The following is a 72,089-nucleotide window of genomic DNA, read 5'->3' as shown; positions in this document are numbered from 1 at the left end:
GGGAGGAGAGTTAATGTTAGAGAAAACAAAAGAGGAAGACTCACCCATTTAACAAGGAAGCAGACACCAAGGAAGAAAAAGAAAGGGAAGAAGTTTAATATGTTTAGGTGGGAATCTTAAGACAAAGAGGTGAGAGCAGAGAAAAATGGCTCTTAGCCCTTTGTCCCCAAAAACAAAAGCCAAGGACAAGAGAGGAATATGAGTCATAGGGACCCAGTTTATTTGGGGAAGCAGAGAAGAAAGTCTCTTGCAAATACGTGTAAATGTGCTTTACTTCAACAGTTGAATATTTATTTGCCCTTAAAGGAATTAAGCAGTATATACATATATTTGTGAAATCAACTATGAAACTAGTGTGAAATGGTCAGTGGATGCTGTGGCTAAGGGTTCTAGATGTTGAATGTCTGCAGTGTCTTGTAGAAGGATGGACAGACCAAATCCTTTGAAAAAGTGCAAGAAGAAATGTGGCACAGCCACAAGTAACCCCTGCACATCCCCCACAACCTTCTTCTCCTCTTCTCTTTCCAGACAGCAGTAAGGGAATCTCATCCTTGACTTTAAAGAGGAAATGTCACTGTGGAGAAGTTGGAAATCCAGAGGTGAGAATAGAGCAATAGTACACATATCCTGTATGGTTCCAGAGCAAATTCGTAAAACTTCAACTCAAAAACTGGGCCACCATCAGGGATTCCTGAAATTTCACAAATAAACAAACAGAAGAAGATCTGAAATAATATTTGCACAAGCACAAGGCTTCCTAAGCATGAATGGATATGTATTTACATAAATAGTCCAACTAATTAAAAATTGCTAATATTTAGGAAATAAACAAAAATGAAAATGGACAGACCCAGGAAAGAAAAGAATTGGCAAACTAGAAATAGCCACACTTAAATAGGAATGCTAAAAATGACTCAAAGGATTAAAATAAAAATACCAAAACAATGAGACCAGATTAAATATGTTTACCAGAAAGTAATTCAGTATAACTGGTTATTAATTCCCCTGCGCTTTAATTTTCTCAAGGGATTATTGGCATATCTATTTCATAATGTTGATGTAAAGATTAAATGAGGAAATGCATTTAAAGTTCCTAAAAATGAGAAGTGTCTGAGCATGTCAATGTATGACCTACTTCTAGCTTGTGAAACACTAAAAGTTGAACTTTAGTCAAGTGATTTTTCTTTATTCATTATTTGTAGTTGTAGTTCAAAAATACATTTATTCTCATTAAATTTTGAAATTCAAATTGCCTAATTAGTAGTCTTATAATAACTTAATATAAAAAATAGGCCTCTCAAGAAATGTAGTTTATTAACAATAATTATAAGTTGTCCACTTGCTCAGTGTATTCTTTGTTTAGTATGAAATATAGTCCAAGGCTTTGCTAAATACAGCCTTGTCTATGCAGAACACACAAGGACAACAATTGATTTTCTCAGATAAAACATAAAATTAATTTTGAAACGTTCAAAATTTATTATTTGGGACTAATTGGCATATCATATTCAGTGATAGGTTTTGGAAAATGTGCCCATTTGTAGCATCCCATTTTTTTTCACCTCAAAATAGAATGTCTCTCTCATTTTATTTATATTTTAACATGTTCAATGATGTTTTGACATTCTGTGTAAACATATCTTATACTAGTTATTCCTACTTATTTTAGAATTTCATTGTTGTAGGTACTAACATTTTATATGCTATTGGGCATCCAAGAAAGCAATATTTATATTTCACAGCTAACATATAGAATTATTTTATTTTAAATTATAATTAAATTTGTAAGGATTTATTTTGCATTTTAAAGATAGGTAATGATGTATTCAAGAAACCTTACTTTAAAATTACTTCTATCATATATATATATATATATATATATATATATATATATATATATATATATTTTTTTTTTTTTTTTTTTTTTTTTTTCTTCCTGAATGTACTTTATTAGCGTATAAAATATGACCCTTTTAAAGACCTGAGGAAAGGCTAGCTGGACCAAAGTTTGCATGCATGTCTTGTGTTAATTCATTAGGTCTGAATTTGAAAGCAAAACTTATAATTCTGGGCACAACATGTTTTGGAGGAATATGTCCACAAAGCACACTACACAGTGAAGCAAGGTCAGTGCTGAAAATGGCTCAGAGGCTTGCTCGTGTGCATTAGGAAAAGCTGCAACATTAGCACACCAGACGTCGACAACAGGCTTCTCCTTTTCGCTGACGAAGCACTACCTTGTATTTGAATGCATGAGTACATTACATCTATTGACATAAAATGCTTAATCAACTTCTTAATCATCGTCTTAACTTATTTTTGATTAAAAATATTCTCTAGCAGTCCTCTGGTAGGAACTTGTGAAGGCAAACTTCTGACTCAGAAAATGCTGATATTTCCCCTTCAATGTCAAAAGTTTATCTGGGCTTGCAATCAACCCGTACTTTATTGATTAAAAATAATCTGATTTGAATCTACTATTTTACATTCAGTAATCTCTAGCTTTTGTTCTTTTGATTAAGAAGCTTTTAAATGAGTATTGGAATTCGCATTTGTTTTTAATTTAGCCTTTACCTGTCTCGAGCTTTGTTAGTTTAAGAAACTTTTCTTAGTAATTTCATAATATTCTTCTGCATTTTCTTGACATATTTCTCACAAAATCATTCTGATTTTTTTGAATAACCACAAGTTAACAAGAAAGTGTAGTGGGTAATAGTACTTGTTCCCAAACCTGATGACTTGAGTTTGATACCAGAAACTACTGAGTAGTAGAGAACAAGCAAACAGACTCCTGCAAGTTGTCTTCCGACCGCACAACACACAGACAAATATACTCTTGCATATATGTGTGTGCGCATGCACACACACACACACACACACACACACACACACACACACACAATTTAAGTGGAATTACCCTATAGTGAGACAATCATGCCCCTACTAGGCCACAGGCTAACAAATAAAAAGCCCAGTATCAGAAATGTGTTAGAGCCAGGGTGTGGTGGCGCATGTTTTTAATCCTAGCACTTGGGTGGCAGAGGCAGGTGGATCTTTCTGAGTTTGAGGCCAGCCTGGTCTACAAAGCGGGATCCAGGAAAGGCACAAAGCTACACAGAGAAACCCTGTCTCAAAAAAATCCAGCCTGGTCTACAGAGCGGGATCCAAGAAAGGCACAAACCTACATAGAAAAACCCTGTCTCAAAAAAACAAAACAAAAGAATGTCACCCAAGTGCTGGGATTAAAGGTGTGCACTACCACAGTGCGGCTCTAACACATTCCATCCTAACAAAAAAGAATATACCTTCTTTTCAGCACCCCATGGAACCTTCTCTAAAATAGACCACATACTTGGCCACAAAGCAAATCTCAACAGATACAAAACAATTGGCATAACCTCCTGTGTTCTATCAGGCCACCATGGTTTAAAGTTAGATTTCAAACAACAACAGAAACTACAGAAAACCTACAATCTCATGGAAACTGAATAATGCTCAACTGAATCACCAATGGGTTAAGGAAGAAATAAAGAAAGAAATTAAAGACTTCCTAGAGATCAATGAAAATGAATACACCACATACCCAAACTTATGGGACACTATGAAAGCAGTGCTAAGAGGGAAATTCATAGCACTAAATGCCCACATAAAAAAGTTGAAGAAATCTCACACTAGTGACTTAACAGCACACCTGAAAGCTCTAGAACAAGAAGAAGCAAAGTCTCCCAGGAAGAATAGACAACAGGAAATTATCAAATTGAGAGCTGAAATCAATAAAATAGAAACAAGGAGAACAATACAAAAAATTAATGAAACAAAGAGTTGGTTCTTTGAGAAGATCAACAAGATAGACAAGCCCTTATCCAAACTAACCAAAAGACAGAGAGAGAGAGAGCACATCCAAATTCACAAAATCAGAAATGAAAAGGGGGACATAACAACAGACAATGAGGAAATCCAGAGAATCATCAGGTCATATTTCAAAAACCTCTATTCCACAAAACTGGAAAATCTAAAAAAAAAAAAAAAAAAAAAAAAAAAGGATAATTTTCTGGATAAGTACCTCATACCTAAGTTAAATCAAGGCCAGATAAACCATTTAAATAGCCAAATAACCCCTAAGGAAATGGAACCAGTCATTAAAAGTCTCCCAACCAAAAAAATCCCAGGACCAGATGGTTTCAGTGCAGAATTCTACCATTTTTGTAAAATTTGTATACATTATTTATCTACTTTTTAACACCATCCACTAACCACTAGTACACCATACTATAAATTGGTGCCAGGATGGTTCAGTTGCCCCCTACCTTCTCTCTCTCTACTTCCAGTTTTAGTCATTGTCTTCTTGGCGGATTTCCCATGACAGGTAAGAGTGAATATCATCAAAGGTACATTATATTGATTTTATATGTAAGTGGAAAGACCTTTACAGCATTATTTCATCTTGCGCTCACTTTCTCACTTACCTCATATTTTTCTGATTTTCTTGCTGACTCAAGTTCAACCATGCAGATATCAGTCTTCTTGAACTACATCACGCATGCTCCTATCCCAGCCCTGGGCTCGCTGTGCTCGCTGTGCTCACTTGCAAATACTCTTCCCTGGATAGCTACATGTGTGTCAGTTTTCTGCTGGTAAATAACAAATTCTTTCACAGTTTAAGGTTTAAACACTAAAATGTGAATTATGTTTCACAGGTAAGCTTCTTTAGACTCAAAATTTGGAGATACTTTCAATTTCTGTTTTTTTTTTTTTTTTTTTTTTTTTTTTTTTTTTTTTTTATGAGGTTGACAGGGGTGGCAGCCACCACAAGTATTTATTAAGCCTAACACCTTCACATCCCAAACTGATCCTTCTATGTGTGAGAAGTCACTGCTGCCCACTAGTCAGAGACTATATGATTATTTTATGACAGTCCTTTTATATACAGGTTGATTATCCTCATGCTGTGTCAGCAGTCCATCCCCTCAGTGAGTAGCTATCTAGGAAATCAAGACTGAAGCTGCAATGTCATTTATAACTAATCCTCAGAAGGCATACATTAGGTCTTCAACAATGTCAAGCCTGGTGTTACCCTTATTGACCATCCAACTGCTCTTTGCCATTGTCTTTGCTCCTTGTTTTCTTTATCTTTTTGTTTATCTGTCATAATTTCCAATTTTAATCTGGTTAGTGTTTAATTTTGCATCATGTTTATGTATATCTCTCCTTGGTAGAATGTAAAAGACTTTATTAGAAAAAGAAAAGATGATATCAACTGTAGTGGGTAGTTGTTCCAGCTTTGACCTGGAAGTACTTCTCTCATTGAGGCTTCCGGTAACCGTCATACCCATGAGGCAAGGCAGAGAGAGCAATCCTTAAGACCTGAGATCCAGATGTGCTGACTCTTTTGGTTCCTGGATCCTGGACTCTAGAGGTAGACTGAGCAGAGTTCTCCAGAGAATACTGCTGGACTGAGCTTCACCTTTCCTGGATCCTGAAACCTATCCCTTCACTTGTAAGTTACCCCACAAAATAAGCCTTCCTTTTAACTATGTGGAGTTGCCTTAATACTTCCACAAATAATCAATTTTATTTATAATATAACCACTGTGTCTGGAAGATTATAAGGCTCATAGTAATACTCTATAAGTTTATAATGATTATCAATCATTTTATTCTCTTCAATCTGCTGATTGCTGCCTCACTGAAGATTTAATTTGGTTACTGTATTGTTTTCTATGTAGTTTCTCAAGCCTTGGGATTTTCCCTTTGTATGTTTATCTTCTGCTGCCAATATTAGCTTGACTCTTATAATGAAAAATTGATTTGTGTTTAACACATAAGGGCCTGATAAGGAAAATTAACTAGTTTGACTACTGTTCTTGCCCTCTTTTGAATTTGAATGCCTATGTAATTTCACATATCCAGTGATTTTTGTGTGCACTACATAGACCACTAAGATCATTCTGCTCATGTACACAATGGATCTTTCAGAGGTTATGGCATAGTCTTTTAAACTCATAAAAATGGCAGAAAATATTATTCCAATCTATTATTGATTTGTATTGTCACTGCTCCATAGTTGTTGAGAGATCCAGGGCTGTGGGTTCACTACAGGGTGCTTTAGTCTTTCTAGATGATCTAAAGTTTCTTGTAACGGTCATTCTTTAACAGTAACAGTTCTGAAAACCACTGTGAGCAAATTCTGTAGGATGCAGATATGGAAGTAAGCAGTAATGTAGTTGGGCTCACACACATAGCTGTTGGGCCCCCACACATAGATCTTCTGTTCAAATTCCAGTGTGACCTCCAACTTCTTGCTTCTACTGAATTCTTTAGAAGACAAACAATGGGATTAGCATGTAGATACCCTCTTGATGCTGAGAATTTCCTTGGTGCTTCTGGCATACAGTTAATGTGCTTCTATATTTACTAGGACTTTTTAATAGCATTTTCTCAACTAATTTATGTATGTAGACATTTATTTTAATGTGGTTTTGAGGTAGGAATTAAGTGTGAATATTCTATCCATTTTTAATCAACATTATATACTATCATTTGTTGGTTTGAGAAGCTGTTTCTTTCTTTCTTCTTTTTTTTCAATAGTAAAGATAACTGCTGACTATATTCTGTTGGGAGTATGCCATAGTGGTTGACAGGTTTCAAAAGCAGGAGTAGACTAGGAAGGCAGTGAGCCAGACCACTGGTAGCAGACCAGGTAGCAAGAACCTTGTAGCCTGACTAACTAGCAGTCAGAGTGCATCTTTATATATACAGAATTTAGTACGCAGGTATAGTTCCAAAACATAGATCATATAATTTTTATTTCCAGACACATGTTTAATTTTTTCTCTTGCACATTTTGGGTCATAAGTTTAGCCATCATTGATAAACTGTGATAGAACAGAGTTATCTTTTACCATCATTTTCCCTCAAGTTTAGTCATCATTGATGAACAGAGTTACCTTTTATAATCATTTCACTTATCAACCCCATAACCTAATTTTTAAGAATCTAGAGGTATATGGCAGCATGTTCTCAGGCCGGTAGCTCTTGTGGCTTCAAGGATGCTAGACAGAAGAAAATTTCCAAGCCAGCTCATGCAGATTGCCGTGTCTCAAGCAATGTATTAACTCTTGCTGGTCAGATTTTCAGGCCAAAGCTACTGCATTTATTAGTCAGTTTCTGGCATAATACAATGCTTATGCTTTATATCTTCATAGAAATTGTGTATATGTCTAATCTGGCATTCTTTTGTTCCTTGGTCATATAACACCACAGTGGCTCAGAATGAGTTAACTTTTCTAACAAAGGGTGGTCCTGATACCTCATTTTATCTTTTATCATCATGTATTCTTTTATCATCTTTCCATGCCATTCTTTGCTCATCAATGCAAGTCCCTGTGTAAGGCAGAGGTAACTTTAGCTAATCTAACTTTTTTGCTGTATATACCATATAATTTCCTGAATGTATAACAGGAAGAAACTTCTAATTTGAAATTGGGCCAACTCTTCTATCCTACTGAATCTTTTTGACCTTTTAAAGTTTACTTTGTTTTTATTATCTTGTTCCTATATATCTGTCCTTATTTAGGACAGATATTTTAAGAATATCTCATAGTCTCATAAAGAAACCTCTAACTTCTTTATATGTGTCACAACCTCCAAGGCATATAAGGAAGACCTTCAAGTAGATCAGGATATCTCCCTAAAAGAGGGAGGGGTAGTATGCTCAGGATTTTCCTGGAGAAACTTAGAAGCAATACTCCTGGAAGAAGGCATAAATGATTCATAAGAAATTTCCCATCAATCCAATATCTCAAAGTTGTACACATATCAAAAGCCCCCCCAAGTATGCAACACATGAAGATCAAAAACAAAATTGGTATGGCAGCCATCATGTGATTCAGCTTTGCTGGATCTTTATGACTTTTGCCATACCCATAAGATATGGCTGTGCCAATATGCCAGATACATTTTTCTATTAATTAATCAATAAATTAAATTTTCCAACCCAATCATAATTTCCCTTCCCTTTCTTCTTTCTTCCCAGTCCCTCCCCCCAAATCCCCCATCTATTCCCTCTCCTCTCTCTTCAGAAAAAGACAAGCCTCCTATGAATATCTGCCAGCCATGGCATATCAAGTAGCAGCAAGACTAGTCAACCCAGTAGGAGGAAAGAGTCAGAGATAGCTGTTGCTTCTTTGGCCAGGAGTCCCAGAAGAAGACCAAGCCAGACTTCAGCACATGCACAGAGGGCCCATGTCAGTCCCATGCAATTTCTCTGGTTGGTGGTTCAATCTCTGTGAGGCTCCATGAGTCAGTTTACTCTGTGGATTTTCTGGTGGTTATCTTGGCCCCTCTAGCTTCCACAATGGTTCCTGTCCATCTTCCTCGGGATTTCTCTAGATCTGCCTAATGTTTGGCTGTGTCTATGCATCTGTTATATCAGTTGGTGGATGAAGCCTCTCTAACGACAATCAGACTAGGCAATGACTTATGAGTATAGCAGGGTATTATTAGGAATAAATTCATTGACTCCCCCCCCCCCCTTTCAAGTCATGTTTGGTTCAATACTAGGTGTTTGAACCGTTCAGTCTCAGGGTCCTGGCCCTTCAGGCAGTATCGGGGTAGGATCCTTCTCATAGTATAGCTCTCAAGCCAGACCAGTCATTGTTTAGCCACTTTTACAATTTCTTTACCACCTTTGTCCCAAAATATCTAGTAGGAAGGTCAAATTGTAGGTCAGTTTCTGTGTCTCAGTTGGGGTCCTAATCCCTCCACTGAAAAATTTCCCTGGTTACAGGAGATGGCTGGTTCAAGCTGCGCATCTCGCATTGCTAGGGGTTCTTGTCGAGTGTTACCCCCTGAGTTTTCTTTGCACTACATTTCCAGTTCATCCCTGAGATGCCCCTGATTACAGTTGTCTTTCCCACTATTCTCTTCCTCCATCTTCCTCCAACCTGATCCCTCTTGCTCACATGCCCACCTCCCTATACTGTCCTCTCCCTGCCCATCCACCTATGATGTTTATTCTATTTCCTATTCACACTGAGATTCATGTGTCTCCCTTGAGCCTTCCTTGATACTTAGCTTCTTTGGGTCTGTGGACTGTAGTATGGTTTTTCTTTAGTTTATGGCTAGTACTCATCAATAAGTGAGTACATACCATCGTTGTCTTTCTGGGTCTAGGTTACCTCACTCAACGATGATTTTTTTCTAGTTCCATCCATTTGCAAGCAAATTTCATGTTGTCATTGTTTCTGAGAGATGAGTAATACTCCATTGTGTAAATGTACCACATTTTCTTTACCCATTCTTCAGCTGATGGGCATCTATGTTGTTTCTAGTTTCTGGCTATTACAAATAAAGATGCTATGAACATAGTTGAACAACTGTCCTTGGGATATGGTATAGTGTCCTATGGCTATACAGCCAGGAGTGGTATAGTTGGGTCTTAAGTAGGTTTTTTTCCAAATTTTCTGAGAAACCACTATATTGATGTCTAAAATGGCTGTACAAGTTTGCATTCCCACCAGCAATGGAGGAGTGTTCCCCTTGCTCCACATCCTTGCTAGCATGAGCTGTCACTTGTGTTTTTGATCTTAGCCATTCTGACAGGTATAAGACAGAATCTCAGAGTTGTTTTGACTTGCATTTCTCTGATGGCTAAGGATGTTGAACATTTCTTTAGGTGTTTCTCGGCCACTTGAGATTCCTCTATTGAGAAATTTCTGTTTAGATATGAGATACACTGAACCTGATAGAAGAGAGAGTAGGGAATAGCCTTGAATGCATTGGCAGAAGAGTCAATTTCCTGAGCAGAACATCAATCGTATAGTCATGAAGATCAACAATTAATAAATGGGACCTCATAAAACTGAAAATCTTCGATAAGGCAAAAGACACCACCAATAAGACAAAACAGCAGCCTACAGAATGGGAAAAGATCTTCACAATTCCCACATCTGACAGAGGGCTGATTTCTAAAATATATAAAGAACTAAAGAACTAGATATCAACAAACCAAATAATCCAGTTAAAAGTGGACAGCTATTTCTGTCTATAATATCCAAAAATTTAACCCCTGTTAATTTTTGGCTATAGCTACCTTGATTTTTCCACAAAGTACTTAACCAGTTTAAAACTATTTGCAGAGTTTCTCATTTATACTAGCATTCTTCATTTTTATATCAAATCTTCTGTGGTCATAGATGCTTAGTGTTTTGATTGTACCCAAACTGCTTAGGATGCTGCATGGAAGTTGGTGAGAATAATTTTAAAAGCATATGCAAAAAATGGAATGATGCTAGTTTTAGGCAAAATGCCAAGCATGTGAAATGAATTATGTAAACCACCTTTTAGTCTGTGATAGATAGACTAGGCTATAGATCTTGGGCTTTAAGCAGGCCTATTTTGTGCTAATCATTTCTTGAAGTAGTAAAAGAAATATAAAAAAAAATAAGGAAATGCATTCAGCTCCAACTTCTCAGGATAAACTAAAGGAATATTATTTAACATGATAAAACAATCAGATTTTGGAAACAAACATGGACACTACTATAAAGTACAATGGAACACATATAGTATATTATCCATCTTTGTCAAATACATAGCAAGAGGACGTGAGCTTTATTTACACATACAAAAAAAATTAACCCTGAACTACAAGAAACTAAAACTTCACAGTAAGGCCATTAATGACAAGAACGTTGCCAAAGGACATTTGAGAACATCTTGGGTTCTTTTTTTTCCTTCACAGTATCCTCTGGAATAGGAGAATTACCAGTTTGATGTGATGGTTATAGCATTTGTAAAGGCAATTTGTGTCTTAAAATTTCTTTCAGATGTAGAAATAAACCAGAATAAAATATTTCAGACACATTTTTGACATAAGCTAAATGTAAGCCTAGAATAATTTGCTAAATGTCATAAGACAGGAAAAAATTAGTTGGAATACAGAGCTGCTTTTAAACTTAACTGTACTATTTTCTTGTATCTGCTTAGAAAATCAGCCTTGCTAGCTTACAGAACACATTAAATCAGAAGGCTTTTGCACCATGGTTAACATCCTGGCTTTTATGATCTGCACAAGCCTTGATATTGCAGCACATATTTTACACATGTAGTTCTGCTTCAGGATTTCTTTAAGACTAACGTACAATATGCTGAATTAATAACACTTATAAGTATAATATATATGAGGAGGGTTCGAAAAAATCTTGATGAAAGGTGATATGTATTTATGAGGTGCCAGATGTTTGCTTTTAAAAGTAATTTTTATTAACTCACACTAGTGAGATTTGTATTGAAGTGGTCTCTTTGTGGTAGTATATTGTTTGAATTATGTTCTGTGAGATCTAGGCACAATAGGGTGAATAAAAAAATCTGTACCTGTCTAAATTTTATGTATTTTTAAAAATTGGGCCATTGGGCTCCATTTCTAGCACAGGTGTCATGGATTAGATGAAAAACAGTAAAAAGAGTTATATATTTCATATGCAAGTACAGGTGTTTAAATGTACTGATTATTATTTTAAATATTTTTTATTATGGTGGTAATCATGATATCATACTTAAAGATCATGTTTCTTCCAAGGTGTTCCAAACACGTGTCAGTCATCAATTATTTAACAGTTCATTACTTCCCTACACATATTATTGCCCCATTTTACAGAGGAGGTACCTTGTGATCAAATGTTTGCTTTTTAAAATATCACCAGAATATGTTCAAGTGATCCTTTTTTAAATTGTTTTTTCCTCTAGGCTTACACACTTGTGTCCAACTGGGATTTTCTTTTGCTGTTGACCAGCAAGATGACCACTCTTCTGGTGTTGAATTACTGTGACCCGCATGGTCAAGATAGTTATCATGTTTGCTCAGATGTAAAGCAGAGCTCACAATGAAAAGGTGACAAAATTTATTAAATATTTAAGAATGTTGAAGGTATGATATAAAGCATATAACCTCTACAAGTGCCTGGTGTAAACCTTCCTCCACCAAAACCTCATTTCGGTCTGTCCTGCTCTGTAATGCACATCACATTCCCAAACTCTCATGTATTGTTTGAACTTACTGAGAGCTGCCTCTGGAAGTAGCCTCCCTCCTTCCTACATATGGATATCCATGAAAAATTTTCTCTAATACTCTTTGTCCATGGATAGGCTGCCACCTTAACTCTGACAGGAGGGAAGAGAACAGTTAAACAGTCTGAGTAAAGACAGTGTATTCTGTAGAACACATATAAGATAAAAGATTTCCAAACTTGGAAGTCAAATGCAAGGGGTATGCTACTGTATCCCAGACTCACTGTGAGGAACTCTTTCTGGCTAATCGCCTCAATAAGACATCCCAAGTTTTTTGATTTCTGCAGATTATCTTGTGTACCTGATTTGATGATGTTTATCTATCTATAATCTATCTATCTATCTGTCTATCTATCTATCTATCTATCTATATCTGTCCTCTATCCATTCACTTTTTAAGTTTGTTTTTCTATATACTTAATAAAGGCACTATTTTATACAAGTAAGCCGATTGCAGCTCATTCTCTGGACCATGCAGAACATACTCCTCATGTGTTTCCTTGCAGCCAAGACTCTTCATGTATTGCCACATCTAAAAGTTTGTTACATGTCTACTCTAAACTAAGAAAACTAAAATGAATTGTCTCCTTTTAATGTAAAACACACAGGTCTGAGAATCAACTACTCAGGATGCAAATTTTCACTACTGGTAAGAAAACATCATCATCGTCATCATTTGTCAGAATGAGTTCCATCTGTGGCCAAAACAACATTTTTTTTAATAATAATAACACCCCACTCCATTTTATTTTACCCTCAGTGACAGTGTGTGGTGACTGGAACAGCCCATATATGTGACCATGAGCCACTTCTCTTCTCTCTAAATGAGGTGAACACGAAGACTGCTCTTCTTGTTTTGTGATCTGCTCTGTGACCCTGAAAAAAATGGATGTGAAACTCTCCAGCTTAGGCAAGTTCTGAAGTCCATATTCACTTTCTGAAATGGATGTGCTGGGTCTCTTGTTTAGACATCTTATTTATTTAGTGAGTTACTGGTTGATTAAACAAATGTTTACCTGGATATCTCTGTGAGTGTGATAGTTACTAAAGAACACCATGAAAACCCCCAAACACATCAGGCTCAAAAACATAAATACAACTGCTGAATCTGGTTTTTGTTTGTTTATTCGTTTGTGAATATATTAGTTCCAGGATGACCGTTCTGAATTGGACTACCAATAAGGGTACTCATCCCTAGGAGGCGCTACCTCTCCTTTTCTCAGCTGCCATTAGTTTTCTGTAGTCCTTTGTCTAAGGGTGGGACTCCATGAAGTTTTCTCTACCACACTGATATGTCCATTCATATTGTCATTGCTCTAGTCTTGTTTGTATAATCATTTCTACAAGAGTCTGTCTCATGGCAGATTCACTGGTATCCTGACTCTTAGTTCTGTCCCCATTTTGGCAATGTTTCCTGAGCCAGGGATGCAGAAGCTGTAATGTAGATGTATCCGTTGGGGACAGGCTATGTAAGCATGTAACAATCATAAAAGAAAAAAGGGCTATCCACTTGAGGTGGTGAGAGAAGCTGGAGGGGGGAATGATAGAATTCTATTTCATTTAAAATCGAATTTAAGATAAAGACATTTTCTGCAGGATGCCTGCCTTCAATCATTTACACTTTAGATAAACACAAACTACAAACAATTGTGAAGATGAAGACGTTTCTCTTTTTTTATAAAGAATTTGAATTTCATCCGAGGTGAGCTTTTCTCTACTGGCAGGTGTGTCCATCAGACTGTAGCAAAGCTTAGACACTACTGGTCCACTGATAACTTCCACTTTTTCTCCTTTTGAGTCACACCCTTCTCTAACAAAAGCTAAAAATGATGCCCTTTAGCAATCTTCCCACCCCTGCAATGATTCACACCAGCATCCAGGCACCACTTGCTTAGCTTAGCTAAGGAACGACAGGTACAAGAGTAAGGGCTGCTGCAGCCTGTGCATTCCCTAACAATCAAGATTTCTCTGGAAACCAGCTTACAAATGAACAGTAGCCACGTACAGTGGGAAAATAAAGACAGCTTGCTATGGAAATACATAGATATGTACTTGAGTGAAGGAGGACTTGACTCGGTGCTATGATTGAGTTTATAGAGAACTTCATCTGTGTCTGTGTATGTATACTTTTATGAAGTCTCACAGTTTATTATGATTAATGAATTTGAAAAGGTATAGATATTGAGAAAGGGAAGGTCTTTACTTTGAAAAGGTGTCACAGATTAGAATGATTTATCAACTGTGATATACTTTTTACTTTATCCTGTAACTTTTTTCAGTTGTTTATTGTCAAAAATAGTTTTGCTTTCTCATCTCTCTGCAGATTCCAATGTCTGTGAAACCTTAAGATTTGGGGGAGGCTTTAAAGTCCTTTTCTGATAACTCCCACCTAACCCAGAAATACCTTTGTAATTGTGGACCAATCTTTGTCTTTGGCCCTCAAAGACTGAAAACCTCATAAGAGTCATCTTTCTCCTCCCATGATGATAGCCTCTGGAAACTGAACTTGAGACATCAGGCTTGGTGGCAGCAAGTGCCTTTATTCATGTTTTGAGTCATTTTGCTGTAAGACATAGGGGCTTGGATGACTGTAAGGAATTTTCCTTGAGGAATATTTCCTGAAACATTGCCACTTAATCTCATACATTGACCTGGTCAATGTTGCCTTTTTACATATTTGAAAAGAGAAATAACTTTCTCTCCACTTCTTTTTCTCTTTTCCAGGATGAAACAAACAAACAAACAAACATCAACAAACAAACAAACAAAACTTCTTTTGGCAAATGACAGCATGTTATTTAGAAAGTGAAAACCGGAGACAAATCTGAAGAACAAGCATGAGCATGCTATGAGTTAACAACCCTGGCTACACACGTCAGAGCAGGGAGTTTGTGAGATTAAGTAAAAGAAATCAAAAAGGGTAAGTTTGCGTTCTGGTCTATTAGCCTTCCTTCCTTCCTCCCTCCCTCCCTCCCTCCCTCCCTTCCTTCCTTCCTTCCTCTCTTTCTCCCTCCCCCCCATCGCTCCCTCCCTCCCTCCCTCCCTCCCTCCCTCCCTCCCTCCCTTCTTTTTTCTTTCCTTTATTTCTGTGAAAGATATGTGAAACAGTTTCAGTGTATAGTTCGGTCTGGCCAGTAACTGAATTCTATCCCAGGATGGACTCACACTCAAAGCGATCTTCCTGCTGCAGCCTCCTGAGTACCAAAGTTATAGGCAGCTCAATTTTTCTGAAGTTAGGTAGTGGTAAGGTGAATGATCAGCTTCAGAGAGACTGATCAGACATATTGCTCACAATTACATCAAACTTCCTTTCCAGCTGTATGTGGATTTCTTTCTGTTAGTTCTTCCTTATGCCAGTTTTTCTGCATTCCAGCCACTGCTGTGCATTCTATTCTCTTTGAATATGGGCTGGACCTGGAAATCTGTTGCTAAGAAATAGAGTCCTGCAAGGGTATTGAAATCTTGCTTCCCTGATTAGTTTCAAAAGACTGTGGCTTCTTCTCAGGAGAAGAGTATCTCTAACAGATTTTCAACTTGCAAACTCTCATGAAGTAACCTGTCACTCTGGAGAAGTACTTGTACAGCCAACTTCCAGAAGCCTCTAGCCTGGCACTAGGGAGAACAGAGGCTTCCATTCCTACCAGCAACAAAGAAGTAAGCTGGTCAGAGGCCATGTGAGGTTGTGAAGAGATCTTTTCTTAGTTCTGAGATGACTATATCCCAGATGACACATGGATTATAGTCTGCCCAAGAGCCTTAAATAAAAGACTAGCTAAGCCAGACCTGCATTCCTAAGTCTGGAAACTGAGATAGTAAATGCATGTTGTTTTAAGCTGCTAACCTTTGTTGTAAATAGCTGTGCAGCAACAGATGATTAATACAAGGGTACCTGCAGGACATTTTTAATGTTTTAAAAGTAATTGCCAACTTAGCACTTACCTCTTGGATAGCTGAAAGAGAAGATTAGCCTGATACAAAGGGTGGGCAGGTCACATTAAAAAAAAAATGTGTAAACACTGTGAACAAGGCACAGTGACACCTACAAAGTTGGAGTGCTTACAAATATTTAGATTAGGGATTGGATTTTCTTTTGTTCTGGTATCTATACAGTCACATAGTTTACTCATGATTGAAAATAAAATACAGAAGTCTATCCTCTGGAGTGAAGTATTATCAACATAAAGGAGAACACTGCTGTGTCTCCAAAGCCTACTCTTCATAACATTTTATGAGTGCTTTATAGACACATAGCATGTGCAAGGCTAAAATGTTCAAGCTCTTTTCTTTAAGTTGGCAGAAAGGCCATGAATTAGGACTCTGATTGGGACCTCAACAATTAAAACAGAGGTTAATCCTTTCTTTGATGTATGTGTGCCACTATCTGTCAAGTGAAAAATTCATTCCAAATACCCAAACTTCTAAAGTAAATCTTTGATACCACAACCAAAGCATCAAAACAGAAACTCCTTCTCTACTATGAACAAAATTCATTATTTTTCTCATTTCATATTTTTAAAAATATTAACTATGTAATATGATCAGATTTTCTCATTTGGAGAACCAGGAAAGCTGAGGAAATTACATAATATGTCTTCTTTGAGACATTAGACACAAATCATTAAGGACTACCAGGCCAAGATTCAGGAAGAAAGAGGTTTGGGAACAGGTCTACCTATGTGGAGCTGTCTTTCTCTGGGAGCCCAGACATCATGAGATTCTTTTTATTGTAAGTTGATTAAATCTTGTGATGAATTTACCTTGCTTAGGCCCAGAAACTTCAGTCTATGTTGATCAAATCAAGGACTTTAACAAACCCTGATCCTTTGAAATTAAGTTTCCAAATCAAATGCATTATAGAATAAAAGGAAAAGAAGAGATAAGAAACAATATCCTGACTTTTATAGGAAGGGAAACTTATTTAAACCAGAATCCCAGGAACTGGATCAAGGTAATCAGAACTTGCTAGAACCTCTGGTTGTTGGTTTAAATGAAATATAAATCTTCAGTTAGTTTCAATTGTAGATCAGATGGAGTATTTTACTGTACACCAAAATATTTGGAAAACCTGGACCAATTACATTATCATCAAAGGCAGAGAGTTTTGTAAGCACAAGGTCTAAAGGGAACAGGATTCCAGCAGTGAGACTCTTTACAGAAGGGTTTGAGTCATTCCTGAAATATTTGTTAGTTTTACTGGAGAAAAAGTAAGATACTCAATGGCCAACATGTAGGACAGAGTGACAGCAGAGTCCTTGAGGGGTATGGACTAGAGTGGTGTAAGTGAAAATTTGGGGCAAGGATGGGCTCTGCCTCAGAGTGTTCCCAGACTCTCAGGCAGAAGTACTAGAAACCAAATAAGGAAGACTAGAAACAAAAGTGCCCCAACTTTGAGCGCTATCCTGTGTTTTTTGGTTGGAAGATTAATTATTATTAATGAATCAGTTTTCTATTACTTGCTCTAAAAGGACTGATACAAACTGAACCAGAGTACTGAAAAATATTTACCACAATGAAGTAGATTAGAAAATAAACATTGATAACACAAAGGACTAAATCTGAAAACAGTCTAGACTTAGGAAACTCACACAATCATTGGTTGAAATCCAAAGTCTATCATAAAGTTTTATTAACAGTAGAGTTAATATATGAGAAACTAGACATTCATTTCATATATTTTTGACCAGTTTAGAAATAAACATATATCCATGGGGAAGTATAACAACCAAGGTCATAGGTCCCTTCCAAAGTTTCCCAGCATTCCTTTATTGTGTATGTTTGTAGAAAGAACAGCATCAGGCTTACTCCTTTAGGTTTTTTTTTTTTTTTTGGTTGTTGTTCACAAGACAGGGTTTCTCTTTGTAGCTTGGAACTCACTCTGTAGCACAGGCTGGCCTCGAACTCACACACATCAGCCTGCCTCTGAATCCTGAGTGCTGGGATTAAAGGCGTGTGCCACCACTGCCCAGCTCAATATATTTTTTGTGCAGAATATATTAGTGCTGACTATACTCATTTTTTGTACCATATATGTTAGAACTGGTCTATATTGTTGTACTAATTATAGTAGCAACTGGACTCAAAACATTTGGAGAAATGAAACAGAATCAGAAATTCAGCAATGTCCATATTACTGTCAACTGATTTATGCTATCGACAAGACCACTATCCAATGGGTCAAAATGATTTTTCATTCAATTATTTTGTGCTAACTATGAATTCATGTGGGGAAAACAAATTTTGACTCTTAGGCTACATTTACAAAAGTCAGTGATTACTGAGTTGTAGATCTGTATGTGAAAGAAAAACCATGTACTTTCTAAAAGATAATATGATGGCATATCATGTTTTGTGAAAAGAAAATAGGTTTTTCATTTGTTTGGTTTTGTTCTGCTTTTCATATTAATACCTAGAATTCTTACTCTGAGCAATAGACTGCTCAGATTAAACTAAAAGTGGCTCTGTTTTTCAATTGACATCATTTAAAGAATATAAAAGTGAGTACATTGCAATAAATAATAAGTTCCAAGCACATATCTTTGAGAGGCTATAGATGAAAAATTGATAAAGGACTATATCAAATCAATAAGGAGTGGAGCACCTTTTCAGAGAGATTGAGAAGACTCTGTAGTGAAGACAATGAATACTCAACTATTTGGTGATCACAGAAATATAATTTAAATCTACACTCAAATATAGCTGTTCATGGCAGAGGGCCAAACTTTGAAAAAAATGAAAATGTCAAAAAAATGAGACAATGAAACTTTAATGCACTAGTGCTCTGCTTGTCATGATATACTGACATGACAATCAGTGTTTTTTGAACAGAAATGTCTCTTTTTATACTAACTTGAAAAGCATGAGCATAAGAGGCAAGAAGTACATTGGAATTTTCAGAATTCATAAGAACTCCAAATAGAAACTACATAACAATAAAATGAATCTATAAATATAATGGAGAAAAAGGAGATAAATACAACATAATATAAACCACATTGCTGGGTTTAGATGGTCAAAATGGAAAAAAATGAATATAAAAAAGTCATCAAAATGTCTATGTTCAAATAGGAAAAAAAATTGTTTTGGGAGTAGAGCAGGAATCAAGAGATGATTGGAGCAGAGGTTGAGAAAAGGGAACTTTGGGCTATGGTGTATTTGTTATCTGTTGCTTCATAACAAAAGAATTAGGCATTTGAAAATAACAAATCTCTATTAGAACAATTTTCATTAGTCAGGACTCAGGAAAATTTTTGGTGTGTACCTCTTTATTTTTTCTCCTTTTTTATTTATTATATTTGTGTTTTAATTTTACACATCAGCCATGGGTTCCACTGTACTCCACCTTCCCATCTCTGTCCCCACCTTCCCCCCAGCCCCTCCCCTACATTTCCATCTCCTCCAGGGCCAAGAATCCCCTGGGGATTCAATTCAACCTGGTGGATTCAGTACAGGCAGGTCCAGTTCACTCCTCCCAGGCTGGCAAAGTGTCCTTGTGTAAGCCCAAGGTTCCAAACAGCCAGCTCATGAACTAAGGACAGGTCTAGATCCCACTGCCTGGGTGCCTCCCAAACAGGTCAAGCTATTCAATTGTCTCACTTATCCAGAGGGCCTGATCCAGTTGGAGGCTCCACAGCTTTTGGTTCATAATACATGTGTTTCCATTAGTTTGGCTATTTGTCCCTGTGCTTTTCCAATCGTGGTCTCAACAATTCATACTCTTAAAGTCCCTCCTCTTTCTCAACAATTGGACTCCTAAAGCTCCAACTGGGGCCTGGCTGAGGATCTCTGCATCCACTTCCATCAGTTATTGGATGAGAGTTCCAGCATGACAAGGTGTTTGACCATCTGATCACCAGACTAGGTCAGATCAGGCTTTCTCTCGACCATTACCAGTAGTCTACAGTGGATGTATCATTATGGATTTCTGGGGACCTCTCTAGCACTTTGCTTCTTCCTGTTCTCATGTGGTCTTCATTTATCATTGTCTGTTATTCCTTGTTCTCTCTTTCTGTTCTTGATCCAGCTGGGATCTCCTACTCCCCTAAGCTCTCTTTCTCTCAAAACTTGCCCTTCATTACTCCCACTGTCATCCATGTTGTTCATGTAGATCTCATCAATTTCTCTGTCATTAGATGATCCCTGTGTCTTTCCTAAGGACCTGTTTTCTAGGTAGCCTCCTTGGAGTTGTATAGCAGTCTAGTCATCTTTGTTTTACATCTAGTATCCTCCTATAAGGATACCATGTTTGTCTTTCTGAGTCTGGGTTACCTCACTCAGGTTGATTTTTTTCTAGATCCTGCCATTTACCTGCAAACATCATGACGTCATTGTTTTTCTCTGCTGAGTAGTACTCCATTGTGTATATGTACCATATTTTCTTCAGTTGAAGGGCATCTAGGTTATTTCCAGGTTCTGGCTATTACAAACAATGCTGTTATGAACATAGCTGAGCAAATGCCCTTGTGGTATGATTCAGCATTCCTTGGGTATATGCCCAAGAGTGGTATAGCTGGGTCTTGGGAGAGATTGATTCCCAATTTTCTAAGGAAGCGCCATATTGATTTCCAAAGTGGTTGTACAAACTTGCATTTCCACCAGCAGTGGAGGAGAGTTCCCCTTGCTCCACATTCTCTCCAGCATAAGCTGTCTTCAGTGTTGTTGAACTTAGCCATTCTGATGGGTGTAAGGTGGTATCTCAGAGTCATTTTGATTTGCATTTCCTGGATAATTAGGGATGTTGAGCAATTCCTTATATGTCTTTCAGCCATTTGAGCTTCCTCTGTTGAGAACTCTGTTTATTTCTATAGCCCATTTCTTAACTGTACTGTTGGGCATTTTGATGTCTAATTTCTTGAGTTTTTTATCTATTCTGGATATCTGCCCTCTGTCAGATGTGGGGTTGGTGAAGACATTTTCCCATTCTGTAGGCTGTCACTTTGTCTTGTTGACCATGTCCTTTGCTCTACAAAAGCTTCTCAGTTTCAACAGGTCCCATTTATTGATTGTTTGTCTCAGTGTCTATGCTACTGGTGTTATATTTAGAAAGTGAGCTCTGGTGCCAATGCGTTCAAGACTACTTCCTACTTTCTCTTCTATCAGGTTCAGAGTAACTGGATTTATGTTGAGGTCTTTGATCCACTTGGACTTAAGTTTTGTGCATGGTGACAGATATGGATCTATTTGCAGCCTTCTATGTGTTGACATCCAGTTATGCCAGCACCATTTGTTGAAGATGCTTTCTGTTTTCCATTGTACATTTTTGGCTTCTTTGTCATAAATTATATGTTCATAGGTGTACAGGTTAATGTCAGGGTCTTCAATTCGATTCCATTGGTCCACATGTCAGTTTAAACAGCTTGGTACTCGATATAGGTACATGCCCAAAGCCAGGTAGATGCCTCCAAGGGAATTCAAGATGTCTGCCTTAGGATTAGCATTAACTGGTCTAGTTTGGAAACTCAAAACATAAAAGGTCTGTGATATGCTCCCTTTGTCTCTTTCCTTATTTCCTTTTGGATGTCCAAGCAGATATAGAAGATAGATTTTAGCCTCACTATAAATTCAGTGGGTGAAGTCTTTGGTCTAAAGGAAGATGGGAAATTATTTCCATCTATATGGTATCTCCTACTCTTTTATTTACCTCTGGAATGGGAAGGGATATGGCTTTATTTGTATACGTATGACTGGCTTCGCGTTTTTGTCTTGCAGGCTAGTTGCCCTTCTCTATGTTTCTCCCTATTGTATGAAACAATGATTTATCAAGTTGTCCATTGCCCTAGGAGACTATTTTGCAAACATCTTTGGGCTTTTGAAGGAGAAGGATGACTATAGCCTGTGGTTAGATAGAGAAACCACACCATTTGTCAGGTACTACCCATGTAGCACTGACTAATATATGACTTATCTCTTGGAATAGAAAGCGAGCTACCACATAGTTTTGTTGGAGAGAATTGCAATAGTGGGGCACATGAGCATGTTAAAATCACAAGGAAAACAGTTCCTAAAATGTTCTGGTCACAACAGATTAAGGAAAGGATGTAAAACTCTTGCCTGTACCCTGTAAAGTCACGGGCACCTAACCCTTCAATAGTGTGTCCCCGACACTGACTTGTCATTTGATACTTCTGTGTCTCAAGGATCCCGGACTCTCTGACTAGGCAGGGTCCCCTGATATTGGTGAAGCTTACTGTACTACATGCCTATCCTTCTATACATCATTCTAGACCTGGATATAGCATACTATTTCCTGCTCTTAATTCATTTCCAGTTCTATTCCCCCATTCAACCTTTCATCTAGCAACCTAGCTCTGCAGCTTTTTGCCCATAAACCTGTCTCAGCCAGCAGCTCCCTACTACCATTGTTCTGGTATGTTATCTTATCTCTTTCTCAAGTCAGTTCTGAAATATCTTGATTTTATGATAATTTCTTGCAACAAACTTACTATACCTCCAGACTTTATTGTTATCAAAAAATTCTGACATTGTAGAAAGACACAATGGCACTTTGTGTATAATTTTGCATAGCATACTAATGACAGGTCTATCAATGACCAGGTTAGAATTTAGGTTTGTGATGCATGTTTTCTTCCTGGTTTTTGTGTGAAGATGTTCCATTAGTCATAGAAACTATTGAGGATAGACCCCTTTCTTATAATCAAATTTGAGATTTACTTTCTGTTTTTCTGGCAACACAACAAAGAATTAAAATAACACATGAAAGGAAGGATTTAGGAGCAATCGGGGCTTTGTAGAGGTTCTTCTGTTGGGCAAAGCAAAGGCTTACTATTGGTCCTTAGGAAATGCAACATTCTAAGTGGTCCAAAAGATTAAATATTATTGTTTCTTCCTTTAAGAGTTAATTCAAATGGGTCTGCTAATCAATTGGCCAGGAGACTGCCCCTCAGGAAAGTTGATTTGCCTGAAAACATTAATAAGATATTTCACAGAAACCCCCAGCTCAACACAGTTACTTACAGATCTTTGATGTTAAGTCTGCCTGATTTATAGGTTCTAATTAAAAAAAGCAAGCCCACTCTGCTACTATCTCATTTTTGGGTACAGGCCAAAATATTAAGCATGCTTTCCCTGACACACTGGGTTTTCTCACCATTTCTCTAAAGATTCTTCAGTTTTCTATAGCTGTTTGTAGATATCAGATGTTGACCTTAAACCCCAAACCATGTCTTTCCTCATGTTACTCATCTACCCCCTTCCAGTGAGCTTCCTGTTGAGGCCAGTTTAAAATTCTTTTATTATTAAGACTAAGGTTTTCCAAAGAGTAATCCCCAATTCCCTGTAACCATACTTTTAAGGCTACAGTTTTAGAATAGTTTAGTTCATAACAAAATTGAAATTTTCATTGTGAAGAAACCATCTTCAAAACTGGCTACTTCTCCCAGCATACCAAAGTAATGATGAAGATAAAAGAGTGAGGAACAGTTATTTTCACAAGAATTTTCACATAAATCCCAAGGAAGCTTTAAAAAAGGGTTCTAAATTCAGCTTCCTATTCTCACAGTCTCATGCCAGGCACAGTGCAGAGACATGTCTCCCCACACCTGCCTGTAAGATGGAGTAAGCAGCCAACTGAAATTAGTCAAGCTGTGTGGTCAGTTCCCCCAGCCTCTCACACAGCCAGCCAAAGTACAGAGAGGCTTCTCCCAGCTACTGCCTACAGGCTTAAGGTATCAGCACAAGCTCCTCCAGCATTGAAAATGTGTGTAGGCTTGGGAGAGAGAAGAGAAAGAGTATATACAGTCTTAGATTAAAAATATAGTTTTTTAAAAAGTAAAGTCTTTAAAAAGGGAATAGAGTAATAAAAATATAAGCCACATAAAGATGGAAAATATATAGAATCTGGATGCTGTATGTTACTATGTTGTCTTTGACTGCTAAGGAAGGAGTGGTAGCTGGTAAGAGACAATGGATTAAACCTACTAGATTAAACTAACCTATACATTTTTAAAGTATCTTGACTTCAAAATTTAAGTAAAAAATATGTTGCTTTTGAGGAGAGGTTATGCTCTTATTTCTACAGGAAGTGAGAAGCTATAGATTCATTTTGGGTTAAAGAAAATCAGGTTAGATTGAAGTAGACCCCCAAAAATACTAGCTACAAACTTAAAGAAATAAACATAAAATAACTACAAGACACATAATGTATGTTTTACCTGCTCAACCACATAACAAAAAAAAATCATCTTTGGCTGATTCATGTATAATGCACAGTCTATACTTGTATTAGTGCAGATATGTATTTTTCAGAGCAAGGGGACCAGACACCAATCAAAACAGATAGTCCAAGTGATCCAGCATCCAAATCAGCTGCCATGCTGCTGGCTGAGATGGTCCAGCCTCACAGACTATTCCAGCTGGGACTTCATCAATATCCCAATTTTCTTAAGGTTCCCCCAAATATAATAACAACCACAAACAACAGGAAGTAGACTAGAGAGTGACATCCACATTTCCAAAAGATTGGTTATGGATGTTTGTCATCATTAGGAGGGTTGATTACAAATTGTTATTTGTTATAGTCAAGAATAAAGCTAAACAAAGGAGATAAATTCAAAGATCTCTTACTAAAGAAAAAAGGAGGATAGGATATAGAAATGATAGGCTAAAATGGTAGGTTGCTGAATCTATCTTTGTTTGGTTTTTTGTTTTTGTTTTTGTTTTTTTTGATACAGGTTTTCTCTGTGTAGTTTTGTGCCTTTCCTGGAACTTACTTGGTGGCCCAGGCTGGCCTCAAACTCAGAGATCTGCCTGCCTCTGCCTCCCAAGTGCTGGGATTAAAGGCATGCGCCACCACTGACCAGCTACTGAATCAATCTTAATCAAAATAACAGCTATTAATCTAAAAATATTTTACTTGGTATGGGTTTTAGTTAATTGATACAAATTTAAAGTTATTTCTGTTATACTATATGTATATTTCTACTCTTATTTGGGGTATTGTGCTTATGCAGCTCATTTAAAATACCTAACATGACTACAAGTTTGATTGTAATAGGTCATGTTAGGTATTTTTTCAAGGTCAAACAGAGATATATTTTAAATAGACAGATGGTCTTCAAACACTTCAGAGATCTACAGAATATGCCATTTAAGATGTTTTAATAATGTAAGTTTTTCTTTTAAATGACAATGAGATATGTCTGCTCCAGGCAAACCAATCTACTTTCAAAGAAGATTATGAGCATTGAAGAAACACCATATACAGTTACTTTCTTTGTGGCAAAAGTTAACCACTGGGCAAGAAACTGCTTTTGCCTCTACTGCTGAGCATATGCTGTCCAAATTCGACAAGCAGGACACATAAGAAAGTGACTGGCTAACTTTGCCAAGACAAGGAGGGACAGCCCTTCAAAAATATTGCTTCAAAGAAAAGTTTATCAAATATTCTTCTAGACCTGTAGGCTGAAGATGAATGCATAAACATTACAGAGAAACCTAGGGTGACTCTCCAGGCAGCTAGCTGTTTCTGTCATGTTTTAATTTTAGAAGTTCTTTACTCTGTACTTCCTGTTTACTCAGGTAATATTACATCCTTCTCAGGTCTCTGATGGAGTTGAAGACTAAATAGTTATAGTTTTCCTTGTTACCAAATTCAGTAAAGAAACTTACAAAAGAGGTGTACAGTATGTAAGGTTGAGAGAGGTAAAAGGATAGTTTTGGGTTGGTAATTCAAGTTAGGTTAGAAAGTAAATTAGGGTATATAGTATAATCACAAAGATAAGAAAAATAATAGAGTATTCTCTCTAAATTTGCCAAAACAAAGGATTAGATATTGTAACTGTAATTCTTAATTAATAATTGTTTTGTTATATATACTGTTACTATGTTAAATTAAAATCTTCCTTTTGAATTACAAAGGGAGGATTTCACAAAGGGGGAAATGCTGTAAAATAATTTTTCTGTACAATGTGAATGTGGCTAATAAAGATCTGATTAGCTGGTTGCCATGCAGGAAGTGTAGGTGGGACAGCCAAACTGAGAATGCTGGGAGGAAGAAGGGCAGTGTCAGAGGAGTCACCAGGAGACACAGAGGGAATAAGACATGCTGGAGGACAGGTAAATCCATGAGCCACATTGCAATATGTAGATTAATAGAAATGGGTTAATTCAAGTTGTAAGAGCTAGTTAGTAATAAACCTGAGCTATTGTCTGAGTATTTGTAATTAATATAACCCCCTGTGTCAGTTATTTGGGAACTAGTGGGCAGGACAGAAACTTCTACCTACAGGAAAAGCTACTCTTTGCTTTTTGTTTTGTTTTTTTCAAGGTGCTTGTAATCTTTAGTCTTGATCCTAAAACCATACAAACAAAAAACTTGTTTTCCAAAGAACAAGTTTCAGGATGATGAGAAGTTTGTCCTCCAAAGGAAAGAGGTACTCATACAAGATGGGTAGAGGCTTTCTCTTACAGAACATAAAAGGCACAAAAATAGAGTTCAACTTCACCAGATCATTGTTTGGACTCTCACAAAACAATGGGCTCTCTCAGAGCAGTGATGGTGTTAAGTACCACCTCTATTGTATCTAGACACCTGTCATCTGGAAAAGTGGAAAATGTAAATAGCACCCCTCAAAAAGCACTTCCAGCTGGGATCTCCCACTCCCCTAAGCTCTCTTTCCCTCGAACCTTGCCCTTTATTACCCCCACTCATGTCCAGGTAAATATCATCCATTTCTCTGTCATTGGGTGATCCCTGTGTCTTTCTTAGGCTCCTATTTTCTAGGTAGCTTCCCTGGAGTTGTGAGTAGCAGTCTAGTCATCTTTGTTTTACATCTAGTATCCTGCTATGAGTGAATACATACCATGTTTGTCTTTCTGAGTCTGGGTTACCTCACTCAGGTTGATTTTTTTCTAGATCCTGCTATTTGCCTGCAAACCTCATGATGTCATTGTTTTTCTCTGCTGAGTAGTACTCCATTGTGTATATGTACCATATTTTCTTTATCCATTCTTCAGTTGAAGGGCATCTAGGTTGTTTCTAGGTTCTGGCTATTACAAACAATGCTAATATGAACATAGGTGAGCAAATGCCCCTGTGGTATGATTGAGCGTTCCTTGGGTATATGCCCAAGAGTGGTATAGCTGGGTCTTGGGAGAGATTGATTCCCAATTTTCTAAGGAAGCGCCATATTGATTTCCAAAGTGGTTGTACAAACTTGCATTTCCACCAGCAGTGGAGGAGAGTTCCCCTTGCTCCACATTCTCTCCAGCATAAGCTGTCTTCAGTGTTGTTGAACTTAGCCATTCTGATGGGTGTAAGGTGGTATCTCAGAGTCATTTTGATTTGCATTTCCTGGATAATTAGGGATGTTGAGCAATTCCTTAAATGTCTTTCAGCCATTTGAACTTCCTCTGTTGAGAACTCTGTTTATTTCTATAGCCCATTTCTTAATTGGACTGTTGGGCATTTTGATGTCTAATTTCTTGAGTTTTTTATCTATTCTGGGTATCTGCCCTCTGTCAGATATGGGGTTGGTGAAGACCTTTTCCCATTTTGTAGGCTGTCACTTTGTCTTGTTGACCATGTCCTTTGCTCTACAAAAGCTTCTCAGTTTCAACAGGTCCCATTTATTGATTGTTTCTCTCAGTGTCTGTGCTACTCTGTTATAGAAGAAGAGAGAGGGAGATTAAGGAATAACAGACCATGATAAATGAAGACCAAATGAGAATAGGAAGATGCAAAATGCTAGAGAGGTCCCCAGAAATCCACAAAGATACCTCCACTGTAGACTACTGGCAATCGTTGAGGAAAAGTCTGAACTGACCTAATCTGGTGATCAGATGGCCAAACACCCTAATGGTCGTGCTAGAAATCTCATCCAGTGACTGAGGGAAGTGGATATAAAGAGCCACAGCCTGGCCTCAGGTGGAGTTCCAGGAGTCAAATTGGCGAGAAAGAGGAGGGATTTATGAGCAAGAATTGTTGAGACCAAGATTGGAAAAGCACAGGGACAAATAGCCAAGCTAATGGAAACACATGAACTGTGAACCAAAAGCTGAGGAGCCTCCAACTGGATCAAGCCCTCTGGATAAGTGAGACAATTGAATAGCTTGACCTGTTTGGGAGGCACCCAGTCTGTGGGATCTGGACCTGTCCTTAGTGCATGAGCTGGCTCTTTGGAACCTTGGGCTTACACAAGGACACTTTGCCAGCCTGGGAGGAGTGAACTGGACCTGCCTGTACTGAATCCACCAGGTTGAATTGAATCCCCAGGGGATTCTTGGCCCTGGAGGAGATGGGAATGGAGGGGAGGGGCTGGGGGAATGTGGGGGCAGAGGGGGGAGGGTGGAGTACAGGGGAACCCATGGCTTATATGTAAAATTAAATTAAATTATAAAATAATATAAAAAAGCACTTCCAAACTCACACATACAAGAGGTCCATTTATGATGAACTATCATGGTTAAGCTTCTTTGAAATATTATATGAAATAATTTCTCACTAATGACTATTGATATTTGATGTAGAAAATTAAGTGCTGATAAAACATATGGCCTCACTGGCCCACTTTGATCAGGTCATCAGAATTTCTCAGAGGCCTGGTCACATGTATTAAGGATGTCTTTGTTTCATCCTGACTGTTACTGAGGCAATGGTGGATTTCAGACCCAGAGATATAAAACTGTCTAGAGGAGACAAACCTTACATCTGTGAGTCCACATATGGAGCAAAATTCCCCTTCAAGAGGATAAGTAATTGCTCAATGCTAAACAGAAACTAAAGAAAGCCTTATTTGAGGGTTGATCTTCCTTTTGTTCTCTTGTCTCACATGCTCCATTTTTAATCCTATGTCATCTCATCTATTTTGAGTAAGGATAAGTGTTGGTGTCCTCTGTTTCAGGATTTTGACTTTTGGTCTAGTTAGTTAGCTTAATATTATCTGTTTTCATTTTTTATAGAAAAATTATTTCTATACAATATATTTTTATATTGTTTGACTCGTACCAATTCTTCCAGGTACTTCCCCACTCTTTATTATCCAACTTTGTGTTCTCTCCTACACACACACACACACACACACACACACACACACACAAACACACAAACCCCCCCCAAAAATAAAAGAAATATGCAAAACTATATAAAAACAGAAATCAAAGTTAGCAAACAAAAGATAAATAAGGGCACAAAATACCTCAAAGTAATACAAATAAGACAAAAAGATTATTAAAATACCATTGAGTTCCTTTAGTCTGGCCAACTACTCTTTTTCTTTTCTTTTCTTTCTTTTTTTTTTTTCAGAGCTGAGGACCCAACCCATGGCTTTGCACTTGCTAGGCAAGGACTCTACCACTGAGCTAAATCCACAACCCCCAGCCGACTCTTAGGGATGAGATGTGCACCAAAACTGGCTTAACATTCCCAGGGACTCCAATGGAGAAAAAAGATTTTTCCTTTGCCACTAGGTATCAGTTGAAGGTAGTTTCTTGGTTAGGGGTGGGGGCCTGTGTCCACTTCCCTCTCTCAGTGCTAGACCCCCTAACTATGTTACAATATTCTTTGAGTTCATATGTGCATCAGTTCTGTTGTGTCTAGAAAGCATTCTTTCTTTGGTATCATCACCTCTAGCTTTTAAAGTCTTTCTACATCTTTCAAATAAATGCCTGTGCCTTCAGCCTTCAGGGCTTGATGAAGATATTCCATTAGGACTGAGTGCTCCAAAGTCTCTTAATCTCTCCATTGGAAGACCATAAAGGCAGATCCTATTTTCTAATCCATTCTGCTACTGAATGTCTTTTTGTTGGATAATTAAGACAATTAATATTGAATTACTACTGGAAGGCAGAGTCAGGCAGATCTCTGTGAGTTTGAGGCCAGCCTGGTCTACAGAGCGAGATCCAGGACAGACACCAAACTACACAGAGAAACCCTGTGTCGAAAAACCAATAAATAAATAAATAAATATTGAATTACTAATGAGCAATGTTTACTAATTCCTGTTATTTTGCTGTTATGGTGTGGGTTCGCCACTTCTTCTGTTTTGTTGTTCTGGGATTATTTATTCCTTGTGCTTTCTTGGGTGTAGTTTATCCTGTTCATGATGAGGTTTTCCTTTGACTTCTGTAGACCTAAATTACTGGAAGGAATTTATGTATGTATGTATGTATGTGTGTATGGATGTATGTATGCATTTGTTTGTTTATTTATTACCGTGGAATCATCTTCTTTCTCTGTCAATTGAGATTCATGGTTTTGCTGGGTATAGTATTGTAAAACCTCCATTGGGATTCTTCTGGCTTTCAGAGTTTCCATTAAGAAGTCATGTTGTATTCCAATGGGCCTGCTTTTATATGTTAGTTGGTCTTTTTCTATTGCAGCTTTTAATATCCTTTTTTTTGTTCATGACATTTAGTGTTCTGAATGTTGCATATTGTAGAGAATTTCTTTTCTGATCCTTTATATTTGGTTCTAATATATGCTTAATCTACCTTTGATAAGTACCCCTTTGTTTAGTCTGGGAAATTTTTCTTCTATGATTTTGTTAAAAATATTTTCTTTGCCTTTTATCTGGCTTTCCTTTTCTTTCTCTATCTGTATTATTCATAGTTTTGGTCTTTTTATACTACCAAATATTTTCTGTATGTTTTGTGCCAGTTTTTTTGTTTGTTTTGTTTTGTTTGTTTGTTTGTTTTTTCTTTTAGATTCTACATTCTCTTTGGCTGAGTTGTATCTGTTTATTCTATTTTGTCTTCAATACCTGACAGCCTCTCTTCCATTCCTTGTAATCTGTTGGTGAGATTTACCTCTGAGGTTATGTATTTTTTTAAATGTATTTTGACATCCCAAATTTTTCATTTCCAGTTTTATTTCAGTTTGGATTTTCTTTAGTGATTCTATTTCTTTGTTAAATTCTATTTTTATGTTTTCCTTATTTCATTCAACTTTTTGTTTGTGTTTTGTTGTGCTTAATTAAGTGATATTTTAATATGCTCTTACAGATCCTTGAAGATATTCATAATTACTATTTTCGTGTCCTTGTTTTATGCTTTTACTATACTGTATTCCACAGGGCCTACTGTAATGTGTTTATTGGCTTCTCAGTGAGGCATATTGTCTTTGCTCTCAACATCATGTGTCTTCCTGAAATCTACGCATCAGGAGTTTTGATTTTTGACACACCACTTGGTCTAGCTATCTGGTCTTCTCTTCTTGGGTGTGTGTTTCATTCTTCGGTTGTGTTGCTATCTCTGGATCTTAAACAAGTATAAGTAGCTGTATGTTGCCTCATAGAGATCTAGTCTCTGGCTCAGTGAGTGATAGAAAGGAATGCAGAGGTCTAGGAGAAAAGGTGCATAGGAATGGAATGAAAGGTCTGGGGGGACTGGGACTTCACCAAAAGGTGAAGGCCCCAGGGAATGGAGGAGAGGTGGGAAGAAGGACTCCTAGAAGCTGGCTGCTAGACTAAGAGGAAGTCAGGAGAGATTGCAATGGAGGACAGGAAGAATAGTGAAAATCAGCTAATTGAGTTCCAGTTCAAGGTGGCTAGAAGAGAAGGCTGGGTCAGGCAGTGGGAAAGAGGAAGCCAATTTCTTAATTTTTTGATATCTATCTAATTCATTGTATCTAATATGACTGCCTAGCACCTTGACAAGGAAATTTATCATTTCATAATCTATAACTTCCTGGTCAACTCCTTTTTACAGTACAGAAACAGACAGAGATTTAACTTGAGTAAAGCCCATGGTCAATTGATATCTAATCTGACTTGGCTCCTTTTCTTACTAAGCCTGTTGGTATCAGCCATTATTACTATTACGGTTATTTTTGTTGTGATTGTTATTCTATTATTTCTCTTTGCCCTGATAACTTGCTTTATCTTTTCTCAATTTTAACAAATTAAACCAAAAAAAAAAAAAAGGTTTAGGGATGGAATGCATTATAGAACTACCACTCAGTTTCTGCTATGGGCCCCCAAATGAACCCTCCACAGGGTGTTCCCAACTCCTGACATTTTGCATCTTTTCAGCAGGAAGCAGTCAGATAGTTTAGACCCATTTCTCAGCATTCATTACAGTTTCCTCTCTGGTGTGGAGAATGAGATATGAGTTAAGCTTCCCTTAGGCAGTAAGGGCAAGGACATGGTAGGTCTAAGGTCTTCATTTAGGCCATTTTATTCTTTTCCTGAATGAATGAGTAATTTTCAATTTGGGCTGAGGGAACACGAATAAAATTTGTGTACTCCTTGCTGGTTCTGGTCCGTGAAGTGGTTAAAAAAATAATCAATTCTAATTAACCTCAGCTTCCACCCAAATTCTAGCATAAGTTTCACAAAAGCTCATTGAATAGAGCAATCCCTTTCAAATTTTAAAAATAATCCTTCACAGAACATTAAAGGGCAATTTTGAGGTTCATATGGGAAAACAAAAAAAATACTAGGATAGTTAAAATAATCTTGAACAATAAAAGGAGGTCTCACCATACCTGAATTTTAAGGTATACTACACAGGAATAGTAGTAAAAACAGTATGGTATTAGTATAAACGCAGACACATTGATCAATGGAATTGTGTTGAAGACCCAGACATAAATCCACACACCTGAGGGCATCTGGGTTCTTATAGAGAAGCCAGAAATACACACTGGAAAAAAGACAACATCTTCAACAAATGGTTAAACATTTAGATGAATCTAAATTCTACTTAATACCTGCAAACAAAACAAAACAAAACAAAACCAAAACAAACAAACAAAAAAACCTCACCTAAGAAAACACAAAACAAACAAAGAAAAACAAGCTACAATCCATAGAGCCACATAGGGTAGATATAAAGTCAGAGATTAGAGGGAACAAACAGATTTTGTTAGGAAAAGGAAATAGAATAGATATTATGGATGTATGGGACAGGACTAGAACAAAAAGATCAAGTGGGGAGATGGAAGGGAGAGAGGGCTGTGGGAGGGAACACAGGGAGAGACAACTAAAATTAATGGGCATTTGATGGGCCACATTGAAACCTATTAACAGCAGAAACTTCCTAAAATATATTTATATATGAAGGTAATATTATTGAAATTACCAAATAACAGAGATGATCAAGGACCAACTAGACATCTCTTATCACCAAGAAGCTTCTCATGCTGGGATTGTGTTATATCTAAGTGAGTTGTTGGCCAAAGGAGCCCCAGTGGAATCCCCAAATAACCCAGGCTGTTGCCAAGACTGTAGATTGCTCTCCACAAACTGACAACAAGGCCCTATTGCTAAAAACAACACCTACACAACTTATTGAATATAGAGCTGTTAAGCTGGTGCCTACATATAACATTTACCCCTAAATACTAGAGTCTTAGGGACAGGACAGTATTTTTCATGCTACCAAAAGAGATATGTAAATACAAAGATAGCCACAAATGGTTTAATCTACAATGGTTTCCTGCTGACAAGATGTGTAAGGTTAATGGATCTACAAAGCTTGTAGGAATAATCAATCAATAACTGATTTGACTCAAACCCCACTCCAGGAGATGGAATCCATAACCAACACTTCTTGGATGACCAAGAACCAGATACTAGAGAATTTAGGAACCTAGGGTAAAAATAATAACAATAATGATCTAAAAATAAAAAGTATAGTAATAGCATAAATTCCTAATAATATTCTGCCATATTTATAGATCAGTGCCTTGCTCAGCCATCATTAGAGAAGCTTTCTTCTGCAGCAGATGGGAACAAATACAGAAACCCATAGCCCAGGGAACCCTGCAGAAGAGGAGGTGGAAACAGTGTAAGGGCTAGAGAGGATGGAGGACACCAAGACAATAAGGCCCTCTAAATGAACCTGAGCAAAGCTCATGAACTCACAGAGACTGAAGCAACATGCACAGGGCCTACATGAGTCCACAACAGATCCTTTCCACATGTATTAAAGCTGTCAGTATTTTTATAGGATTCCTTAGTGTGAATATGAGTGAGTCCCTTCTCTTGGGCTCTTTTTCTTCTGTTAGTTTGCCTTGTCCAATGTGGAGGTGGTAGTTTTTGTTTTACCTCCTATTTTATTTTGTTATATATATATTTTTTAAAGAGTGAGTGAATGAAAACATAGCTACTAGGGTAAAGGGTAACAACTGAATCTTTTGGGAGAGGGAAAATCAATTTCCGCCAATGAAGTGACACTGGGTATACCAACTACTCCAGGGTAGACCTCATGTTCAGGAGTAGTTGACCAACATATAATTATAGAATTGACTCCAAAGTTTTTGTATGTGTACTTTTATTTGGTTACAGTTTGGTAGGTTTTATTGTTTGTTCATTTGTTTGTTTGTTTGGGGTATTGTTTTGTTTTCTTGGTTTGGGGGAGTTTGTTTTTGTATTGAGTTTTTAATTGTTGTTGTTGTTGTTTTTTTTTTTTTAAAGATCTTAAAGCTTGTGGGCAGGGAATGGGGAGAGGATCTTGATGAATCTGGGAGTGGTAAGAATATGATAAAACACATTTAAATTTAAAAATTTTTTATATAATAAAAAAGAAAGTACCAGAATACATAAGCTGTTATTAAAAGAGCAAATTATTTGAGGATAAAATTGATGTAGCATATGGATTGAATTTTTCTATTCTATAATACACCAAATCTGTTGGGTTTTTTTACATTTCTGGGAAGGGTGGTCTTGAGTAAAAGTTTGTTTATACTGTGCACACTGCTATAGCTGATGTTTAAATTATCTAACAATTGCTAATTTCTAAACTATTATCTTATACATGTCTTCATTTTTGTGGAACAGTTTTGATGGTGTCCTTTCTATAGTCTTTGTCCTTGCTGTCAACTGGTATGTATAAGAATTTGAATAAATATGTGCCACTGTGAGATCCTTGTCAAAGCAGATGATTTTATACCCAGCACAAGAAATACATGTAACTTGCTTTTTGTGGTTGATTTTGTAACCAACTCTAAAGAAATCTTGTGTTAAATATCTGCAAAAGAAATAGAAGTTCAAAGCTAACTGAATAAAAAATAAACAATAAGCTTTTGATACTAAAAAATGTCACAAGTTCATCAGTACATATTCCTCAGTACATATACCATAATGTTCCAATAATCCCTCAAGCAATTTGAATGATCATGTTAGAGATAACAAGCTAGTCTCTCTATGTCTTTCAAAGACAACAATGTCTGAAGTGATTTTATATAAACATCTGTCCTTCAATTAAAAAATGAGCTGGTAGAATTCTACTACTAGCCTACTCTAGAGATTGAGTCTCTCACTTCTTCTTTTTTGTTTTTGTTTTTGAAATAGCCAATTGACTTTATACAGAACCACCAAGAGAGGATTAGAAATGATGCATACAAGGCTCATTGTGCTTCATTGTCTTTTAGACTGACAATGGTCTATGTCCTAGTGAACTTTGTCAACTTGAAGCAGGCAGAGTCTACATCATATTGGCTATGGGCACATCTGTGGTGGGGAAGTCTTGATTATTAACAAACCTGGCATGACCCAGCTAAATATGGGCAGTATCATCACCAGGTAGGTAGTTCTTAGCTATGTAAGACAAACAAACAAACAAACAAACAAACAAACAAAACAATCTAAGCATGAGCCTGTAAATGAGCTCAAGGGTGAGCCGATAATCAGTGCTCCTTAATAGTTTCTGCTTTAGGTTCCTGCCTTGAGTTCTTATCCTGATTTCCCTCAGTAATGAACCATGACCTGGAAATGTCAGCCAAATAAAGCCTTTTCCTCTGTAAGATGCATTGGTGCAGAGTGTTTCATCACATCAACAGAAAGGAAAACTAGTACACCATATTTGCATAAACGGTGATGGGTATTTTGGCCCAGGATTAATATCTGTTGTCCCTTAGTCACTCACAGGAAAACTGAATATGCAATATGGTTGCCAACAATGAAATTGGAAGTTACCCTGTTTTCTTAGCGTTCTGGTGCTGTGAACATCTAACATATGTCTCACTTACAGGGAAGACTCTTTAATTAATGTTTCTCCAATATTGAGAAGGACTTTGGGACTGTGTGAAAATTAGGAACTAGAGAATATAACTCATACAAAACAAGCAGTAGTTCTTTGTGACCAATCTTTGCCAGAATTATTCAGAGTTGGTAATTTTACTAAGCAAGACAGATTAAACATCCCTGGGGGTGCTGAGTAACCCTCAAACAAATCAATCTTCTCAAAGACATAATTAATTGGAACAATTTTTAAAAGTATAACAGTCATGAACGTGGAATCTGATATCTATTATTTTACAGTTCCAAACTCCATAAATTAACAAGAAATAAGACAGTGTGGAGCTACATGCAGAAGAACAATTGGATTTGTTATCAGTTGTTGATAGCTTGAAGTACTGAATAGGACCTTTCAGTGCAGATGTTCTGCTGCCTGGGTGTATTTCTAGCCCTCTTTTTATTGTTTTGATGGGATCTTACAAAAGTATTATATTTTTGAGGAGTAATACTAACAATTTAAAAAAAAATCCTACTCTTAGATTTTTCTTTCAAAATTAATGTAATTTTATAGAGATTTGGTTGATCTATTTTAGAGAGAGAAATTCATGTGAAATTTTTATTTAATACAATATTATTAAAAATTTAGAACTCAAATCAAAGTAGATAGAACAATATGATTAAAATTCACAAAGCCATGATAAAATTTAATTATTTAATAATTATACAATTTTGTTAGGGCTATTGTTTTTGGTGAATTCTCTTAAATAAATTATATAATTTAATACTTTTCTTTTGAAATCTCCAGAATATGAATTTAAACAGTATATTTTCCTATAGAACATCATTAAATTTTAAACAGTTATTACACATATAATATTGACATAATAACCATGGTACATTCAAATTTCTTTAGAAGTATGGGAAACTTCTTTAGTTTTTATTTGCTCAGGTCAGTGTCTAAAGCCTATTTTAGGAGAGAAAGGTAACCAGGCACAGGGGGAAATAATCAGGGTAATAGGGAGGTGAATAAAATCATTTCATAATCATATATATATGATGAAGCTTATTATTTTATATAATTAATGCAGCATAATTAAAACTTTCAAAAGTCCATGACATGCATTTTGACTGTGCTTTATTACTTTTGTCTCACCACAGAAGCAGCTCCTATGTTTCTCACTCTCTTGCCTTGGGGTATTTACTGGCTTCCTATGTCAGTCCCCCATCTTATGAAAACCTCAAAACTGTAATGCTCTGCGTGTGTGTGTGTGTGTGTGTGTGTGTGTGTGTGTGTGTGTGTGTGTGTGCGTGTGTGTTTGTATCTATAATTTTATTTCATGTCTTAAGTTAGAATGGGCATTGCATATACTGATGATCTATGAAAACATAATTTTGTTTTCTATAAATGTAACCCTTTTTCTCTGAGTTTTTCCTGGATTCTATTATATCTCATTTGGCAAGAAATGTTTAAGTCAGAATGCATTGCTCATCCATTTTGTCAAACACTGCATTCCCCAATGTAGAATTATTGATTAAAGTAGGCATATACACTGTCAGACACTTCTCTGTGACTTGAAACTTCACCATTCCTGAGTCAAATCTGTGTTACCACATCCCCTGAGCTTTCTGTGATCTGCATGTTTTCATTTGTATGAAAGATACAACCTCCTTTTAAACATTGACTGAACTTTACTCCCCGAAATGTTCCTTCTCCTCCTCTATATCTATGAATATAAATTTTTTGTTTATCTTTGCATCTTCCCTTGTCCATTTGTCTCAATTTGCTTGGGAAATCATAACAAAATTCCACAGATCAGATATTTTCAAAACCCACAGGAAGGCATGTCTCATAGTTTGGGACTCTGATAACCCCTATCTCAAGGTATTTGTGTGCTTTAAAGATGATGCATCCCTGTTTTTGGCTTCATAGCTGCTAGTATGGTGCTCTAGGATGCATGGCTATGTCTGCCTACACTGAGGGGCAAGCAAGTCCTTTTCAGCCTTTCCCTGAAGAACTCTAATCCCAACCCTCATGATTAATCCTCCTGGAGGCCTCAGTTTGGAGCCATCAAGCTAACGATTAGAATTCAGATGGTGACTTCAGAGTGATGCCGGCATTGAAACCAAAGATCCATTTTTATTGAAGTACTAGTTTTATTGCTAATTACTCATTTTAGAAATCAAGGACATTGTTTCCTTGTTATACTTGTTGCAACACAATTTTCAATTTGTATTTGCCCTTTAATTTAGCCTTAGTTCTGACTTGAGTATTTATAGTTTTTCCATATTTGTCTTATTGATTCTCATTAATGCTTATAACTACAATCTCATTTCCCTTCTTGAATATGCATCCATTTTGATAGATTTTATGAGAATCTTTTTATTTAATTGCAAAGTACATAATAGTTTGAATGTGCATAATTAAAATTGTCTTGGCAAATAACTTTGCTATGGATTTCATTCTTCTACTAGAGGAGTACTGTGATCTCCATCGTTATTAGCATGCATGTGTTTTGTGTTTAGTTTATTGCTTCTGTATGCTGCATATCACTTCTTGGTGGACATTTTGTCTGTTTTAGCTCATAGCTTTCTGTGTGGTGGACAGGAAGGTTTTTGTTTGTTTGTTACAGTTTTTATTTTTCCTTCTTAACAGTTCATGATCCATCTTCATTTATGACATGGAGGTTTTACTAGGAATGCATAAACAGTTTTTCGGTGTAGTGTATGGAGGATTTAACCAGCAATTGTTGAAAATAGTGGGGAATGTCTTCCTCACTTTAGGGCAGCAGGGCATGAAGGTCCCTAAGACTTGACATCCCTGACATCAGTTAGCAGTATGCATGCATTTTCTTTTCAACTGCAGTTTGAAGTTGCATTTTCCCAATTACCAGTGAGTATGAATATTTTAGATTACTTTTTAAGTTAAAACATATGAAATCGTTGATATACAAACACTTTTATTTACGGAATATGGAAGTGATATATAGTTGAAGTACAGCATTGTAGTTTTTTTTTCTATGCCAAATAGCCTGTTTCTTTTGTTCTTTTTTTTTTTTTTCCGAGACAGCGTTTCTCTGTGTAGCTTTGTGCCTTTCCTGGAGCTCCCTCTGGAGACCAGGCTGGTCTGGAACTCACAGAGATCCGCCTGCCTCTGCCTCCGAGTGCTGGGACTAAAGGCAGGCATTTTTTAAAAATCCTTTTGCTTTATCTGCTTTGCAGAGATGTACTATGACATCCATGTTTATCAATTGTATTAGATACTGCAAATATTTCCATGCTTTTTCTCACTTTTATCTTGTTTGTGGTATTTCTCTTCTATCATACAGCATTAGTTTTTCTCAGTACTAGAACAACAGCAGTTTTTTTCTAAAGAATGTTTTAAACATTTCTATAAGATTAAGTCTTTAATTACCATTTTAAAGATGAAGAAACTGAGGTACAGAGAGTCCAAAGGTTTCCCTGAGTATATTTAGCTACATAGTGGTGATACTCTTAACTAATAATCAACAACTTCTTTTTGCTTATGTGTTTAAAAATATCTTTGGTGTTACTTTGTTTGTTTTTGTTTTCTTGGGGTCTTACCACATAGACCAAGTCGGCATTGAATTCAGAGATCAACCTATCTCTGCTTCTCAAGTGTGGGGGTTAAAGTCTCATGACACCATTCAGTGCCTAACTTTTTTTCTTTTTCTTTGATTTTCATTGGTACTTTACATATATGCCTAGCATATTACAGTTTCTTCTGGATAATACCTTAGAGGTGAATTGGGCAAATATTTTATTTAAAGGAATTTATACTTTTGGTGAAATGAATTTATTCATATATGGACTTACTCTACTTGATTGGGGCAGGAATATGCTTTCCAGTATGATAGGGCATAGCTCCCATTTCTTTTTAAGGCTGAATTTATTATTCATTTACATTCATTCCTTCATATGTATTATAGAATAACTTAAAATATGTTTTAGAAAGGAAGGAGAAATACACTTAAACAATGATTTTTTTACCAACAAAATTAGAATTTTTAATGAAAGCCTAAATTTGGAAGATAAAACCTGGTAATCAAGCCAATGGAAAGGACAGTTAAGTCACCCTGAGTATGTTTAACTCAAAGGAGAGTTTCACAGTTTGCTTGTGTGACTCCTTTACAAAGCCAGCCTGGAGAAGACCCTGCAGCTCCCAGGCTGAGAAGTTGAGCTTGTCTGTGAATATAAAGAACAGCAAAAAGGATTTGGATTATATTTTAGAAGAAATATTGAAATAGTACATGAAAATTGTTCAAATGATACACCACCAGTACAATAACATGCTACAAACACATAGTTACATAGAAGACAGGGGCATCATCTAATATTTCAACAGAATTAAAAAGAACTCAGGTAAATTTTCAAAGCTTATGAAGAATGACATAAATCCAAACAGTGGAGGAAGAAGTTAATAGAAATAAAAGGAAAAGGTGAAAAAAATCAGATATAAGGGCAAATGTAGTGGGTATTTATACCAGCATTGACCTGGAAGTACTACCCCCATTGAGTCTTCAGTAACTGTCATGCCTACAAGGCAGGGCTGAGATAGGAGCCTTTAAGACTTGAGATCCTTATGTGCCGACTCTTTTGGTTCCTGCATTTTGGATGCTGGAGGTAGACAGGGCAGAGTTTTCCAGAGAACACCACTAGACTGTGCTACACCTTTCATGAATATATTATATTCTTGTATAAAGTTCTCAAACAAAAAAAGCAATTATTAATATATCAAATAAGGAAACATTAAAATTCTTAAATATGAGAACAACTCTATAATTGGTATATATCTGTGCTTTTGTGTATTTTGCTGAATACCACAATCTTACTCCATAAATAAACTAGGCTAAATGAGTAGTGGTTCACTGCAGTTTTAAAGAAGCATCTGAAAGATCAGTATGACACATTCTGTGCTAGAAAGTAAATATCTTATTAAAACTTATACCACTTCTTGACTTATGCCTAAACAACTTAACACAGACAATTGCTTAGCCAGGTACATTGCTTCTTTGTTCACAAGAGCTAGGAAATGGAAAAAAAAAAAAACTAAATGTCTTCGAAATAACAAAAGGGTAATGAAGATGTGACACATATACACTATTGTATATTATCATGTGTGAAAAAAGAAATAAAATAAAAGAAATAATGAACATTTCAGGTAAAATAGATGGAACTAGGAAGATGATATTCAGTGAGGTAACTAGATCCAGAAAACAAACATTTAATGGTCTTTCTCATCTCAGGCTTCTAACTCCAATTCTTCAAATATAAGTATATCCTGGAGTAACTGAAGAAGCTGGAGTTATAAAAAGGAGTGGTTGCTGAGGTGAGGTGGGGCAGTATAGGGGGTAAAAGCTGGATTCAATTATCTGATGAGGGAAATGGGAAAAATATGGGGAAGGGTTATAACTAGGGTTTCAAAAGGAAGATAGACATAGAAGAAGGGAGGAGGGTAACATAATAGTAAAGGTATCTGAAGATTCATAAAGAGTTGTATTATTAACTATTTACTTAGAAGTGCTTATAATATGCACAAATCAGTATATAAACATATATAGTGTAAATGAGTTCTTCTATATGAGCTGGCAATGCTCTCTCTAAGAACCAGAGACGACCTAACAAAGCCCCAACACCAGACATGAGAAACCCTCTTTTGAGTTGTTGTTTATGAGTGTCCAAGAAATTCCAAATATTATAGACTATGGCTATAACCCTTATTGTGCCCAGAGAAAAAAGTTAAGACCCTATTGCTGAAGATACCATGCACTTCAGACACAGGGGCCAGAAGCCTCTGAAATGAGACTGATGTGAATACCTTCTCCCTGATGACTAGCTTTCATTGTACAGAAGATATCATTTAAGCTTCCAAAGAAGATAAGAAATCAACAGTGCTACTCAGCTATGACATCTATTAACCACAAAAGTAACTATAAGGGTGCAATAGTATTACACATACTTTGGTGGAAACCATGGTCACTCATTAGAATTAAGATTTAACAAGAGTGAAATAATTCCTGATAATGGAAAACTAGCAACCCAGGGCTAATTAAAGTTGTAATGTTTACTACATTGTGGTGATATTTTATTGTTCAAAAATGTGATATTTTATCTGTATGTTAATAAATAAGGTTTGCCCAGAGAGCAGAGGTTATAGCCCAGCAATAAACAGAAGTCAGGCGGTGGTAGCACATGCCCTTAATCCGATCACATGGCAGGCAGAGTCTCTGTGTGGTCAAGGAAACAGCCAAGCAATGGTGACACACACCTTTAAGCCCAGTAACAACCATGGAGACCTGGGGGTCTGTATAGTCAGGCAATGACAAGGAAGTGATGTGGCTGGGCTTAGAGCCAATGAAAAGGCAGAACAGGAAGGCAATAAAAGTGCAGATTAGACGGGAAGAAGCTCTCTCTGGAGAAGCTACAGGCATGGTGGTAAGTTAAGACTAATCATGGCTATTCGCTATTTTTCTGATCTCTTCAGCTATTACCCCTGTATTTGGCTTTGTGATTCTTATTTAATAAGACTGTTTAGAAATTTGTCTACACTACATTTTAAATATTATTCCTCCTACTCATAGATAGGCATAGTCTTCACTTTTCATAAAGGAAACTTCTCTTTACAAAAAATAGACACCATTACAGAAAACCACAGCCATTCAAAATGAAGCCTATACTTGAGCTACTTGAGGAAATGTGAAGAGACCTGTGGGCTAATAAGTAATCAAGGGAGATGGTATGTGTGCACAAGGCCAGTGCTATAGAATCCTTTGGCCTTTGGAGGGACTTGGGCTTTTCATCTTAGTAAAATGAGGTACCATTGAGGATGGTGAGACATGATCTAACCTACCTTAAAATTGATCACTGTGATTTTGTGCCCAAACCAGACTCTACTAAAACATCGGTGATAGCAGAAAGAACAACGGCTAAGAAATGTTGAAAAATGCCAGGGGGCAATGGCAGTGGCTTAGACACTAAGAAAATAATGAATGTTTGAAAAGTGGTCAGATGTTTGAGTGCAGTTCACCTTCCATATCCATTGTCTCTACCTTCATGAATCCAAATAGCCTCAAATAAAACATAATTTTTAATCCCACAAAAAATTTAGAAATATCTTTGGTGGAGTTGGGAAAAGTATTATAAGGCATTTGAAATTCATAAAATCCTCTGTTTAAGTTAAGTAACATATGAAATATATTCTACTAACATATTCATTAAATTAAATAATTTACTCTTAAAAGGAATTCTATTCATTTGGAACTACAAGACCACTTACATTAAAATTACCTTTTCACATCTCTTTTGATCTTATTTTCTAGATTTCAGTCTGTTCATATTTCTTATTCTTATATAACTTAAAATGATTGTATATTTTAAAAATGTAGCCTGGTGGTGGTGTTGGTGGTGGTGGCGTGGCAGTGGCATGGCAGTGGCACAGCGGTGCACGCTTGTTATCCCAGCACTCAGGAGGCAGAGGCAGGCAGATCTTTGTGAGTTTGAGGCCAGCCTGGTCTACAGAGCAAGATCCAGGAAAGGCTCAAAACTACACAGAGAAACCCTGTCTGAAAAAAAAAAAAATTGACACAGCTATTGGTGGAAGTAGAGATAATTTCAATTTTATTACTTTTACTTTTCACTGGAAATCCTGACATAGACTATAGAGGTATCAGTTTTATCACAGGAGAGCTACTATGAGATATTTGATATTTTACTATTACAAAAGTGTCAGAATACGGCTAGATGCTAACAACACCCTTTAGTTTCAGTCTGTCATATCCAAATAGTAAGTCAATGAATTTTATTATTAGAAGTGCCACAAAATGGCTGCTTGAAGACATAGTATGTCCTTAAATAAAAGTTTCTATAAGGAGAAGCTTCACATGAATCCCTTAAGGTTTGGGAGTTAGAGGTTATTTCTCACTTCTCCATAGAGTCTTATTTTTCTTTCTTTTTTTTCTCCTTTTCTTATTTATTATATTTGTGTTTTAATTTTACACATCAGCCATGGGTTCCCCTGTCCTCTCCCCTGCTGCCCCTCCCCTCCATTCCCATCTCCTCCAGGGCGAAGACTTACTCCCCTGGGGATTCAATTCAACCTGGTGGATTCAGTATAGACAGGTCCAGTGACCCCCCTTCCAGGCTGAGCAAAGTGTCCCTGTGTAAGCCCAAGGTTCCAAACAACCAGCTCATGCACCAACACCCTAACAGTCGTGCTGGAACTCTCATCCAATAACTGATGGAAGTGGATGCAAGTGGAGCTCCAGGATTCCAACTGTTGAGAAAGAGGAGGGATTGTAAGAGTGTGAATTGTTGAGACCAAGATTGGAAAAGCACAGGGACAAGTAGCCAAACGAATGGAAACACATGAATTATGAACCAAATGCTGTGGAGCCCCCAACTGGATCAGGCCCTCTGGATAAGTGAGACAACTGAATAGCTTGAACTGTTTGGGAGGCATCCAGGCAGTGGGACCCGGACCTGTCCTTGGTGCATGAGTCTTATTTTTCTACTCATCAGGAAAAGCAGACAACAGTGAAGTGAAAACAGATCTTTATTATTCTTTTGATATATTCTATATCACCTTTCACACTTTTAACATATTTTCTTTAATCACATGTCTGACCTCATCAAAGCAGGCACAGAACTGTTGAATTGTGATATATCAAGTATTTAACATGAACTCAGTGCAATGTTAATAATATATGGATGATTAATCTCAGTCTCTCTCTCTCTCTCTCTCTCTCTCTCTCTCTCTCTCCCTCCCCCCCCCCCCCTCTCTCTCTCACACACACACACACACACACACACACACACACACGTGACATAATCGACCTTTGACAAAGTGTGCCATTGATTGATTTTATGATTAGCACTTTTGATGCTTTCTCTTGCACAATCTTGCCTCCAGATGTTTGGATAGAGATGCACAACTTCATCAACACATATTCTCACTGTCACTTCCCTGTCAGATGCCCTCCCTGCCTGGCAGTCTCAGAACATACTCATAATGCTGTTTACTCACCTAAATCTGCTGCTTCCTGACATTGCCTTTTGATCTTCTTAGCCTCAGTAACTATCATCACATTAAGCAACCTTTTACAATTATTAGTGTTTAGAAATGAATAACCCAAAGAACAATTAAATGTGTTGGCCTTTTTGTAGTCTGTAATTTCCCCTTTCCTCTTAAGTGGAGGACTCAAACTCTTCAGTGACATTCTTTTGATTCACAGGCACTTACAGTAAGCATTTCCTTATTTCGTTTGATAACCTCTGCTAATCGGGTTTCAGTCTATGACTCTGTCTTATCACTTTGCCCTAACATAGACCAAGTAATTACTACTCTTACATTTTTACCTTGTGACCACATTTTCCCTGACTTTTTAAATGTAATTTCATTGGTGACCTATACTGAAGTTAGGGCACTCCAGGTTTCTGAAGGTGATTGTCTGAGATGAGACATATAATCAGAGTCCACTACTTTCACATCACTTATTGGAATACATTGTACACTAACATTTGTGACTTAGAAATGTCAGAACTTTGAAACACTTATTTTAAACAACAAATGAATATTATTATAAATGTTTTATTTTTCAGGATCAATTTTTATTAAAAGACAACGTGTGCACTTCTGACAATTTGGGCACAAAAAAGGCTCAGATCACAAGTATTTTAGTTACTTTTACATGTATATTTATAAAAAGTCCCCTAAGAAGGAAGAAAAAGAAGATAGAAAGAAAATACAGGAAAACAAAACTTTTATTTTCTTTTGAAAAATGGTACATGGAATTCATTACTCAGCATACAATATACAGAGAGAGGTAAATTGTTTTGATTTTTGGAAATGTATATATTCCAGCCTAATGGAAAGATTTTGCTCATGGAAACAGACAATGGGTTATAGTGTTCTGATGTGGAATGGAAAGGGAGCTTTGTTTTTCTCTTATTGATTTTCATGTCTAATGACAGACTGTCTCAAGAAGTTATAAAACACTCGTTTGTTTTTTTAAATGAGCCAAGTTTTTGAATTATAGAGACTAAAATAAGGAAACTTGTTTTGATTGGATTATGGAGGATTTGGTGTATTCAACATTTCCAGAGTAAGTCATGATGGAAGAAATATAATTGTCTAGCACGAACCTTGTCCCAGCAGGCATCTTTTCATATTATGCATTTTTATCATTTTCCTGCAATAGAAAGGAATCATGACTGACAACTTAAAAATATGCTGCCAGGGCAACAGTGTTGCCGAAGAGAAGGAAAAAGATTGAGTGACTGTCAATGATCATGCTTGTCCACATAGCTGCAGTACCACTGCATAGTAGTGTGTACTCTCTTCTCCCTGTGGGTCTTAGAGTCCAATATGATCACACTGACAATCAAAAATGGACTTTCTTTTTTTTTCTTTGAAGACAGTTTCCTTTTATTTCCCTTTGTTAGTCACTTGACAATGGCATCTCCTTGATGGAAGGAAATGCAGTATCAATATCTCAATGATCAGTATCCAAAACAGTGCAATGTAGACTTTGAATTTTGATGTAAGTCTCTACTCCTCTGCTGTGAAAAATTAATATAGGGCATTTTAGAAAAGTTTAGCAAAAAAATGAAAATTTAAAATATACATATCTACTTTATACAGAATATTTGATAATGGGTTATTTATTCTTTCAAAACAATTATCCATGTATCAAACATAAAATCCACCCAAATTTAATGCTATAATAACTTAACATATTAGGAACAGCCTCTGGAGTCTTAAAGATTCATCTCTACACTGATAATGAGAACTTTGACAACTCAGTGTTATAAGCAGGCTGGAGTTTACTAAGGGTTCACAATTATAAACTTCATCTTTTCAGGGTGTTGAATAGAAGTGTCTGAACTTATTAACACTTTAGAGTAAGCACATGGCCAAGTTACTCTTGTCTGTGCATGTTTCAAATAAAGTCAAATCCCTATGATTTTCTTCATATTTTTAACATTATACTTAATTATGTGTTTAGTATTCTTAATTTCAAAAGGAATCAATGATTTAGCCACAAATTTTAGAATGTCTTACTATTACTTTTATCATATTATTTCAAAAATAAAATGTACTTATAAAAAGGGTACATAGCAATAATATGAATATTTAACTACTTAAGATTGCTGAAGAGGGTTCTTAGTTCTTTTATTTATTGGGGGAACACACTTCTGTGGTCAGACTTGCTAGTATTATGCAGCAATATTCATTCTGCATTGATATAAAAGAAGTTCAGACACCACTATGTATCAGGTTTTATTTAAAAACTCATTTCACTATGTTGAAAATATGTTCTTACTTAAAGCAACAACACTACTTTTATAGGTTTTTAAAAGTGATACATATATCAGTTAAAATAAAAAGATTGTAGGAATTTTAAAGGTACAGTACATATTTGTATGTCTCAATAAATTTACTCAAATACAAGAGAGTTGTTGTTGAATAAATTAGAATTGAAACTACAGTTAGATATAATATAAGGACATTTATATAGATACCTAAAATGCAAGTCATCCTGATTGTTCACAAATGTAGCAATCCCAAACATTAATGAGTATATAAGTTTTACATCTTTGAAAACAAGAATCAATGCAATTCAGCCAATCATCTGCAGAGAAATCAGTACAGACAGCTCTGCTTTGAAAAGAATGCCAACTTATGACAGCTAAAGAATACAGTCAACGTTATTTTTTCTTTATGATTTATAAACCATGCTGTAAATATGCTTTGTGGAACTCTCATCAGTTTTGGTTTGGGGTGTCCAGATTTGGGAAGTATTATTTTATACGTATTATAAGTTAAATTCTTGTTTATTTTTATCTGATTTTATTTTTTATAATACTCAACAACCCTAGAATTCTGTGCTGAAACCATTTGATCCTGAGCTATTTTTGGTTGGGAGACTTTTAATGACTTTTTCTATTTCCATAGGGGTTATAGGTCTATTTAAATTGTTTAACTGCTCTTAATTAAATTTTGGAATGTGGTACCTACCCAGAAAATTGTCCATTTCTTTTAGATTTTCAAGTTTTTCAGAGTACAGGTTTTTGATGTATGACCTGATGATTCTCTACATTTCCTCATTGTCTGCTGTTATATTTACCTTTTCATTTCTAATTTGTTAATTTGGATAGTCTCCCTTTGACTTTTGGTTAGTTTGGAGAAGGGCTTATCTATGTTGTTTATTTTCTCAAAGAACCAACTATTTCTACCATTGCTTCTTTGTATTGTTCTCTTTGTTTCTACTTTATTGATTTCAGACTTCAATTTGATTATTTACTGGTATCTATTCCTTCTGAGTGAGTTTGCTTCTTTTTGTTCTAAAGCTTTCAGGTATGCTGGTAAGTCACTAGTGTGAGATTTCTTCAACTTTATGGGGGTATTTAGTGCTATGAATTTTCCTCTTAGCACTGCTTTCATAGTGTCGTATAAGTTTGGGTATGTTGTCCATTCGTTTTCATTGAATTCTAGGAAATCTTTAATTTCTTATTTCTTCCTTGATGCATTGATGATTTAGTTGAGCATTGTTCAGTTTCCACAGGATTGTAGGCTTTCTGGAGGGGCTTTGACCTGCCTCAGCTGAATGTTCCAGGCTTTGCTGACTCCCCATGGCAGGCCACACCTTTTTGGAGGAGGGAATGGGAATGAGCTGAAGGGGGAAGGAAGGCTGGGGGCATCAGGAGGAGCGGGGAGGGGGAATCTGTGGTTGGTGTGTGAAATGAATAAAAAATTTCTTAATTAAAAATATCCTAATATAATTAGAAATCCATTTCTCTTCCTGTTTGTGGTGATCATGGTTCAGTTGTTCATTTTCTTGTCCTTTTCCCCTCATGTCTTTTCCCTCTTTCATTTTAGTTCCCAAACTAAATTGTTGTGTTTTATTGAAAGCTACTCAGCAGCCCTAAAGCAATGATCCAAACAATAACATAGTTTTTTTCTACCTTAAAATCTGTACATGATTACTTACCTTAAAATATTTATCACAGACTTTTCTCAAGGACATTGGTCAACTAATTGTAAGTAGTAGTTAGCTTCCTTTTGCCATGTGTGATCTACTGTATGCATTTATAGTAATGAGCATGAGCCACTCTAAAGTGACATGCTGAAGGAATCTTGTAAGCCTGAAAGAAACTGTTAGTACCCAGAATTTTTCCTATAATTGATAAGCAATTTTTTCTCTTTTAGTTTGGTTCAAATACTGTGAATTTAACTATTTTCTCTCGTTCTATATCTTTTTAGTACTTCTATATAACTGTGGGTAAAGAATCTAATTTACAGAAACATGCCGTGTTCAAATTCCTAGGGAAAATAAGAAGTCAAACCAAATGAAAATAAACAGAAAGCCAACAAGTCAACAGGACAAAACACTATGTTCAACATGGAAATTGTAGAAGCTTATTAATGAGAGCAAGGAAAAAGTATCTGTCAATGTCCTGCCAAGATGGTAGAGTAACAGACCACTCAGCTTGCAACTGGAAAGCCTGGGTTTAGTTCCCAGTACTGCTACTTATTCATGTTACTGTATCGCAGAAGCCACTTAACCTTGTATATAGCCTTTGTGGGATTGCAAAAGTCACTTAACCTTTCAACCTTAGTTTTCTCTTGTACTGATTAAAGATAAATAATACATGCTTTGAATAGCTGTTATGAGAATTAACTGGGGGATGTCCATTTAAGTGCTTTGCATACTGGAAAAATTATACATTAAAAACATGTTCACAAAGCAAAGCAAGACACTCAGTAGAAAGTTTTTTTTTTTTTTTTAAATGATAAAAGCCAAGTAGGAGCATTAAAAATCAAACATCTTAAGATGAATTTAAGGAATGGATGTGAGAGAAACTTTAAAATCTATCTTTACATATAGTTTTTCTTACTATGGTAGATAGATTTGCATGGTAAGAGGCAGAATGAGGACATTGGATAAGAAAAAGGGACATTCGAAAATTAGTATTTAATAGGTACATTAGATTTTTTACTCATTAAGTCCTTCAGACTGTAGAATGTAAGTTTACATCTCTACTTCCCAGATGAGCAAATGTATGAAAACTAAATTTTCTAAACAAATTGTGCACTATCAGGCAGAGGAGAAGCTAGGAGTCAAATTGAGGCCATCATGAAACAGATGGTCTTTCCATCATGCCCCTATCCAATAAAACTACATAAGGCCATGCACAAATGCGATAGCATATTTACTGCTTCATTCTGTCCTTTCTTAGCTCCTAGGCTAGATACAAAGATACTAGCAATAGCCTTCCCTTAGTAGAATTCTTCAGCGTATCCTTAGTGCAAAACCCCAACATTAACACCTCATGTGGTTCACTGATAGCCTGTGAAAGCTAACAATAGAATAGCATGAGAAGTTTGAAAATAGGGAATCAGATTTTATAATACACTATCCCAAGAAATTCACTAACACCAACATTTGAGGGTAATGGGAAAATAAAATCATACCTTTGTATAAATTAATAATTTGAAACATGTCTTCTTCAGATTGTAGCCCCAGATCCTGATCTTCACCAACTAGATTATGCTGTTTGAATCTTAGATGGTCTTTTAATAATAATTAAAAAAAACAACAACAATAGATCCAGATATCAGGGTGAAAGCTGAAAGATCAGAGAAGCAGAACAGCCAGCCACTAGTTCTTACCTTTACAAAATCCTCAGTCTAAAGAGAGTGAGTTCCTGTGTCCTCACGCCTTATACACCTTTCTCTGCCCAGATAATCACTTCCTGGGTTTAAAGTTGTGAGCCACCACTGCCTGGCTCTGTTTCCAGTGTGGCCTTGAACATTCCCAAGTGATAGGATTAAGGGTGTGTGCCACCACTGCCTGACTTCTATGTCTAATCTAGTGGCTGGCTCTGTTCTCTGATCCTCTGGCAAGTTTATTAGGGTACACAATATATCGCCACATGATTATTGGTTAATGATGGGACAAAGTGGGACAGAAAAGACTAAGATGAGAAAGACAAACAAAAGCAAATGCAAAATACCGTACTAAGAAATATGGCTACCTGTGTTTACACCTCCATGAAAAGCAAACTTCATTTTGCTTTCCTCAATTTAGACTGTACAGTATTTATTTGGCTTAATTGAAACTTTAAAAAAAATATAGGGACAATTAAAATAAATCAGTCTAGATTCAGATTCCAAGTGCTAAAATCTTGCCCCTAGTTACTGAAGCAAAAGGTTTAAAGGAGTTACTGAAATGAATGGGTAGACCATTGCTACATTCTAATTTCTGTAGCTTCTGTGGTTCTGGTGCCAAGTCCAAGAAGATGAAATGAACACTGACATGCCAGTTGGAGGGTGTGTGCTTTCCCATGTGGTACGTGATGAAGGTGAGCACACTTCTCTTTCTAGTTGGCTTTTCAGATCTGCAAACTTTTCAGAAAAGGTTGCCAGAAAGCTTTCTTCTTGTTTCTCCATGTCTAAGTGTATCCCTGCTAAGAGGTGAATCTTTATGCCCTCTACTGTAGTGTGAAGATCATGGTTTTAGTACCTTCCCTAAGATTTGCCTGAGACATATGGATACCAGATTATTCGGCTTGTAAAAATTACCACTTCAGATTTGGTTCACTTGCTTTGTCTGCTTCCTGTCATCTTGTCTTCACTTTTCACCCACCACGAGCCTCACTTTGGCACAGTTTCACATCTTCAACTGTTGATATCTTATGGACTCTGGCATGTGTAGGTGTGCATAAACCTGCTGCAAAACTTGAGCTTCTGATGTGAGAAAAAGGAATATTAGTTCTTTGTTCTTTAGTTTGGAAAAAAAAAAAAAAAAACCACTGGATTATTATTCATTTACTTCTAACTGAGCCCAAAATAGGCACAAAGTGAAAGTATTTGGGAATTGTGGGAGAAACAGATTTTACTACCTGTCAAAAAAGTGTATGTATGAAGATTAATGTTCAAGAAAGGAAGAAAATGTCAAACAAACAGTTTTCTAGAAAGTTCTGGCTTAGGGTCTCAGAAGAGTTCCCCGACGAAGGAAAGTTTGAATGCAGTGTACACAGAGGCAGGGGTGGGGATTTAGCTCAGTGGTGGAGTGCAAGAGTGGTAGCAAGCGCAAGGCCCTGGGTTCGATCCTCAGCTCCAAAAACAAAGAGGCATCACAGCCTATTGTTTTAAACTGAAAACTGAAAAGGATGATGCTGGAATAGAGAAGTAGAAGTAAGTCCTGGCACAGATGCCTGCTTTGGTGCATGCAGAACTAAACAGCTGCAAAGGGAGCTGTGAGTGAACCATGTGACCTTCAGGTTTGGAAAAATGGTACAAAGTTCATATGAAACTCTGTAGAACCTTCAAATGCCTTGCTTAGGAAATTCTCTGACCATGGAACTCATCAAAATTTTAGCAACAAAAATAATTAAAGTGACAATTACTGAGACAGATTTTGTAATATTGAAAAAGGTACAATAGGGACAATGAAGTTGTGTTGGGTGGATAAATAAGCACACCATGTCAGTAACAGAAAGCAAACAAAGCCTAAACCTCAGTGGCTGTAGAAAGAAAGAAGTGAGAATAACAAAAACATAGTGGAGAAGATATGCATATAACAGAATGGCATCAAAGAAATAGTTAAAAGGGGCAAAGATTAAAAATATTATTAATGCATTCATATTTACATAAGTGGTAGATCTGGATACAAATGATCACTAACGGTAACTTAGTTCACATGTAAGTTATATTTGCACTAATTGAGAATAAGGCAGGGATTACAAAATGCACTGTTGTAGATTAAAAATCAATATTTAACTTAATAGAAAGGAAGAAACAAGCAGACACACAGAGACAGAGAGAGAGAGAGAGAGAGAGAGAGAGAGAGAGAGAGAGAGAGAGAAGGAGAGAGAGAGAGAGAAGGAAAGAGAGAGAGAGAGAGAGACAGAGAGAGAGAGAGAGAGAGAGAGAGAGAGAGAGAGAGAGAGCCTCTTCAAACACAATGAAGAAAGGAGGTTGATAGCAAAAATAGACTAGAAGACAATATGTACTATAAAAGAAAGCTTGGAAAACAATAGCCTTTTGTGTTTTGATTTCTATAGTTTATTAGATAAGTGGGGCAGATGGGTGTGCAGTATCTGTCTATCTATCTACCTACCGATCTATTTACATTGAATATGTTACATTTAAAGAATAGAGTTAAGTAGCCTAGTTCATGATTATGTAAGATGATTTTACCAATGGTGGAGGGACTATAATTGTGCTTGAAATAAGAAAGATGCAGGTAAACTTGAAAAGCCTGAGGAGTGTGCAAGACCCTGTGACATCACATAGTGTACAGCTGCATGCCCTTCTTGAAGTTCACACCAGCTGTAGGAAATTGACTCCACTCAATCTGCCCATGTCAACAGTTTTGCTTCAGCTCAGATGGAGTTTGAATTCCAACCACAATAAATATATCGTAACAGTTTCTGAAAATATGTCTATATACTTGTTTAGGAACAATTTATTTCATTTTTATTTTTAATCATCTCTTAAAATTAGGTTGTAAATGAAATCTCCAAATATTTTTTAATAGGAAGATGTAGAATAAGCACTTCTCCATTTCATTACAGAACTATGGTCTTATACTCTTTTGATCAAATCTTCTCAGTGCAAAATTTCTTTTTATAAAAATAGACATAACAATCAACATTACTAACATTACAATGTGTTTACGAGTGTTTAAGAGATTATGGTTGCAGACCTGATTTGCTTCTTTTTCTATAACATAGATTATGCATATACATATATATGTTCTATACTGAACACATATTCAATATATATAAATATAGATTATATGTGTATATAATCATATATATACATATCTATATATGATAATACTGTCACAGCTATCCTTAAGTTACCATTGCCCTATTTAAAAAGAAAAAACAAAGCAAATGATAGTTCTGTATGTTTTTTTTTTGTTTTGTTTTTTGTTTTTGTTTTTTTTCCGACAGTCAAGAGATTTCAACTGCTATCTGGTATGAATCAGCTTAAACTGATTTTCATCCTGTGATACATCTACTCAATTAGGTTAAAGTTTGGGGTCCATATGCAATTATCAGTAACAGATTTTATTTCGTCTTTAACTTTGTTAGTGGGTCATTATTTCTTTAAGTGTTCACACATTTTTTTTTCTTCCTGTGTAGTGATTTGAATAAGAATGGCCCCCATACACTCATATATTTGAAATCTTAGTCTTTAGAGAATGGCACCATTTGAAAGAACCTACCTGCACGGTGCCATGCTTCCTACTCATGGTGATAATGGACTAAACCTCTGAAACCGTAAGCAAGACCCAATTCAGTGTTTTCTTTCATAAAAATTTCTTTGGTTATGGTGTTCTTTCATAACAATAGAACACTGACCAAGACAGAGATTGGTACCAGGGACTGGAGTATTGCTATGTCAGGACTAACTATGCTCTCTATTGTCAGAATATGGAAGACTTTGGGACTTTGGACTAGAAAATAGGTTGGGTGCTTTAAGTAGGGCTTAATGGACTATAGCAGTAGGAGCATGGGAGGCAGTGCCGAGGGAGATTTGAACTGTGGGGCAAGGAGAAATCCAGAATGTAAAGTTTGAGAAGAAAAAGAGCACCAGGAAATGTAATGGGTTTAATTCCAGTGATCAAGGATATAAAAAAATTTAAAGAAAAGCCCGATGCTAGATGGAATAAAGCGACTGTGACCTTAGGGCAAGACCTCACCCAGACAATCTTCTGTGAAAAGGAATTAAACTAAAGCTTAAGCAGTGAAGGAAATCATCAAAACAGAAAGTGGATGCAAACATAATTGAATAAGGGAGACAAATTCCAGCCCCATCAAGTAGCACAACTTGTCAATATCAGCCACATGGTCTTAGAGACAAAGATACAAGAAAGAGGTTGTAGAATTAGCAGGTAAGGAAAGCTGCCGAGGACCAGGCATGTGTTAGGGGTATCCCTGCATGGAGACCCAGAGAGACCATTGTGTGATGCTGTGAAGGTGGATCCAGATTTCATTGGACACCCTAAGATGTTGGATATTCTAGAGCCATGGAATACCTGTCAAGAACAGTAAAATGGATGTGGAATCAGTCCAAGAGAGAGAAGTGTGTTGCAGTCAACAAAGCTGAAAAGAGTTGGAGATCTGAAGAGTACTTTGACATCAGACATCAGGATGCAGAAATCTGAGTTTGCTCTGCTGTTTTTTGCTGTTGTTTTGGTCCAGTATTTCTCCACTCTGCCCCCTTTCTTCCCTTTTGGGATGGTAATGTATATTATGTGCCATTTGTGTGTTTAAATTATATGATCTGCTTTGTTTATTTTGATATTACCAGGGATTACAGTTAAGACATTTTGCCTTGAGTCTCAAAAGAGACATTGAACTTTGGACTTTTAAACAGTATTGCGACTTTGGCAGACTATGAGGACTTTTAAAGTTGGACTGAATGCTTTTCCCCCCATTATTATATGGATATAAAACTATGGGGGTTAGGGAGTAGTATTGGGTGGTTTGACTAATATGGCTCCTATATGCCCATGTATTTGAATGCTTGGTCATCAGGGTGTGTCTGTATTTGAAAAATTAGGATTAGGAGGTGTGGGCTTTACTGGAGTAGGTATGGCCTTGTTTGAGGTTTCAAAAGCCCACACCAGGCCTAGACACATTCATTCGCTCTCTCTGTCTCTCTGTCTCTGTCTCTGTCTCTCTCTCTCTCTCAGTCTAGGAATCAGGATCAGGGTGTAACTCTTAGCTACTGCTCTAGTGCCTGCCTGCATGGTTTCATGATTCCCATTATGATGGCAATGAACTAAACCTCTGAAACTGTAAGCAAGCCCCCAGTTAAATGCTTCCTTTCATGAATGTCGCCTTGGTCATGGTGTCTCTTCCCAGCAATAGAAAAGTGACTAAGGTACACGGAAATCATCTGGTACACAAAAATGATTTCATTATATACTTTGTAATTGGTATTCTCTAGGAATTTACAACTGATGACCCTCAAGAAGAAATTTTCTAAACTGTAATTGCAAATGTCCTTGTTTTCTCAGCATGTTTCACCAAGTATATGCAATTTGAATGAAAATGGCCTGCACAGGCTCATGGATTTGCATGATTTACTTAGACCCAAGATGGTAGAACTGCTTGGGAAAGATTAGGAGATATGACCTTGGTGGAAGAGGTGTGTCACAAGGGTTGGGATTTGACGTTTTGAAAGATTCACCATTTCCAGTCTCCCTCTCTGTCTTGTGATTTCAGTAGATGTGTCCCAAGATGTAAGCTCTCAGCTGTGGCTCCAGTACCATGCCTACCTGCCTGCTGCAGAGCTCCCGGTCACAGTGGCCATAGACTCACCCTCTGTTACCATATGCCCTAAATGAAATCACTTATTTAGAAGTTGCCTTGGTCACAGTGTTTTATTACAGCAATGAAAAGAAACTAAGACTGGAGCTGGCGCCACAGAGAGTGTGAGTGCGGGGACAGGCCTGACCACACTTCTTCTTCTCCGGATGTTAGCTCCCATTGACTGCCTCAGAACCATGGTGCCTGTCTGTACCCACACTCCCTGCCATTGGTCATGGACTCTAAACCTATGAAGCCTTAATCCCTAATTAAGTTCTTTATTTATAATTTGCCTTGGTCATGGAGTTCTATCACAACAGTAAAAAAAAGGAACTAAGACATTCTATTAAGAAAAATAGCTGGACAATATTTGATGGAAGAGATAGCTGACTTGACAGACATCCAGTGACAAAATCATTTTATTTTTTTTAGAAAAATTACTAAATAAATTTATTTAAACCAAGTTATGGACAAATATAACAAATATTGCTTGTTGATTATGTTCTATTAAAATATACTGTAATAGAAAGAATTTCTTATATTTGGCATAGGGCATGTGCTGTATCTACAAAATGTACTTTTGCATCTTTGTTTTTATTTATACCAGTGATAAAATTGTATCTAGCTGTCAGGGATTTTCGTTACAGATAAGAGAAGGTACTACAACCAAAGAAAGACCTCCATCTTGGTGAGCCAGCTTCAGTGGAATTACCTACAGAAGCATAGGTGGTTCTAAAGCATCTGAAATTCAGGAAGTCTTCAAGGAAATTTATGGGCAGTCATACTATTCAAGATTCTCCTCCAGTCTGTTGTTTGCCTTTTGTATAGCCTTGGGATGTGGGATGTGAGGAGGAGCCTGTTGTGGGTCTTTGGGGACTCTCCTGAGTGTCTTGACCAGGAGTACTCTCTCCATATGAGAATCTCAAGAGAACTGACATCATGAAGGTCTCAGCCAGGGATCACAGATGCTTTCATTTAAGATGTCAATGATCACGTCCAATCCAGAGAAATAGACAACACTAGCACAAACAGATATTTATTACAGTTATAGACAAAAATCTTGCTCTTGTATTCCTTTGGAATAAGAATTATTATTTTTTCATTCTGAGGCAGTTACTTCCATTTTTTTTTTGTAAGATTATCATTAAGACCTGTTGCTGCTTTTTATCCTTGAGGAATTAAACAAGAAAAATTATCTAGTATCTTCAAGAAAAAAAAACAAAACCAAAACTATTTCGTTGCCACTGAAGTAAGCCTTTATTTTCAGTACAATTTCAATATAGTATGCTCAACTTTTCTCCTTTACTATTATTTAACTTTCAGGACACTTATCTTAGAGTAATAAAGATAAACAAGGATGTCCAAAATTATATTGATTGCTTGATGTCCCCAAATTTGAAAGCATATTCTCTCTTGGGCCAAAAATTGATTTTCTTTGCATGGATTCTACTGTGAGAGCACTCGAGTTGAGAACAATTTGCATGTTCTTTATGTCATAAAACTCAAGTTTCTCAATATAGCTAGCAATAAATTTTATGTGCCTTATTTAAAGAATTTCCAGGTCATTCACAAAGCATGATCTAGAAATGATTTTACTTTAATTCCAAATGTTTATGTAGTCCTTTATATCATTTGGCATCCATACCTCATTTTATGTTTCCTTTAGCTTTAGTCAAGATGATCTACATCAATTGATCTTGACCAGAAAATATTTATGGTAAATGGCCCAGAGCCAGTAGTATGCCTTTTACTTAATAAAATCTCATTCTGCACAACTTGAAAGGTGCCTGTATTTAATAGCTTATGAAACAGTGGCTGTTCTTTCCTATGCCAAGTTGCTGTCTAGTTCCAAGTGTTAAATAACATAATGAGTTCGATCTCTTCTAATACTGAAAATTAATTCCCAAGAGTATGTCTATTAAGAGGGAGTTTGAGGATAGGTGATGACAATTGCCTGTGGATATGACTTTCTCCAAAGCGGAAGCTTCTAAAGGCCACATTCACTCTGGTCACTCAGTGGGTGGGCCAAAAGCTTTGTCAGACAGCATTGTAAACAGCCTGAGACATGTTTCAGACAATGACATCTAAAGACATTAATCTTTCTCTTTTCTGATTCCACTTGTGTGATTTGTACTTTATGAAGAGCCCATTATTTAACAAAATTGCCTTTTTCCTTCCTCAAAATCAATTCTGTATGAAAAATATGAGTTAAATTGTCCAGAAGACCAAAATTGTGGAGTCAGTTTGGAAGGGACATGTGTTTTTCAGTGAAGGTCAATGGTTCCTCCTCAACTACCACCTTGCTTTGGATGAGGGGAGAGTTACTCCTTTCCTTGATTGAAATCTTCAGATTACCATAGATTTACATTCATAACACTAAAATAACAATCATTTTTTAGTCTTGAATCTAAGTTACTTATTAAATCCTCAAAGGACCTTTTAGTAGCTTATAGCAAACCACCAAAGGAAAATGTTATTTTAAAATAATTTGATGTCTTTTAGATATATCATTACATAATGGAATTTACTTTTTGTATACTAAGTAACCAGGCTTGTCAATTTTCTTTATGCAAATACAAGCATATTGTCAAGAAATAAGATCAATGCAGTAACATTCAAAATTAAATATTTTCTTACACTGTAAGAATGTTGTATATTGTAATGTAAAGACATTTTTCTATTTACACTGAGGAACACACTGCAGAATTCTGTAACACCAGTATAAAATAGTTGTTTAAGCAAATAACCTGGAAGATTAAACATAGCTTCCTAATATAAGCTGTGACAAGGAAATAACTGAATTAAATAAATAATATTAAATAATTAATAAACTGAATTAAAGTTAAGCAAATTGTGTATTTTAGTGAAATATTTCTCAGAGCCTTTCCTATGATTAAAAACATTGAATATCTGAAAGAAAGTCAGTAAATTATAATGTGTTTTATAATATGTTTAATTCTAGAAAGTTTTACTCATACATTGTCTTGGGTATTTTGTACTAAACCTATATCTAGTTTTGTCATACTCTCATACAAAGCAACAGAACAAGGCAATAACAAAGCCCTGAAAGACTGTCCCAGGGCCTCTCAGTGAGTTCAAAGTCTAGCACTGCTATCTCCTTCCCAGTAGAGGAAACAGTCTTCACATTCCAGCACTCCAGTCCCTCATGCTCCCTCTCTACTCAACACCTTGGCCTCTTTATTCAAGAGGAAATGGATACCAACAGGAAATACAGTATTTCTCCCGGGGAGCACTGTGCAATATGACCTAAATGAGTATCTAAGGCTCATGCATTTAGCAGTTAGGTCCATATAAAAATTTAAAAATAAAAGATACTACAATCAAATTCAAGGTGTGTGTGTGTGTGTGTGTGTGTGTGTGTGTGTGTGTGTGTGTGTGTGTGTAACTAGGGTATTCAACTGATTTAATTAAGATACACTAAAATTGGATTTAAAAAGCCACTCTATTATCTTTGCTTGATAAATTCCTCAGACTAGACACCTGAATAGAATTACTAGGATCATAATACCAACTTTTCATTAAGTTAAAATAACTTAAAAACATATGCGTGTATGTGTACTGTCTGTGGGGAAATTATGTAACTATAATTCAGCCTAAATAAGTAAATTGTTTCTGTGGGACTGATTTATTAAAAATGTACTCATTTGTGATCATGAGCTCAGGAATTATACTTTGAGCCTTCTATCTATGGTTGACATTTGTTATATAAGTGATGAATTCATTATCTGTAAGCATTTAACCTAAGAGTTTCAGAGTCCTTGAATGTATTTTGTCAATAACTTCAGACTATATGAACTGACTTAAACAACAACAAAAAAAATTACAGAAGTTCAATTTGACTGTGAAATAAGCTGATTCAACAATTATATCTATCTAAATAATCAGTTTACATATTACAAATAACGTGCAATTTTGCCTGGATATTATATTTCTTATTCAGTTGCATAACATTTCATATCCTCTGTCTTTAAAAAATTAATAATTAATGTATTTGTACTGCTCATGTAGTTTTTCTATTTTCCTCATATTGTAAATAGATTTTTTTCTAACAATATATTTTGAATATGTTTTCACCTCTCCCAGTGTCTCTGGACTTCTCCCCACTTTCCCTTACATCTGAATCTCTGCCCTTTCTCTCTCTTTAGAAAACAAATAGACATCTAAAGAATAATAATATAATAAAATAAGAGAAAACAAAAAGAAAGCAGACTAGGACAAAACAAACACAGGGAAAAGAGCCTTAAAAAAGCATAAGAAACACATATAGATGCAGAGATACATTCATTGGCACACACAGAAATCCCATTAAAATGCAAAAGAATATATATTCTTTATATATATATATGTATATGTATACATACATACATACATATATATACACACACAAATATATGTATATATATAAAGAACCTCTCATGTTAAAAAAAAAGTTTATTAAAGCATTATGAGACAAGATCCTTCAAAGATGCCACTGAGTTCAGATTTTGTCGGCCATCTATTGTTGGGCATGGGTCCTGCCCAAAGAGTGGTTTGTATCCTCAGTAAGACCCCTTGGAGAAGACTAACTTCCCATTTGCAAACCCCTCAGTTGGAGATAGCTTCTGGGTTAGGGATGGGTCCTTGTTCCACTTCCTCTCTCAGCACTGGGACCCCATCTGGCCATACTTGTCCAGGTCCTGTGCATAATGCCATAGTCTCTGTGAGTTCATATTTGTTTCAGTCCTGCTGTGTTAGAAGGCCTTGATTTTTTGTTTTTGTTTTTGTTTTAGTTTTTTGTTTTTTGTTTTTGGTGTCCTTCATCTCTCTGGCTCTCTAAATCCTCTTCTGGAGGTTTCCCTGAACCTTGCCATGGGGAATTAATGGAGACATCCTATACAGGGCTGAGTGTTCCAAGTTCTCCCACTTTCTATAATTGGTCCAGCTGTGAGTCTCTGAATCTGTTACCATTTTCTGAGTGAGGAAGCTTCTTTGCTTATAGCTAAGCAAGGCACTGACCTACAGTATAGCTGAATGTCATTAGGAGTCATTTTATTGTTATTGTTCCTTTAGTAAAACAGTAGTATATGACTTTTACTCTAGATCCCTGGCCTGTCCAGTCTCTGGTTCATGGCTACCTGAGCAGTGTTGGGGATAGGTTCCATCTAATGGACTGGGCCTTAAATCCAATCAGATACTCCCACAAATTTTGTGCTACTATTGCATTAGAATATCTTTCAGACAGGTCATAATTGTAGACTGAAGGGTTAATAGCTGGGTTGATGTTTACCTTTCTCCTTTGGTAATATTCAGAGTACTTTCTAGTACCATGAACACCAGCCAGCAGGGGTGAAGGCTCTAGATAGGCATCAGCTCAACATCTCCATGTTCAATGAATTGTTTGGGTGTTGTCTTCAGCAATATGGCCTTGCTGTCAGTTTGTGAAGAGTAACAAATAGTCTCAGAAATAACTTCATTGTTTGTAGTTCCCATGGGTCCCCTTTTTCCAAAAACTCTATTAGATGTAATCCATTTGCAGAACTGTGGGACTCATTTGGAGATGAGAGAAATCCAGCTGGGGCTCTGTATCCTCCAATATTTGGCAAATTCCTTTATAGATGTATATATTTTAGGAAGCCTCTGCTGTATTAGATTTCCATACCACTCCTCAATTGGCCCTTAGTTTTAGCTGTCCCTCTCCATATTCCTTTCTTTACCTCTCCTCTTCCCCCTTCCTTTCCGTTTAGATAACTCCCAGCTTCAGTCTTTTCAGTTCACCAATAAAAAAGCCACAGATTGACAGACTGGATAAAAAAACAAACAAACAAAAAACCATATCCATCCTATTGTTGTTTACAATAAACACGCCTTAATCTCAACAACAGACATCACCTCAAGTCAAATTGATAGAAAAAATATTCTAAACAAATGGACCCAAGAGCAAGTCACGGTAGCCATTTTAATATTTAACAAAAAGACTTCAAATCAGAAAGAATAGGAAAGGACCCTGTATGCTCATCAAAGGAATAATAATCCACTAAGAGGATATTGCAATTCTAAACATCTGTGTATTAAACACAAGGGCACCGAAATTCATAAAAGAAACACTAGTACAGCTTAAGTCACATATTGACCCCTACACAGTGATAGTAGGAGACTATAATACCCACTCTTGCCAATAGAAAGTTCATCCAGACAAAAAACTAAACAGAAATACTGAATCTAAATGTCATAAAACAAATAGTCCTAACAGAGATATTTACAGAACATTTCACCCAAGTACAAACTATTATACTTTCTTCTCAACAGTTCATAGAACTTTTCTCCAAAATTGACTACATACATGATGCATTTTTTAACTATCAGATATCTGATAGGATGTAAACACTTTCTGAATATGCCTCTTACTCTTTGCCTTCTACTATTCCATGCCCATTACCCTTGATTATAGGATCATCTTTCTATTTATTTTATATTTCAATTTTCATTTATTTATGTGTTCACATGCAATACCTACAACCTTTAGTGGTAGTAAATGTAACCCATTGAGTTCTTGATAAATGAGCAATTTGATTATTTACATGACACTCTTTATCCATTTCCATTTCCAGTTGGTTTTGTAAAATTCTTATTTTAGTCACTGCTTAAAATTTGAACTTTCATTCATAACTTAAGACTATGGACAACAACAAATCCTTGATTTTCTTATAATTTCAAGCGAATTTACAAAGGAAGCTGCCTTATCTGTTCTTTCTCCTTTTCTGTATTTTTCATGCCTTATTAAATGTTTCTTATCTATAGGTTGGTTTAAAAATTTAAATAAAGAAGCATTATCTCTATGATTCTGATTAAACAGGTATAATTCTTATAGAACACTATAGTTTCTACAGATAAACTTTCTTCTCTGAGCCCACTCTCATGCTTGATCTCCTCCACTCCCATTTCCTCCCTCCCCCCCTCTCTCCCTCTCTCTCTCTCCTCCTCCTTCTCCTCTCCCTCTCTCTCACTCTTTCTCTATCTTTTTTCTCTCTCTCTCCTCTCTCTTACCTGATTTTTGAGACACAGTCTGTCATTAACTTTGGGATTACTGACTATGCTAGACTGGCTGGTCAGGATCTGTATACCATACCCATCTTTGTGCATACATGCAGGACATCTGAATTCAGTTCCTCTTGCTTATGGATAAAGATGCTAGCGAATTATCCCCCTTCAATGTGCCTTTAATTTTGCAAATATAATTTCACTCAAAGAAGTCTGTTTAATTCTAATGAGTTGTGGAGTTATATTCTTTTACATACTTAGCAGGATTTTCTTGAATTGTGTGTTTCTCTTGGAGGTTTTTAGCTGCCCATCTTTTGAGTTGATTTTGAGGAACATTAAGCCATGCCCTTTGCCCATATTATGACACTACTCTGTGGCCATAGTATTCTTCCTTTGCACTCACTGCACTGTTTCGACTCTGTTCTTCTTAGAACTCTAAAGTCTCAGGCTTGGTCTTCCTAAACAGTCTTCCTTACACTTAGACTGTGGCTTTTTTGTTTTAAGGCTGTCTCACTGTGTAGGACTGGAATTCACCAGACCATCTCAAACAATAAGAGATCTTCCTTTCTTGGTGTCCATAGAGCCAGGAGTAAAGGCACGTACCACCATACCTGGCAAGAAGGGGTTTTCCAATGTAAAAGTTGATTTCCTATGCGGGTTCTAATCATTACATACCACATTTCATATCTATGACTTTTTTTTTTTTTTTGGTTCACTCAAAAATTTATTGAGCAGCTAAGGATACAAAGGTATTAAAACATGGTCAGAGATGAGGCATATGCACAAGTATAGAAAGCAGTAAAGTTCTCTGCATCACAAGAGTGAAAGAAAAATGCTTTAGAAAAATAAGAGATTGCTTCCAGCAAGCAAGCGGGGAATGGATGGCCAATCAGAAAGGGGGTTGAGATTAAAATAGAAGACTTCAGTCTGGATTGTTGATGGACTATATTTGTGACTTTTTGATACTTTAATTTTCCTAATGTCTCCATAGTAGTAAGTGTTTTATAGATCATCTTCCTCTAAATAAGACTGTTTTGGCCTGTGCTGATAGATTTGATGTGTTGGATGATAGCTGCTTCCTATCTGTTTTCCTTTTTAGACTATTTCCTCCACATCTTTATAGAAAAGATTCCCAGGAAGTAAGGACCTCATAAACACAATGCCTCTGTTCTACCTTACCATTCCAGTGTTTGAATAAAGAATTCTATTTCAGAAACTATGTTTTCTCAGTACACAGTGCTTTAAATTTTCATGTGCTTAGGCTGACTATTATTTTGTTTTATATCTCCTTCTGTGTTTACATTTAGTAAATACTTCTCCATTCCTCAAGCAGATAAGAAGGCACCTCAATTTCTTCTTATTTCATTTTCCAATTTATTATTCTGCTTTGTGATGCATACTGCAAGATTATGATCAAAGTTCATTTTGCCTATAGACACATTTCTTTCCATTTTTTGGTGACTAATTAAACCCATTCCCCTAATTCACCTGTGATGCATCTTCTTACATATCTCAACAGATCTATCTATATCTAAATATCAACAATATCAATTTTGGATTTATTAATTCTTATGCCAGTAGCACATTTCATTAATCATTAGTCTCTTAATATGATTTAATTTTCTAAAGACAAGTCTTTCATTATGTTTTTATCACTATTATTACCTGTAGTAAAATATTTCTAGCCATGTGTGGCAGCACATACCTATAATCCCAGCACTCATGGACAGGGAAGGGAAGGCTATAAGCTGGAGACCAGTAGAACTATATAGTGATACCTTGTCTGAACACACTTGAGTGGTAGAACACTTGTCTTCTAATCTCAAGCCCTGCCTTCTATCTACAACATCACAAAATGCTTACCTATTTCTTTGTTGGTCATGATGTATCAATAAAAATGAAAGTGAAGTAAAAAGCATAGCTTGAATGTACGGTGTCAGGTTTCCAACTGTGTATATATATGGAAGCACAAAGGAAATTATATATTTGTGCAACATTTTTCTGTAAAGATACATTAACAATTTTATGAATGGTTCAATATTGATGGGAATTTAATCTGTGTGTCTTACTTTATCTATTGAAAGATAACACTGGCATGGATCACTTTTCCTCATGAAATTATTTAATCAATGTAAATTCTATAAGTAAAATTTCATCATGTGTGGTTTATAATTAAAATTTCTTTGTGTCCATTTATTAATTTTATATAAAATGCTTATTGATATTTTATGTCAAGCAAAGTTCTATTTTATTATTATATTGCCATAAATGTCAAAAAAATTCTTCTGATAGACAACATATTATCTTCATTATAGTTTGTAGCTATTTGACTATTACTGATTATGAATCATATACATTTATAAAGATTTGCTTATAAAAGTCACAGAGAAAAATGAATGACTCAAAGTTTATATATCTCAATATATGCTACATTTACTAAACACATGTTACATTTCATTTTTAAATTGCATATTCACATTATTTTTCTATTCTTCTTTCTTTAATCACACTTCCATTTGGTTACAGAACAAGAGGCACTTACTTTTTAAAATCAATTTTATCTCTTGTTTCCTTCTGCCCAAATTTAAATTAGGAGAAATTTGAAACCAATAAGCTATTTTATTTATTTAAATTTCCTTGTCAAAATTTTAGTCATTTGATCTTCATGTCTTCTTGAGAAATTAATTTCTTTAGGAATAAAGTAGTGTTCAAATGTTTTCTTAACCAAGTGGCTACATATGATCTGTTCCTAAATCTGGACTCAATTCTTTTCTAACAATCAACATTTCTATTCTTTTCTGAAATAGCAAAATTATATATTTTCCTCTTGATATTATATTATTACCAACTCATATGCTATGACTCCAGGAACATGTTGATTAAGACATTTAAAGCTTAAAATTCTATGTTGGTATGCTGTGTGTGCTTTCTGTCTTAGTTTTGTTAGAGTTCCACATGTAAATGCTTGGCCTCTTGACCTTTAAGAACAGAATCTGTGACCTTCACAACCTTAGATCATGTATTTAGTACAATATTTAGAACAATTTTCATCAAGGTCATGTGCAGGCCACAGTGCATTAATCTAACCAATAATATTTAATTCCAGTTGCTAATGTTTGCAGAATAGATCATTATGCCAGGAACCTCAGAGACAAGGGATAAGTGAGCCAACTTAGTATACAAGTTCTCCAGATTGCTGCTTCAGTCAATATTGGTGTCTGGTAGACAATATCAATATCTACTATCTATTGATACAATGCAGTGGACTATAACAAATACCACGTGATACCTCACTTTCACTTATACAGTTCATTTCTCATTTCACCTAAAGTTTCAACTAAGACTAATTGTTAAATTTGATACAATAATTTTTAAAATAGCCCAGTAATCACACTTCCTTCTTTCCAGTGTATGTACATGCATAGATATAGTTTCAAACTTCCTGATGTTGGTTTAGCCATTCCTCATTATAGGATAAATTATAAACATTTTGTTCTTGTAGACAGAATTATTCTTGCAATCACTTTTTAATATCTTACTCACACATCTAGTTTAAGATGCTAACCTTTCTGTTCATGAATGATGCAGAGGAGACACTAGACGGATATGGGTGACTAGGGAAGCAAAGGAGGCTTTTCTGAAAGAATGGCTGTTTGTTCCCACAAGAATTTGTAAGGGAAAATGATAGGAAAGCCTAGGTTGGTTATCAGAACAGGACCAATAGGGGGAAGGGAATAACCCAGGGCCTCTGTAAAAACACACAATGCAGAGTTCATTTAGTGGACTCCCAGTCTTAGAGCCTCTCCCAAGATGGAGCTGTGATGTTTGCTTTCTTCGTGAAATGGTCTGTTTCCCTTTGGAGTTAATTCTTTGTCTATCCCAGTATGTCAGCTCAGAGACCCAAGAGCACAGTTTCAAGTAATAATATCTGTTTAATTGGATATGATGCTTTTAAAAATATTCACACTGGTTATCACAATCTTTTTCACCCACATTAGAATGTGGATGCATTCACATATATCCTAATATTTGCTTAACCATTCCAGCATTGTAGAATAAATTGTGCCCGGTGTATTTTCTATAAACTGTTTAACACATAGAAGGTAATTGTAGTACATATAATTATTACACTTGCAATTATGTATTAATATATAACTCAAATCTATTTTTAAAAGCTAAAATGCCTATTAATGAATGAAAATTAACATTCACAAATCTTGAGTGTCTCCCATGTGGTAAACAATGGCCCATTCACTGGAGCTTCACCTGTGCCTCGTTTACCTTTTAGGCTCAAAGATGAACATGGGAAATGTTCAAGAGCAAATTTACAGTGTAATAAGACATGAAATACAATTGGCTGATTAAGCTATAAAGTGCCTGTGGCAAAACAGCCTCAGTCTGGTCACTGAAAGACCCTGACAAGTATTCCAGGAGTTGAAACCTCAGCAATTAACAACAAATATCTGAAGGAACAATGTAACAGTCTAAACTCAGTTGTCACAGTGGAATGTGTTTTCCTATGTAACATTTGGTTTTCATTCTAGCAAGAGAAATTTTAGGATATTTTTGTCTCTGATAAATGATTCTGCGTTTGATAAATGGTCTTTGGCCCTTGGACGGAATATTGTCAACCCAGATGGAAAATTTTTACTTAAATAATGTATGTGTATTTAAACACATACTTACTGTACTACACGTATTAGGTCAATAATTAGCAGTATGATTTTTAGACACCTTACAGTTATTTTACACTTCTTTCTCCTTAATTTATATGTATCTCCCTCCCAATTCCGAATTAGAGCCACCTTTTCAATTTCTCTCATCAAATCACTGTACCCTGCTATTCTGCTCTCCATCAATCCCCCCAATCCTCCCAATCAGGCAACAGTCTCTTTTACTTTTCTGGTTTCTGTAGTTACTCCAGAATATGTACTCACTGAAGGCTTGAAGTTGGAACCTCAGATGAGAGAGTATGTGTAATGTTCTTTCTTGGTATGGGTTACATTATCTAACAGGAACTTTCTAGTTCTATCCATTTACCTCAAGGTTAAGTATTTCACTTTTCTTTACAGTCCAATAGTATTCTATAATACATACATACATACACACACACACATCATATTCATCATCCCTTTACTGGTTGAAGCTTAGAATACTTTTTTATTTTCTCAAAATATTGTACTAATAATCAACCCCCATACCTCTAAAAATCATAAGGACCTTGATGATTTTGCTGTGATGCTTTTATGATTATTTATTTCACAATTTCTAGGTTTGCAGGGTTTCATATTTTTACTGATTTTTGAGTTGTCATTTTTGGAAGGAATGGAATAATAAATATTCACTTTTTATTCTCTTTTTTTGCTTTTAATTTACTCCCTTGTGTTGGAGGCCACTATTGAGTTTCATTCTAGGTCCTCAGCATGTCATAAGCAATCTTTATCTTCTTTACTCAATTTTCAACTCATTGGTTAATTTATTTAATGCATAAATGATATTCCCTTTTCTTAGACTTTTGACGGTATTCCAAAATATTGAGATGTAATATCTAAAGCAATAAAAAGTTTCCTTTCTTTCATACAATATCATTTACTAAGATGATCAAATGTCTCAAATATCATACCTTTTTTTCTTTCTACATAAGTCACTTGAGGTACATTTGAACTACCTTTTAAGTTTTCTTATCAGATATATTAACTTTGTAGTTTGTAGACATTTCTCCCAGTTGCTCATGATGAGTGTGATTTGAAAGATAAATTTCAAAGTTTATATAATTTTTGTCATTATATCAATTGGGCTTCCATATCTACTCACAGCCATTCATTCACTCATTCATTTTTAATACAAAAGTATCGAGTGTGTACATGTCCCACTAGCACTGACAACATAATGTATGATATAGAACAAGGGAAAAATATTACTTGTAACTACAAACATAGAAACTCAGCCACAAGACTGGTAAATAAAGATGACCATCTGACATTCTAGTCATATATACACTTTATGGTTTTTCACAGTAAATCTAAAACTGAAGACTTAGAAAAGATGTTTTATTTATCTTTGAGTTACAGATGCTGAGGACAATCACATTATATTTCACGAGTTTGAACTCAAAGCACTGAACCAGTGCTCTGAACTTTTAAACTGGAAAGTCTCAGGACTTTCCCTGTCACGTGCTTTCCATTAGTAGTTGCTTAAGGGAGAACAATCTGATGCCTCTTTCTGCATTGCTGTCTTGATTTTCATTCACTCTTTTCAATTTTCTCAGAGTGGCTCATAAATAAACATATCCACAGCTCGAGTTAGGAGTGACAGTTTATTCCTACTATTTTGATGGAGTGTAGAAGGTATCCACAGTTCTTGTCTCTGACTAAACATCCATGCGTGGACTGTAAAATTAACCATAACATGGCAGTGTGCCTAAAAACTGGGAACTGCTTCCTCTTTGTGAGACTCAGTGTCAAGTGAAACTTTCACCTTACTAATAATAATCTTAAAAAACACATCTGGAGGACTTGTCACTGGAGGCAGTGTGTATACTGCCCTTCTGTGAACCCAACTTGCTTAAATACAATGTCACATGTGCTTAGGTGTTGTTAGGCTCTATTTGATTAGGTTGAATCATTTTGGGGTGCTTTTCATGGAACCTTGTGATAGTTTTCATACATTGCTGATGACCTTGGTGTCTGTGTACACAGGGCTGCACCATCAAAGACTGGCACCCAACTGTGGCAGTGCCCTTCTGTGATCCACAGCTGCTCTGTGCCCTGACAGCCCTAATAACAGGGCAAATGGGAGGCAAAGGGGAAGCCACACATAGATCACTTGTGCCCAACACACGGGATGTCACACTTGTTCAAATGTTTACTCTTTTTTCATTCTTCTTCCAGCTGAGCTCTTTCAACTCATTGGAAAGAGGCTGGCACTTGCTTGAGATCTGAAGGCCATGAATTCAATTGCACCGTCAGGCTTCATGGATGTGGTTAGCAGATGACTATGATGCCTGTGTTCTTTGTATATAGCGTCACAGACCATTAAACATCACTTCCATTAGCATCTGCTTCTGTCTTTCAACAACAACATATGTGAGCCAATGGAATGTCTTAGCAGAGGAAAGGTAACACATTTATCAGTCCCACTCTATTGGCATACATGCATGCATGTATAAATCCAGAAGTATATCTCTGTATACCATGCAATCTTCACAATAAAAGTTTCCCCTTGTATATTAACATTTTTGATTGACTTAGTAATTAAATATAATAGAATAGAGTTTTTCTGGGGCCTGCCAATGCTGTCTTGGTGAAGAATCTTTTGCATTTCCCATGTTTTATTGTATATACTTCATTGGGAGTCCCAGGTTGTTGTATCATTTTTCTTCTAATTTCAACATCTCTAATGTGTTCTAGTGTCCCTGTGTCATACGGGTTTATTCAAAACACATTCTTTACTCTTATCAACATTCTGCTCAAAATTCTGGTTTTGGCATAAAATGTTCCAATTTGTTAGTTTTATCTGTACACTATAAGCCAAACTCTGTCTTTTAATTATAATTTGTTTCCGGTTACTACCACAGTGTCTTCTTTAGCCAGGGTAACCCCACTGTGTGGAAGAGTGTTCCATGGTAGGGTATGAGATTTAACAGATCTATACATTTAACAGCAATTTTAATTCCTGTTTTCCTCCTAAGGGAGTAGTTGATGAAAACTTTAAAACAGTGACGAAACAAATTAAAAATAGAATAATGCCATCCTGTGTTCATGAATTGGCAGAATTAATATTGTTAAATGATTATACTACCAAAAATAGTTATTATCAAAATCAAATTTCCAATAAAATTCTTCATATAAATAGGAAAAACAATTTCATGTGGAAATGCACACACACACACACACACACACACACACACACACACACACACATACACACACACACAAACACAAGCACACACTCCGGAGAAGAAAGATCCATGCTGGAAGTATCAACGTGCATCATTAAAAATTATATTACAGGGCTATAATAGTATTTTTAAAGTGTGATACTGGCGTAACACCACACATATTCACCAAATGCATAAAGAATCAAATAATAAGCCCACACAACTATAACTATATGACTGATTTTTATTTTTTTACAAAACTATTAAATTTTGAGTCTCTTCTTTGAGGACAAACACTTATTTTCTAGAAAATAAAAATCCATGTAGGGAAATTCTTTCTGGGAAGTTAAGAAAGTGACAGAGAAATAAAAAAGCTAGCACTAATGGGAACAAGTCATAAACTGTCCTAACTACTTTTTTTTTCTTAGCTTCAGGTCTTTATTTAATGTAAATGCACTTTGCTTCTTGCTTTAGATGTTTTCAGTGCTGAAAAATTTATTTCCTGTAGTTTTGCATTATAATTGTATGTGCTTATTAAAATTTGTTTTAAACTTTCTTGTTTTTATATAATCATCATGTAAGAAGTACTCCTTCCTATATGTTGCAATTTTTCTATCAGAATGGCAAACTAGCTGTTTTACAGAGCATTTCATATAGATTTAGTCATTAATTTGTCCACCAATAGATTTCAGAGTAACTATTAAAGCTCTAACTGTATCTTAGTCCATCCTGTTCCCTTATGTACTCATCCTGCATTTCCTACCCTCCATTGCCTCCCCCTCACCCCCAGTTTGCACATGGAGATCTCATCTATTTCTCCTTCCCATGGCGATCCACATGTT

Source organism: Onychomys torridus, chromosome 2, assembly GCF_903995425.1.
Source record: "Onychomys torridus chromosome 2, mOncTor1.1, whole genome shotgun sequence".
NCBI lineage: Eukaryota > Metazoa > Chordata > Mammalia > Rodentia > Cricetidae > Onychomys > Onychomys torridus.
The sequence above is the reverse complement of the archived record's forward strand: the minus strand, read 5'-3'. Positions refer to the sequence as shown.